The sequence below is a fragment of the Puntigrus tetrazona genome, chromosome 9, assembly GCF_018831695.1.
Source record: "Puntigrus tetrazona isolate hp1 chromosome 9, ASM1883169v1, whole genome shotgun sequence".
Classification (NCBI taxonomy): domain Eukaryota; kingdom Metazoa; phylum Chordata; class Actinopteri; order Cypriniformes; family Cyprinidae; genus Puntigrus; species Puntigrus tetrazona.
The window spans coordinates 15,919,411-15,979,531 of record NC_056707.1 but is presented as its reverse complement, the minus strand read 5'-3'; the positions used below and the strand labels follow the sequence as shown (position 1 = coordinate 15,979,531).

Sequence of the window (60,121 nt, the reverse complement as noted above, 5' to 3'; positions counted from 1 at the left end):
ATTATGTTTTTATTTATTAAGTGTGTTATTCAAGTACTATTTTGCACTTAACATTCGAAGTCTTAATGTTTTAAATGCCATACTTAATATGGTCTACTGAAAAATAGCCGACTAAACCAGCAGTCAATGCATTTGCAGAACATATTAATCAAAGTCGTCATTTTATTACAAATTATATGTTTTTATAGTAAATATTAAACAGCAGAGAGCATCTGTAAAACAAACTATATCTAGCTAATTGGTAATTGATATCTAGCTAATAATGTTGAGCTAACCCCAATATATTTATATGTGTTTTATATATTTATCATATTGTTGTTGAAAACATAGCCTTTATATTAGGCTGTAGGAAGGGAGCCCTTCCCACCACACAAAGGGGTCAGAATAAGGGGGACTGTGGCATTATAACATTTGAAATCCCTCTAACAAAATAATAATATAAAACAATCTCTCCATTTATTTGAATGTTTCAAGACACTCTTGCTAAATAAGTACAATTATTGTAGGCTACCTGCTTATTTCAACAGAGCAGAACTGTCTCTGTTAATGATCACCATATCAAACTAAACTGCAGAGGTCAGCACTTTGTATTGATTGCCTATGTTTTTTGGGAAAAAGGTAACGGCTCATTTTATTGGGATTTCTAGAACAATTCAGTCCTGCAAATGCACAAGACAACAGACATGTCCCAACAAATTGAAACAGCAGACCAAAAAACTATACAGCTTTTCAAAAGTTCAACTTCAGTGATTTTTTTATAGCGACTGACCAATTTGATGGCTTTGTCATTTTTTACATGATATGCTTTATACGTGAACTTTGACTTTGTTTACAATGTGTGTGTGTGTGTGTATAATACGCATACAACTAGTATATACAGCATAAAATACTGTTCTGTATATTTTCAAGTAAGAAATTTTGAAAATGCGTACTAGTGCATCAAGCCAGTGACTGCCGATCTGCAAGGAGCTCTCTGATAGTGCTTAATAATACATGCCAAGCCTCTTTACCCCATGATGCATGGAGTATTGCATTGCTCAACTCATAATACCTGTACCGACCCCGATACCCCACCAGAAATTCTTTGAAAGAAACATGTACCTTGACCAGCTTGTGGATGTAAACGTGCATTTGTACGTGTGTTGTTGAGTGTGTAACGGAATGTCCCTTCCCACGCTCTGTGCAAACGGGGGGCGTACGTGTCGTGTCCGGCGTGCTTGCAAGAGAAGTCTCTGGTGGAGGGTATAAATTGGGGACATCAGGTTGTGCTGTACCTTCTCCAGCTGAGCTCTGTCTCACCAGAGGACACTGCTGACCATGAAGCTCGTTCAAACGCTCACTCTGTGCCTGGCTCTCTCTTTGAGCCTCGCTGCTGCTTCGTGAGTATACACACACACACAGCTGTACACTTATAGTTTGTGAAGCGTTGAAATGAATCATAATACTGAATAATGTGTACAAAATACCTATTGCGTTACTCTAACATATTTGCTATAATACGTTTTTGCTGTTTGCTTTTTTTATATATGTTATATATTTAATATTTTAATATGCTTTTTTCAAAATGACTTACAAATAAGAAACATATCAAGCAGTTAAACATATCAAGAGCCAACCATTTTGTCAGTAGCCCATGCCACAAAGACAATATTTAATTATATGGTAGATTAATACAGTAGTATTACAGTAAAAAAAAAAAAAGTATTTCAGATATTTTCTAAGATTTGCTTTTGTTATAAATTTCCAGAATTGCTTGATATCTGTTTTCCCCCCCAGACAAACTACAAAATACATAATTCTATAAACACCTTGTTCTATAAAAATCTAATAGCTGAATTAAAGATAGCATTACAGACATACTACTACAGGCATACTATTTTGTTATAATTAGATTAGGATTATTGGAGTGTGTTGCAATCTCTAATTATAACAAACACTTCATCACTTGTTTTGTGTTCAGGCATCATCAGGAGGGTCATGCTCAAAATGGTGGGTCTTGTAAATTAAAGCATTAAATTAAAGCGATATATTAGTATTTTTCACATTTTATCAAGACACATATTTAATGATATAATGTGCGTATGTGTGTTTTAGATAAACCTAAACCTGGGGAACATAAGCATGAAATGCACCATGGTGCTAAGCTTGACCGCTGTCAGGGGATGGAGTTTGACGCAGTTGCTGTGAACGAGGAGGGATTTCCTTACTTTTTCAAGGGTGAGAGATGGTTGATCAGAGATGTCAGACTTTTATCAGTGACAAATAATAGGCTAAATACATAAATAAATACAAATAACTTTAATATATGTATACCTCATACCTCATGATCTTATTGGCCTGACCTTTCTCTTTGATTTTTGACTGAAGGTGACCACCTGTTCAAGGGTTTCCATGGCAAGGCTGAACTGTCTAATGAAACTTTCCCTGAGCTGGATGACCATCATCACCTGGGACATGTGGACGCTGCATTCCGCATGCACTCTAAAGAGAGCCCAGACCACCATGACCACCAGTTCTTCTTCCTGGTAAGTTTACCATTCTCTTTAAAAAGCAGTATCTTATCCATTGTGATGCTTAATGTAAACTAGCCTCTTCTTTATCACCTTTAAAGGACACTAAGGTCTTTAGCTACTACAAGCACAAGCTGGAGAAGGGCTATCCCAAAGACATCTCAGAAGTTTTCCCTGGAATTCCTGACCATTTGGATGCTGCAGTGGAGTGTCCCAAGCCAGACTGTACTAATGACACCGTAATCTTTTTCAAAGGTATTATAGGATATTGCGGTCTTTTTCTATCTGCAGAGGTTAAAACATAATGCTAATGTAATGAGCATTTTGAGAAGTTTTGTTGTGTCTAAATTCCTTCATAATCCACCAAAGGTGATGATATCTATCACTTTGATATGACGACCAAGAAGGTTGATGAAAAGGAATTCAAGAGCATGCCCAACTGCACCGCAGCCTTCCGTTACTTGGATCATTATTACTGCTTCCATGGACATATGTTCTCAAAGTTTGACCCAGTTACAGGAGAAGTTCAGGGCAAATATCCAAAGGAGGCCCGTGACTACTTCATGAGATGCCCACATTTTGGTAAGTGTAATAATGAACATGCAAGTGTGGAAAACTTATATGGCTGGTGAAAGCGATTTAGCATAAATAAAAAAGAAAAACTTGGAGTCCGGTTTCTCTCTAGGACAAAAGAGTACTGATGACCACATTGAGAGAGAGCAGTGCAGCCGTGTGCACTTGGATGCTATTACATCTGATGACGATGGTAGTGTATATGCTTTCAGAGGTGGGTTTCCTATTGTTATTTCATACAGACAGCCTTATAGTGATGGAATTTTTTTCAGTGACTCTATAGGCGATTCAATTTATTCAAAAGGCATTTATTAGAGTGTCATTGAAAAAACTGTTCAAATGATTCCTTCAGAAAGCAGACCCTGCATCTTAATTTGCACACTAACTGCTTTAAATAGTATTAAAGATCAGTACACTTAAATAGGCTACTATTAAGGGTGGTGTCACTGAATGTGAGTCACCAAATTGTCGCTGAACCACGTTGAAACATTCCTTCAACTGATTTGTTGAAAACAGATTCATAAACAGAAACAGTGTTTGCGCCATGTGGCTATAATGTTTATGAACTGTTTTCATGGTCAGAACAAAAACAGACAATAGCTGGCAATGATAGGTCTAAAATGCAACGTCTTATTAAATTGTTCTATAAAAGCAAAACCTCTTGCTAAAGTAGTACACAATTCGACTGCCTTTACAATATCAGCGTGACACGCAGTCTATAGGAGAATGACAAACTTATATTCAGGGACAAAAGCTCTCTTGTCTGTGTGCAATTTCGTAAATAGGTATATCAATATAAAATAGCAAGCCACTAATTTAACTGATGCAATTTTAGAAGATTCACTGTCACAATTATCTGTAAAACAAATCCGTTTCTCTTCACCAGGACACCACTTCCTCAGCATAACTGGTGATAAGTTTCATTCAGACACTATTGAGAGTGCTTTCAAAGAGTTGCACAGTGAAGTGGATGCAGTCTTCTCTTATGAAGGCCATCTCTACATGATCAAGGTTCATTTGTGCAACAAATACCTTTCACCATGCTTTATAATAAGTGAAAATGTCTGCATTCATCTTCTCCTATGTTCTGTTCCATGTGCAGGATGATGAGGTGTTTGTGTACAAAGTTGGAAAGCCACACACACACCTAGAAGGTTACCCCAAACCCCTAAAGGATGTCCTGGGAATTAAGGGTCCCATAGATGCTGCCTTTGTGTGCGCAGACCATCACATTGCTCACGTCATCAAAGGTATGAGTATTAGCATGCTTGTTTCGTAATATAGGTTTTCTATTGTGATTGCAAGCGCTTGTCATAACAGAAAGCCTACCGTCTTTTCTACTACAGGTCAAACCGTTTATGATGTTGACTTGAAAGCCACCCCACGTGCGCCTGTGAAAGAAGGAACCATAACACACTTAAAAAATATTGATACTGCTATGTGTGGCCCCAAGGGTGTGACGGTGGTGATCGGTAACCATTACTACCAATATGCGAGTCCCATGATCATGATGACGGCCAGAATCATGCCTGAACAGCACAGGGTGTCTCAGGAGCTGTTTGGCTGTGACCACTAGAGGGAGGCATACAAAGAATGAGAGGAAGAATTGCTGTACAAGTGACCTAGTCTGTACAGGCTGTGTATCATGAAAATAGCCACAGTAACTGAACTGACTGGGATTTTCAATCAGTAACGTATCCACTTTTCTCCAGCTTTTGTCAAACCCGATCTCAAAAGAAAATTCCTACCTCCGAAGTTCTGCTTGAATATTTTATCCCACCATAAACATCAGAACATACTTTTTTAAGCTCTATCAATATGAAATACTTACATATTTCACCTTGGTCAGTATACTCTTTGGTTAATAAATAATCTTATACCATTTTTATTTGTCTGTTTATTGTGGTCCCAAAGTGTGTACATATGAATTAAGTAAACATACACCAAATGAGTCCAAACAAAGCCAAGTTGGGGTCTGTTTGACTTATGACTGCTCTCCCTTGTTTTATGTTATTGTATACCTGTCAGACACAATAGCAGTTTTAGTATTCAAGACAGGCAAAACTCTCTCAAACACACAGCTACTGCCTGGTATGCCTTTCATTATGTAAACTTTCGATAGGCATAATGGTTTTTGTACTGAGTTCAACATTCTCAAAGAAAACACGTTCTGCATGGGGACAGCGGATGTTCTCATATTGTATATATATATATATATATATATATATATATATATATATATATATATATATATATGTGTGTGTGTGTGTGTGTGTGTGTTTCTGTTGTACTACTGTCATCAAGCAGCAGCAACTCACACAAGCACACAAGACAGTTCCTCCTGTTCAAATAATTCATGAAAAAGAATGGACTAGGCTACTTTAATTTTGTACGAATATGTTACTACCCCGTGTTGGGCTAAGGGGTACTGAGGTGTAACATTAAAAAAAATAGACATCAGGGAACATACATACAACCAGGACAAAGAACCACGCAACCAAGAAGTAAGCAAGAAAACAGATAGAAAAAAGGAAAAACAACAACAAACAAAAACCAACAACAAACACACACAGCACAACACGAACTGGTAACAAATACAACCAAAAAAGAAGCAAGCAATACTAATGCAATCATTCAATTAGTAAAGAATATTAGATTATTTCATAGTTTTTCGTGATTATGTCTCATATCTTTCGTAGAAATGAAACTTGTGCACGTAATTCGTAATAACTACAAACTACATTTCCTGCTCCACCTAAATGGCGTAAAGGATCAAGTAAATTGAAACATAATCAAGAAGAATGTGAAACCTGACACAGCTATCAATAAGCAAAATTTTATTTGAAACTTATAAACTAAATGGTTCTAAGAAAACGAAATGGCAAAATAACCAATTTTACTAACAAATGGTAGCGGCGTTTTCACATGCACTAAAATTCTCTGTACATCGTGCAGTTTTAAAGGAAACGAAACCGAAACTTAGTCTACAGCAAAGCCCTCATTTCAGGATAAACTCGCAGCGGTGCAGTAGCTGGAGTGAGTATGCTTCTTCTGTCTTTGTTGTAATATTTAAACTAAATTTGCCTACAAAAGTTTTGACTTTCACGATGAGCACGACGTTCATGTTAAAGAAGTTATGATAACAATAATTTAAAATGTATCTAACATGGTAGCTGCATTTTATCACATAAACAATTGCTATTGTGCTGGATATCATCATGGACAGTGTATGGTAATAATACTGAACGGGAATTTATTCAAAACCTGTGAGATACTGACTAATTATATTCTGTATCTTTGAGTAGAAAAAGAAAAGCGAACATGAAAGGGCCGTATATTATCAGTTCTTTCCGACAACAGATAGACTGAACGCGTTACAAGCTCATAACAGATAGCACGTGAAGTCAGCATCACAACCTGACATGACGTTGTATTTCGATTGAAAAAGAAAATCGGGTTGACGTCAGTATTTGACGTTGTCTGTCATTCATGCGTCAGTATTTGACGTCAACTCAACTCAATTTTGGTTTCACAACCTGACGTCTGGATTGGACATCAAATTAACATTGACATTGCTGGATTTTGATCACCCAACGTCGTAACCAAAATATAATCAAATACGAGCTCATATGAGGTCTTGTGTGAACTGGGTTAAATCTACACTAATCCGGCGTTTTCAAGGTCGAAAGCCAAGACTTTCGAAAGCGATGGCGTTGCTGCCCACATTCTCTCTGTGTATCCTTGACGACTGTGTTGTCTGTCATTCATGCTGCAATGCATCGAAAATCACAAAAGTGACCCCGATCACCTGTATTTGCAGCAGAGTGTGATCCTCTCAAAATGGAGCGGTGCCCCAGCTCGCAACGCGGCATTACGTAAAATTACGCCATATTGATGGTTCTGCAGGACAGAAACTGCACTAGATGTTAAGCCCTCCATTCACTGCTGAGAGAAACGCCATTTTGAGCACATGAAATGCAAAAGAGTAACACTGAATCTGAATACAGCATAAAAACTGACCTGACAGTGTGGTGTTTCAGATTTAATAAAGTCAAAATGTATGCAATCTGCTTCTATTTAAGTTACTCTATGATTAAACTCTGGTTCTTGGTCATACTTTGCAGACATTATTCAGAAATGTCTCCATCTGGTTCCTCAAAGAGGGGGAAAACAACCAGTGGTCTAAACCGACACTACGAAGAAAGGGTGCGACCATGCATTGACCTAGTGGACTCTCTCAGGTCCTTAGGTGTTGAAAAAGACCTGAACCTGCCAGCTATTGCTGTCATAGGTGACCAGAGCTCAGGGAAGAGTTCAGTGTTGGAAGCCCTGTCTGGAGTGGCCCTTCCTAGAGGAACAGGTACAAACCTAGAAATACCTGTTTTCCCCCCTTCCTTCCTTGTTAGTATTGCTCACTAAAAATAGTTGAACTGACTATCTAATAATGTTAAACAGGTATTGTAACACGATGTCCTCTAGTGTTGAAACTGATGAGGGTTTCAAAGGATGCAACTTGGCGAGGACTGTTGTCATATAAGGACCAAATAAAGAATCTAAAAGCCCCAGCAGATGTCGAGAATGCCGTCTTAAATGGTCTGTGTTATTCCACATTCTTGTGTATGAGTGTATTTATTGAGGGCTTTTATGCCCTGTATATATTATTATAGTTGAATTAAATATTTAATCATCTATGAGGTAATTGTGACATTGTGTTGTTTTGTAGCTCAGATAGTTTTGGCTGGAACAGGTGAAGGGATCAGTCATGAGATGATCACTCTGGAGGTCCAGTCCAGTGATGTTCCTGACCTCACACTCATCGACCTGCCAGGCATTGCTAGAGTTGCCACTGGAAACCAGCCAAAAGACATAGAGAAACAAGTAAGACAATTTTTTATATGAATGTGTTTATAAATGTTTAAGGCACTTGGTAAATTTGTAAATTAAATCAATACTAACAATTAGGAAATGTGGTGCAGTTGATTAATAAGAGAACCATGTCAGGTTTAATGTAATGTGGATTTAAAATAATAGTATTTGAACTGTGCTATTTATATTGAACTTGTACCCTACTTAAACCAAATAAAAATGTTACACTGATAGTCTTCTTTAGACATTCTACTATCTGTAAATAACGTTGTACTACATTTCAACTAATTCTCATTATTTTGCAACTACATGTCTACTAACTCTCAGAGCATACTGACAGGGTAGGTTTAGGGTTAGTAGAATAAGTTGACATGTACTTGCAAAGTTTCTGATAGTCAGTATGTTTTGTACCCATCAAAATAAAGTGTTTAAAAATATAAGCAGAAAGTCTACTAATACTCTAATGACTGCTAGTTGATATGTAGTTGCAAAGTTACTTGCTGTTGGTAAAATGTTTAAATGGGACTTTTGAGATAAAGTGTTACCGACAATATTTCTCAGGTATGAAATCTGTGCCTTCACTATCAGTAATTTTGGTTTTCTGTGACAGATAAAAGATCTCATTGAAAAGTTCATTAAAAGACAAGAGACCATCAGCTTGGTTGTGGTGCCTGCAAACATTGACATCGCTACCACTGAGGCTCTGCAGATGGCCTTCAGAGTTGATTCAACGGGACAAAGGACCCTGGGTACGCATCATTTTAGATGGGCTGCTCACTGAATATGTCAAGAGTATCGTCTTGTAGTTTTTCTTGTCGTGTGGCATAATAATCCAATAAAATAATTCTTTACACCTGCAGGTATTCTGACTAAGCCAGACTTAGTGGACAAAGGCATGGAGGAGCTGGTGGTCAGAACGGTCAATAATGAAGTAATACAACTGAAGAAGGGTTACATGATTGTGAAGTGCCGAGGCCAGCAAGACATCAACGAGAAGCTCGATCTGATCAAAGCTCTAGAAAAAGAGAGACATTTTTTTGACAAACATTCTCATTTTAGGCAAGAAAATGTATTTGGTTTTTGAGAATTTGCTCGGTTCTCTCAGAATGTGAAACACAAACTATGTCTTGTCTGTTAAAGAAAAAACACTGATGAAAAGTATGCTGATTCTGCAGTACTCCTAACAACTACTTTTCACTATTCACTTTCGTTCTTTCCATTTAGGTCTCTTCTTGAGGATGGAAAAGCTACAATACCCCTTCTTGCAGAAAGACTCACAAAAGAGTTGGTTCAACACATTACTGTGCGTATGCAAAGTTACATGGCATTCAGCAAAAATACTGACACAGAACAGAGTCTATGATAATAATACAAAATATATAACGTAATAAGTCCGAATAGAATACAGGTACCTACGTTATATTTTCATGTACTTTTCTTTTTAGAAAACGCTGCCGCAGTTACAGAATCAACTGGAAGTGAAACTAGAGAAGACATCTGAGGAACTTAAATTACTGGGAGATGGTGTTCCTTTAGATGAAAATGAGAAGAGCAATTTTCTGATTACGGTAAAATAATAACACTACAATAACAACATTCTTTACAGTATTTTTAGGCGGCTTTTTTATTTAATGCATACTTTCATTATTGTGAAACAGACATACACAAACATTTTAGCAATGTTTTATGTGCCTAAAATTAAGTTTTAAATAGACTTTGTGCTTTTCAGAAAATTCGTCAGTTCAATGATGCAATTGATGGAGTAAAGAAGGCAGAGGAAGATCTAAAAAACACAGATGTGAGGGTCTTCACTAAAAGCAGGCAGAAATTTGGAAAATGGAAACAAATCCTAGATGACAAAACCATTAAGAGTGAGTTTATAATATAACCATAGCATTGGTATTTATAGCCTTTATTCCTTTATATGCATTACAGGGAGGTACTGCAAAACTTTGAGGCTCCACACATGCAATGTTTTTTGCCATTTCTCTTTTTGGTATATGCACTTACAATTTTTTTGTTGGAAAGTCCAATACACCAGTGACTGTATATAACTGTGTTCTGTCTTTTCCCCTCTAGCGGAGGAAACTCTCAGAGATGAAGTAACAGAGTATGTTAAGAATCGTAGAGGAAAGGAACTTCCTGGATTTGTGAGCTATAAAACATTCGAGAATATTGTCAAGAAATACATTGAGGAGCTTGAGGAGCCTGCTGTAAAGCTCCTAAAAGACATCACTGGTGAGAGTTTGATGATAGACAAGAGCATGGTTCAGTTCTTTACAGTGCCCTGAATTTTTGTACATTACATAAACATAATTTGTTATTGTACCAGAAAAATAACGTCTTTCCTTTAAAAAATCTTAGAGGATGCAGAACATCAAAGGTAAATATGCATGTATAATGATTTGCTCTTATTAACTCTTCTGTTTTCTTGTCTCTTTTTTAAAGACATCATTCACACCTGTGTGGACCACACCGTTAATTCTCATTTCAATGCCTTCTCTAACCTGTTGAGGGCTGCAAAAGATCCAATTGAAGATTTTCTTGAAGAGCAGTTTCAGAAATCTGAAGAAAAAATCCGTTCTCAATTCAAAATGGAGAAGATTGTTTACTCTCAAGATGTTCTCTACAGTCACCAGCTGGATGATGTAAAACAAAAAATCTTTCCACCAAAGGTTTGGCCATCATATTCAAGTGTTAGTGCAGATGTACGTGAGATGGGACAGCATCTCACTGCGTATTTCAAGGTAATTGTTTATAATGTTCATACTGTAATACATATATACTGTACCTAGAAATAATAAGTAATGTTTGTTCTTCAAAGTATGAAATATAATCAGTATGCCGTTAGTAGCGTATGAGATTTCCTCGTCCCTTCAAATTTGTTGAAAGTTTAAAACAGCATACCTTTAAAGAATAATTAATCCTGGTTAATTTCATTATTATACTGGTGCAAGTGGTATTTTTGTGTTTGAATTTGAATTTAATTTATATTTGTAGATTACCTGTGACCGTCTGGCTAACCAAATTCCACTGATAATCCAGTACCACATGCTGGACCAGTACCTTTCTCAGCTTCAGAATGCAATGCTCGCCATAATTGGGAGGAACAATCCAAGAGTCCTGCTCCAAGAAGATTCTGGTGTTGCACGTAAAAGGAAAGAACTAAAAGAGCGATTGGAGCGCCTGAGGAACGCAGGCAAAGTCCTGTCCAAATTTGTGCATTCTGCATAATTGTGCTCTGTTGCTGTTCCAGCCCGAGAAGCCTCCGAGTCAATTTGCTCAAAATTGTAAGGAATGTCAGAGTGCGTGGAAACTCCTCATTTATAGTTTATCTGTTAACATGAAAAACTTTTTTTTCAATAGCCTACCGCCTACCTGTTACTGGTCTTTTTTTAGATAACAAAAATAGTAAAGCAACCTGAAATGGAATTGTCTTATCATGGTGAAAGATGATGAGCCATTGTCCTTTCAACAGCAAATACGAAAATTAAAGAAATTAACTAATTGTGTATTTCAAATACTATTCTAATTACTTGGTAAGGTTTTGTTTTATGTTGATCATTTCTAATTTGATTCTCCAATAATCTTACCAAGGCTTTCATTTTACATTTTTTTTACATTTCTATTACAGAATTACAGAATTTCAGTTAATATAATGTGATTTATTATATCTATAACCTGCATTATCAAATAAATCATTTACACTGAAAAATACAACTGCATTGTCATTTCAGGCAGGTCTTTCTTATAAGAATTGTAACCCAAACTATTGCATGTTTGTGAAAGAAAAACTATAAAACTATAGTGTTTTAGGCAAAATGTTTGTGAAATATATTGTAGAGGAGGTCACAACATTGATCTCATTTTATAATTTAGCTGCTTTTATGCCTTTTTGGAATGTTGTTGCTGTTGTATTCAAACATATTTTATATATATATATGTGTATATTTTCCATTACCCACTTGTCAAATTCATCCATTGCCTTCAGCTTCTTGCAGAAAGACTCACAGAAGAATTGGTTCAGCACATTACTGTATGTGGGCTGATCCGAGTTGCTTGGTTATGGTTTTTAGTGTTCTGGTTTTGATTTTGAATATTTTTGAATATTTATGTACACACTATATGTATGTTTAAATAAATACTGAATTTCTTTCTAAAAAGATTGAATCAGTCCAAACAAAAAACAAATGAAATGTATAATGGTGTGTTTTACCTTTTATGATTGAATGCTCTGTTTTATTTATAGACATTGTTCATTGCTGTGTAAAACGCAATGTTGGCTTTCATTTCAAGGCCTTCTCTCACCTGTTGAGGGCTGCTGTTGGTCTGCATCTGTCTATGCAGTTTTAATTGGATGCAATTTGTATGCATTTGTAGATTACCTCTGTCCGACTGGCTAACCAAATTCCATTGATAGTTCAGTACCAAATGCTGGACCAGTGCATCTCTCAGCTTCAGAATGCTATGCTGGCCATAACTGGAAGGAACGATCCAGGAATACCGCTCCAAGAAGATTGAGCTGTTGCGCTTAAAAAGAAAGAACTGAAAGAAAGACTGGGACGTCTGAGGAGCGCAGGAAAGGTCCTGTCCCAAGTTTGTGCATTCTGCATAAGCGTTGAGATTATGATGTTGGTTTGTGTATGTTGCTTAGCTCAGAATTGCAACAGGGTGTCAAATTTTGGCCGGTTTAAGAAGAAGTTAAGCCAGTTTTTGTGTAAATTTCAAATGAACTGTAATGTCCTGGAAACTGCAAAAAAAAAAAAAAATATATATATATATATATATATATATATATATATATATATATATATATATATATATATAATATATAACTTATATATGTTTTAAAATTATTACAAAAAGACATCTTAAAATACATAGTTCACAAAGTGTGAAGTTGATGCTTTATTCTTTAGTTGTTGTTTGAAATAAAAATGCATAATTTTACAAAGTTGTTGTGGCAGTCATTAAATAAAACGAATTAACGCGTACAAACTATGCATAATTTATACCGTCTAGTTGTAATTAGGTGGTACCATTAACCACATTTACAGTGTAGACCGGCACGGTGAACGTTAGGTGGCGGTATGTGTCTATGTTCTTCCCCATGTCGGTGACTCCGAAGAAGAGCGTGGTCTTTAAGCGCAGTCTCCTCCGTCGTGTCGCTCAGCACCATGTTAGCGCTGCGCTCTCTGTCCCGTACCGCGCTCCTCAGATATACCGCTGCTGCTCAGTTTCACGCGACTTCAAACTGCAGTGGCGCGAAAGTCGCTGTTGTAAGTAACGTTAGTTATGATCACGACACCCCGCACGCGACTGAATGTCAATGTCAAGTGACCTAAACACATTTATTGTCCCGTTTTAGAGCAGCCTTGTGTGAACAGGTCTCACCCTCAATTTCTGTATTTTCCCTTGAGAGATTGTTTAGGTTAAGTTTGTTTGGTAATAATTAATTTGTCGGGTGTTATTTAGTCAGTTATTTGTCAGTTCTGGTAGGGTCACGTTGCCATGATTTTAGTCTGCACATTTCCATTAAACATTTAAATTTAGTAATATTTTCATTTTACGTGCACGAGCAAAGTCATTGGCCGACTGTCAGTTATCTCAAAATAAACCGAAAATATAATCGGGAGCACCGCAACAACGTTACAGTTATATATTGTTTATCATGTAACGGTTGTAATTCACTAAACGAGACGCAAGGCGGCGCCAGTTGCGTTTGAATGAAGGAAACGCGAACAGCTTTGAATGACATTATATTGACCAATCCAGACAGCCGTTTGATTAATATTTTGAGATATTGAAACGATGTAACAGGTGCTTTATGTAACATTTGTTTCCTGCTCTCCAAAACATGCCGACAGCAAAGCTGTAACTTTAACTTTGCTTTTAATTAGGTTTTGTCAGGATGTGGTGTCTATGACGGCACTGAAATTCACGAGGCATCAGCGTGAGTACCGTTCTAGTTGTATGTGTCTGTATCTTTTTGTTAGTTTCTGCGTTTCATAAATCAATAGTAAGAGCATTAAAAGCATCAGTAACACAGTATTTCAGAAATTTCTTCTCCGTAAAAACAGTGTGCTAATGCTTATATGTATACCTTTTTCTTATATGTGAATATTTTGCATTTCTGTGTGTGTGTGTGTGTGTGTGTGTGTGTGTGTGTGTGTGAATCCTTGTGCATCTCAGTCGGGGAGGTGCTGAGGTTCAGATGTTTGCTCCGGATGTGTCTCAGATGCATGTGATAGACCACGGCAAAGGTCAGCCTGTGGAGCAAGAGTCAAGGTGAAGCGATCGTTAGGAAATACTGATTACAGAAAAATTACGGTTTCATGGGAGTCCATTATATACCTCTGCAAAAGTGCCCATATGGTACTGTATTTGATGAGTTCAGGTGTTCTGAAAAACCACAAACATATGAATAATCCATCTTTCTCAACTTTTCTTTGTATAGAAACGTCTTATCAGAATCAGCACGCATTGCTAGGGGCAGCATCACAGACCTGGCAAAACTGAATGTCAGCAATCACGACGCGGTCATTTTTCCTGGTGGATTTGGTGCAGCCAAAAACCTGTGAGTGATAGGATTTATTGTGATAAGTCAGGCTTGTCTTTTGAAGAAAATATTACAAATAAAAGCAACGCTAAAACCTTCTTCGCTTTTAGATATCTTTAAATGTGTATCTTTATCGTCATCAGGTCAACATTTGCCACTGATGGAAAGGACTGTAAGGTGAACAAGGAAGTTGAGCGGGTTTTAAAGGACTTCCATAATGCAAGAAAGCCAATAGGGTTCGTTTTTATTTATTACTACATATCTGTATAGACCCATGATTTACGGTCTTTAGTTTTTTTTCAATCAAATCATACTTTACAGACATGTGTTGATTATTAACTAACAGCTTGTCTTCTGGTCACCAGGTTGTGCTGTATATCTCCAGTGCTGGCGGCAAAAGTTCTTCCTGGTGTGGATGTGACGGTGGGTCATGAGGAGGAAGAAGGTGGGAAGTGGCCATATGCTGGTACTACTCAAGCCATCACTGCACTGGGAGCCAAACATACGGTCAAAGAAGTCACCATATCCTACCTGAACCTCTCTTCTCTTCTCTTCTCTTCTCTTCTCTTCTCTTCTCTTCTCTTCTCTTCTCTTCTCTTCTCTTCTCTTCTCTTCTCTTTTTTTTGTAATATTTCATACGTTTGTGTTCGTCTGAATTACCCTTAACCTTCGACCCTCACGAGGCCCATGTGGACAAAAAGAATAAGGTGGTGACCACACCTGCTTTCATGTGTGAAACGAAGTTGCACTTGATTTTTGATGGTATCGGTGCCATGGTCAGAGACGTCCTGAAGCTCAGCGGGAAGTGAAAATTCAACCAGTATATCAACCGGTATATGATCTGTATCTGACTGCTTAAATGATAAACGGTAGGCTTTTTCTTGCTGTGATTTTTAGTAATTTGCAAAACAAGACTTGACAGACATTACTAATCAAACGTATACGTGTTAATGATATTTTGGTGAGTATCCAGCAGAGGGCACTCTCTATATTCAAAAAAGATAATGTGAATTATATTTAGGTCCATGATTTTTTTTTCAGTCTTGAAGACTTGCCATGTAAGATAAACTCACCAGAGTTGTTTTAAAAAAGAGAGTATCGACATAATATAACACTGAACCAGTTAAAAGCTTGACAACTCCTTATGGTTGTTTGAAGTAGACACGGTCATTGTCGTGTTGAAATATGAAGTTTAAAATGATGAATAAAGTAAATAATTTTCTAAAAAAATATTAAATGTTATTAGTCTTTTATCAGTCTCCATTTAAAATCAGTAATGTAGCATTTATGAAAATCTAGATGCTTCAAAGTGCAAGGTACTGAAAACATGCCAAAGTGCTCTGTAACTGTTTGCCAGGGCTGTGTGTGTAGAACTGAAACGCCAATGCTTTTTAAATGCCACTTGACTTGAACAACAAATATACATACCTCTGACTTGACACAGTTTACCCTTAATATGAGCTAAGTTGTCACTAGGCTGCCTTATTTTTTATATTTAAATCACATTATATTTCCTAAGTTAAAGTTGACATATTTCTGATGTTACTGGCACTACAGACTAATTTCAGTATAAAAGAGCCTGTAATTGTTATTTCTCTTATTTATGATTATAGCTTTGCCTGCTCTCTGCTACCATAAAGAGGAAAAACATAAAAAATATAACACATCTGGCATACATAAAAAATTCAGGTTATTTTCTGTGGTTATTTAATAAGGTGGTGTGTCCTGGAAACTGATGAGAGACAGAAAGTCAGTGAGAAAAAGGAAACCGGTGTGTTTAGACTAACAGGGATTAGTCACTTGATTAGCTACCAGCAGCCATCGTCATATGGCATCACGCAAGGCTACACACACAACTCAAAGAGACATGCAGTCGCTCACACTCATTTCCTGAGCACCCATACATAGCTTATTGAGATATGACGCTGTAGGACACACTTTAATTGTAACTAATTATATTAAATAATAAAATATCACTTCAGACAAATAAATGTACAACTTTTTAAGCAACTAAAAAATATGCATCTACTTTACTATATATATATATATATATATATATATATATATATATATATATATATATATATATATATATATATATATATATATTTTAATATTATGAAATACTGTTAAAGTAAAAAAAAAAAAACTATATCACTTCATGTGCACCAATAATTTTCTCTATTTAAACTTTTTTTTTTTTTGCCTCCACTCATGTGTGGTGTGAATACCATAGTTATCCTCTTTGAATCAGGTCAGGTCAGACCAGGCAGATGTCTCCCTGCCTGTTACTTTAGACCTAGTTCTTTCTGACGGAGGCCAGTTCTCAGACCAGGGCATCTAGTTGTTCTGTTCCCATGCCCGGCACTCTTTGATGGGGATTTCTTCCATCCACCTCTCATTAGCCTACCCGCTTCCCACAGCCTTCCAGAGAGGCTGGGCAAACAAGACCCCGCGTTCTGCCAATTTGTCCGTACAAAACGCAGGGATTTGGGGGCCTACAGACACTCTTAAACAGACAAATGGTAAGTATTTGCCTGGCAGTCTGAGATTCCTCACCCCCTCCCCTATCTACGCATAAACACACACACTCACTTGGTGCTTTCTCTACACTCTCTGGCCACTGGTTTCTTTACTCTGACTTTTTCTAACCAGCTCTTTTGACAAAAAATTTACTTAGATTTGGTAAAAAGGCTAAGAAGGTTTCTTAGGCTAGTTTATTTTTTTTATTTTATTGTTTGTTTTTACTGGTTACTCATCATGACTTGTTTTTTCAAGCTGGGTAAGCAGCACTAAGCAGTAACAGATTGTAATAGACCAGTATTGGCCACCTAAAAATAGATCATATTGAATCTTTTACCGGGTATACTATGTCCAATTGCATTATTGACTTAAAACACACTAGTTGTACTACTTAATGGTGCAGAAAAGGTAAGTAACCCTTCTCCCGTAGGTGTCTAGGTTATACTTGTTTTTAGGTAAAATGTCTGACTCGTGTTAGACAGGCATGCAGTCCCGTAGGATGTAAATGGGCTGAGGTCTCGGTGTTTTATTGTGAGTGGGGCTGTCTATCAGAGACCGGACTGAGGTCTGAGGCCCCGCGGTCCTCCTGGCATCCTGATCAGAGGATTAGCAGCATACAGCCGCAGGTCAAGAGCATGCCAGTCACACACACACTCACTTTAACACACACCCACACTTGTCATTTCACTTTCTCCCACAAACACCTTCGCTTTCACACACGCACGGCTGGAGAGAGCATTTCTCAACCTCTCACACTTGTGCAGAAGAGGCCTGTTTGATAGCAGGCTGTGGATTAGGTTCTGTGTTCTCTTTCATTCTTATTCTGATTGGCTTATGCTCTTGAGAGTCTTTTTTTTTACTACAGTGAGGTCGTACCAGTCTATACAATGAAAGGGGAATTTTTTCTCATGACATCATATTGCCCCGTTCTCCCACATTTAAATGTTTTTTTTTTGTCGTCGTTGTTTTAAGACACAAGAAAGATTGTTGTTCGTGCTACGATCGGTGGCATAAAAGCATGTTTATATTTGATCCATAAAGCATGCTGGTTGTACAAATGTGACATGTTTTTAGGTTATTTTATTAATCCGTTCTCAAATGATAAATATTATTGCTTATTACAAATATTAACCCACAGTCCTATTCCACACTTTAAGCACAGCTGCTTTGTAACTATGGCAGGTGGTCATTGTCAGGCCGAGCTGTTCCAGCCCCAGAATATAGCGGTGTGCTGGTGTTTGACCGGAGAAGCGTGTCCTGTCTGTTAGTGTACCCCTGCACTGACCCCTGTCCATCCCTCAATAGTGCAACGCCTTGTTGCCCCCAGCATGAGGTCCCAGCATCCCCTAGTTGTGATGGTGGGGGGCACACAGCAAGGGGCCTTAGAGGGGATGCAGAATTAGCAGCTAAAATGGAGACTCACATTTCCATATGCATGCCACTGACAAGTGTTATACTGAAAAACCCAGTACCAATACGTGTACAAGGTGGCCCAATGCAATAAGATGGGGAAAGGGGCGCTGGGGTTGGGCTTTAAATGGGGCAGCAATATTGTACTAATTCGTGCAAGAGACTCTCTATCAAAGCGATAGACATACGGTAATTAACGAGGGGCGAGGGGGGAAAAAAAGAGGAAAGAAAGAGCAGGAAGAATGAGTTCAGGAGTAAGAGGGACAGAGATGCTGATTTTGACGTGGAAATGCTGCGGTAATTAGCATATGGTGGTTTGTCCAGACCCAGTATTTACCAGCAGGATTGAATGCGTGTGCGGCATGGACGTGACTTTGTCCCCCCCAAATTTCCACAGCTACCTTTTCAGATACAACCCTCCCCACTCCCAAACACCCCTCACCTTTCAATTCCTTTTCTTACCTCTTTTCTATGGCCATTGCCTTTTTTCTGCCTTCTTTCTGCCTTCTTTCTCAATAGCGTGAATGTAGAACATAAAGGTTGTTACCAACGGCACATTTATTTATTTATTTTTTTAAAGATCAGTTTTGGGCCATCAAGTACAATGTGATCAGCTGACACTTATTTATATTTTTGACAAAAGTACTGGTGCTAAAAATGGAACAGATTTTAAACGTTTTAATTGCTCCAAAAAAAAATACAAATACAAAATTGCATTCACTAATTATTAAATTGTTATCTTTGGTTTTGTTTACAGTTCAATCAATTTTTTAATTCAGTATTTTTTTTTTATTAACTTAATTTGTTGTGACAAAAAATATTCATTCTAATTTTCACTACTTGACTTTTTTTCATTTCTTTTTTTTGGACCAATTTACTGTTTAATAGTTGGCAAGTTAGCTATTAACTTTGGTTTTAGGTAGGATCAGGAATGTTGAACATGTTAAAGCAGAATGTGCCCTTTTATAATAAAATGTAAAAAATTGGCATGCTAATAAGTATAGTTAATAGTGGTCAATTGGTCATTATATTAAAGTGTTACAGGTAGGAATGTAAAATATGCAGAATAAGACATTAATAAGTGCTTTATAAATCTAATAAACAAAATTTATGCATGCAAATAAGCAACTGGTCAATAGTAATGCATATTTTTATTAATTAAGTGTTATTTTACATGATTCTGCATCTGTGCATTGGTCTTCTTGCAGTAAGGTGAAGTATTTCACACTTTTCTCTGGGACTGGAAAAGAGCAGAGCAAGTCGCCCAGTGTGGTGCCTCTCATCTTTTGTGTGCTGGTTTCCCCATGCCAGCTTTCTGCTGTCACATTAGTGCACGTCACATGCACAAGCTCACATGCAAATGTGCAACTCTTAGACTTTTAGCTGGTTCAGAGGCTTCCTTTGCAAACAGGAAGTACTTTTTAGTCTTTCAGACTGATTTACTAAGTGTCATCGTATTTGTCTTTCCTTCCCAAGTGTCTCTCAGGGGTGTTTTGGAGCAATTATTCACACCTGCTGCAGTGGGTAAGTGGGAGCAAGAATCCTTCATCATATAATTAACTCCTGGCAGACCCTCACCACTGAATATTTCCCCCTGGCCAGAGGAATAGCAAGCCAGTTATGCAGTAATATCACCCATGTGTGATAGTGAAGCTTGTGTCAGACGATCGGTGTGAGTGTTTAGCCTGTTACAGGTCAAGGTTCACGGTCATCAATGCTTGAGGTGGACGGCTTTCCATCTGGTGGGGACTTGGCCTCTGAGGGTCAGGGCAAAAAAGTGTCTGTAAGTGCAGAGCTTGTCTTCAAAAGTTTTTTTGTGTGCGTGTGTGACAAGTATGTAAATCCCATTTTCGTGTGTGTCCTGTGCCAGGTCTAAAGGCCTCTTCAGTTTACAGTGTGTTTAGACGCAAATTTAGCCCATGGCTGAACTGAATGCTCTAATCACACACAACAATACCTGTCAAACCATTTGACCATTCACAAAACGCAGCACTTCTCTCTCTCTTTCTCTTCTTGGCAGGTAGATCTTTGGTGCTGCAGCTGCATGTCATGAATTGAATGAAAGCAGGCACTTGAGCAACTATGTGTGCACCCAGTAAAAAGGTGAAAAGCCTATTAATTCTTTCCTCGATTATTGCACTAGCATTGCCCAATTACATCCAGCTCAGTGATAAGATGAATCGCAGATCAGATACATTTTAGCTGTTTCACATAGCATGTGCTTGCTTAATGTTAGCATTATTACTTACAAATAACATTTTTTTTCTGGGAACACCTTTAGCTTAAACAGATAAATCTAAAATGTTATGTAGGAATGCCATATAGTCTAATATGCTTAATTTTGTCAAATTAATGCAACTAAATATATTATTTCCTGTTTAGTTTCTTTTAATAATTGTGAAAAATTGGTTAATCATAACATTTCCACCCACTTTATCCATCTCTCTCTCTCTCTCTCTCTCTCTCTCTCTCTCTCTCTCTCTCTCTCTCTCTCTCTCTCTCTCTCTCTCTCTCTCTCTCTCTCTCTCTCTCTCTGGCTGTCACTGCAGCACAATGTAGAAGCATTAGTATGCTAATGAGGTGCGGGGCGACAGGTGGCCCGCTAGACAGCTCAATTAAGCAGCTCGTTAAAGGCCAAGCTAACGAAGCGGCCTGCACTGCAAGCCTCAGCAAACAATGTGACTGTGCAGGCTACAAATTGGTGAGTGCTAGTTCTGTATGTGTGTGTGTGCACGCGTGTAGCAGGCAAGAGGTAGAGAGCTGGAGATAGAGACTGTTTTAGTGTGTTTGAGTAAATGTGTTAGCAGGGAGTTTGAAGGAGAGACCGATTCAGTGTGTGTGTGTGTGTGTTTAGCTGTTAGCAAGGCTTTGTGATGGACACAACTAATAATGGCTAATAAAAGGGGCTGTTGCCTTTGCTCCTTGGGAAATTAAAAACAAAATCTAAAATAAAATTATACTAAATAGATCATTTAAATACGGTGCTTCCTAATGTTTTAGTAATTTCCTTCTAAAACACTTTGCAGTAAACGGTTACGTTTTCTTTGGATATACATTGACACTCTAACAGATATACACTGTCATTTTTACATTCTGACATTGAGACGTTTAGAATGAAAGTTTTGATGTGGAATTCAAATGAAATTATAGAAAATGTTTTAAGAAAATGTTTAGCAGACTGTTTTGATCGGAAGAAAATACATTTAAAAGCCCCGACTTCCAAAACATGAAAAAAAAATGTATTGGGTAATAAGGATATGGTCACAATATCTTGTGCTTCCTTAATATTTAAATTCATTTATAAGTTATGTAAGTGTATACATTTATTTGATTGTTGACTTGTCATGTAAATCAAATTATGGATTTATTTATTTAAAATTCTGACTAAAGACCATCTATTTATTTTCATGTTATGACTGATAACTAATCAATATACAGTAATAACATTTGATACTATTTTGACTTAATACTGTACATTCAAAATAAAAACACAAAAGCATTGTAATGTGTGAATTTAGGCAATACAACATAATAGGTCACTGAAAAATTGATGTTCATTATGTGTTAAAGATTACATTAAACTTTGTTAATAGATAATAATTGTCAGTACATGTAATTTCAATGTAAAAGGAAACAAGCATGTAAAATTTCCTATAATTATAAATTTATTATAAACTGATCAATCAAAAATCAAGTGCACTCATATCACTCAGTCACTTTATATACAGCACGAATGGTTTCAGGTTATGTTTACTGTGAAAAATTAAGGCATGCTTGTAAAAAATTATTTCAAACATTAATGATGTCTGGGATTAAATGCTTCTTAAAGATTATTATCCTGAATATGAAATGATGACATAAACATCTCTTTGTCTGATTGAGCAGCAAAATAAGCAGGGCTGGGAACATTTGAGCAGCTCTGAGACACATCACAACCCGCCGCAGTTTTTGGTGGAGGAGCATTGTTTATTGTGGCTAGATAAAGTTGTTACATAGACATTTTAATCAGTTTGTAACACTTAGTATTTGAGCCTTATTATCCGGGGTGTGTTCACTGGTGCATGAAACAGCAGCGTTTGGGTTCATAACCCGACCCTCCTGTCTGAGTCTCGCTGGCATAAAGGGATCATGAGCTCTAATGGTTCAGGGATCTGCCCAGCAAACGAGGTTAGGTATGGAGGAAGACAAAAACACAGGGGCTAAACAGAGCCGCCCCATTCGTGAGCAAGCTGCTGCAAAGCTGGCCGACTCATGAATATGTTAATCCACATTTGCCCAAATAAGTATGTAGAGAGGGAGAGAAGGAAAAAAAACAACAGCGCTCATTAATTAATAAGGACAATGTGCCTTTAATGACAGTGTTGACACTGTTGGTGAACAAGTGATTGGAGCCTGAGAACGAGAGGTCATCAGTATGAGAGGAAGTGACACTTTGATGGGCGTTACTGTCAGAAGGAGAGGTTTTCTGTCCTAGGAGGGCAGAAAAGGTGATAGAGGATGGACATGCAGAGTATAATGAAGACAAAAATGAGCCATGAGAGAGAGACAAACAAGACGCTTGGACATTTAGACAGCGCAGAGGTCAGGAAAGTCAGGTTTAGATATACACTGATTTGGAGAGAGAAAAGAGGACACTTCAAGGATATAATAATAAAGTAATTTGGAAATTTGCATGTCATTATTTTCTGTCACTGTGTGTAATGTATGCACCTTAAAATATTGATTGTTTTTAAACAGGTTTCCTGGTTGAAACATATATGTGACTGCCTAGATATCACATGGAAATGTTTACGTTCAAAGTCTATTGAATATTAAATAAAAATATCTTACATATATTTTGTCTTTAAGAAATGGGCAAGAATGAACCTGTTCATTCCAATTCTTTCCAACATCAAAATACCTAATAATTGTGAAAACCCATAAACCGATAACATTTTCACCGGCACATTATACTATGTTTCACGAATGAACTGAGAATTTTTTTAAGCAGTGTTTGTTCCTCAAAGCCGCCCTATACACTGACTTTCATAAGAAATGAATAAGTATTGCAAAATCCGACATATATAAGAGGACAGATATTAGACAAGATGCTAATGCCATTGACTAGAAGCACTTCAGCATTATTGTGCAAATCCACCAGGCCTTATGGTGTTTGATTCACATCAGTAAAACCCAGACTTGCATTCAGTCTCACCATCTCTTTTTGATGCAACAAATTTAAGCATTGCATCGAGGCCTGAAAGAACGACAATGGCTCGATCTTTTCAAACGCCAGAGCAGCGCCACACACATAGAGATCAGAGTAAGTTTATGAAGTAATCTCTCTTTCTCTCTCTCTCTTCTCTCTCGCTATCACTCGGACCCCTCCCTCTCTCCCTCCCTCTGTGTTATGACATAGTAATCTGTGTCTCTAGCAGCTTGAATGAATAGGCGTATGAATGGCTGTTTTCTGCCTACATGAACCTATTGGAGGTGGATCAACCATATGCCCATGGACATGCACACTCAATGACAAAGGCGGATACCAACAGGTCCTCTCTGACACAAAGCGCCGTGGGGCTGAGGGAGGCAGGCGAGACGAGGGGTGCATCTTAACCTGAGACGTATGCACACACACACACACACACACACACACAAGTAAATATTCTCACACACGCCCCACCGCATGCCACCCACACAGCAATATTGAGATACGACATTGATACAAACTCCAGCCTGGGGAGTTTGTGAAGATGATGTTTTGTTGTGTTGTTTTCGAAAGGTCTTTGTTTGTGCGGGTGATAGTATTGTGTATGTAAAATGTATGGAAGGAGAGGGAGGGACAGTAGGAAAGACAAGCACTTTTTTGGAGGGGGCCAATCTGTTGCAGCTCTGGATGAAGTCTTGTGATGGAGAGACAGTGTGTTAAGCGACATATGTGACACAGAGGGACAAAAGGATTATGGTCCTGTTCTCGTTATCCGTGCCTTTGGACAGTGGGATTATCATCCAGGGAGTGAAGATCTCGGGCCGCTAAGCTTCAGTGTGGCCCGGTTCCTCATCTCTTGTGTGGGGTGGGAAAGCAGGGGTGAAGGGGGATCCCTGGAGAGCGGGCCGCTATCAGGATTTACATATTCATCAGAGATCAGAGCTATGTTCTCTTTCTTTCTCTTTTCTCTTTTCTTTTTCCTCTGTCTTGCATACACATGCTTCAACATGCTGAGATGTCTTATTTGACTGTTTCTGGATATTACTCTTTCTCTTCACTTTTGAAAATGCTCCTAATTTTTCCACATTTATTATTATTGTTAATATTTTTGTTATGTGCAAAGAGGTTCAAAGTCCTATTTTTCACATTTATTATATTGTATTATATTATATTTACTGCTGTCAAATGATTAATCACAATTGCGTCTAAAATACGTTTTGTGTGTGTGTGTGTGTGTGTGTATATATGTATGTATATATGTATGTAAATGTATGTGTATATGTGTGTGTGTGTGTGTGTGTGTGTGTGTTTGTGTACTGTGTATTATTTATAAATGCACACATGGATTTATTATTATTACACAGATAAAAATACTTCTGATTGTTTCCAAAATATATATAATAATGGAAAATATATATAATGTGTGGAAGTATTAACATATGCATAATAAATATACACAGAACACACATTATGTAAAAAAGCTTTTATTTTGGATGCAGTTAATTACAATTAATCATTTCACAGCACTAATTATATTTTCGTAGCAATGTAAGTTTAAAGCACGACTTAAAAATTAACAACTCTAAAAATGCCTTATTTTGCTTTGCTTTGTTGATGGTGTCAAAGATCCAAAGAGCACTGTGTGCTTCAATAAACAACAGGTGAGTTGAGACAATTATGTACAGTTAACAATGGTCAGATCACAAATGTATGTATTTACCTAGAAATAGCACTGAATTTTATTTTAAAAAGAATAAAGCTAAATTCTTTTAGAAAACCATTTACTTATAGATTTTTGACACTCATTTATGACATTTATGTGTCACAAATAAATGCATCAGTCTGGCATGGAGAAATATAATAATTTTGCATTAATAAAAATTACAGAGAGCGCAATGGAGTAACTACTGTAGAGGAGGGCAAATGAAGTTCAGCTGAGGTGAAGGGGTGAGACAACGTCAAAGAAGGGACAACAGCGAGAGAGATAGAGAGACGTGTCTAATGAAGGAATGCACACAGAGAAATGGAAACTAATGGAGACAAAGGATGTACAGGCGAGAGAGAGAGATGGCGATGGGGTGGCTGACTGCTGTTGAACTCATCGTCATCTTAATTGATGAGGTCATCCCGGGGACTATCCCAAAACTAGAGTGTCCCCGGGAGGTCGTCACCAGGTCATCCAAAAGTCAAAGTGCATCAGAGAGAGATGACGTAGCATGTAAGATTTCTTTGTGTTTTGTTCTTCGTATGTATGCATGCATGTTTGTTTTTTCATTAATTAAAAGGATAGTGTAGACCAGACAGGAAGATGGAAAGAGAGAGAGAGAGAGAGAGAAATGGGATCCGGACAAGATGGCAAGCTGGGTTTGAACCCGTGTCACCTTGAACAGATATTTCTATTTGCGTTATCAACTGTACCACAGCTCTAACTTCTATGCATTTTGATCTACAAATATTGCTAAACTACTTACTAAGCTACAAAATTACTTCAGATTTGTATATATATTATTTTTTCTAAATAGATTGTGAAAGTTGATGTACAAAGTTGTTTTTCAAACTCATGTTTAGGTGCCAGATTCTCAAACCAATACTTATTGTTTTAAATATTTATTGTGATTTTTCCAAATGTCTGTATGCAGTCAATATATAATCATGTTTAGGTACCATAACGTTAACTTAAAGGTCCAGAATGTAAGACTGCGGGCTAGCAGTTGAAATGGGTACTGCAAAAACAAAGGCATTTCGCCCTGGACTGTACATTTCAGAGAACAATTACTGGCTGCTGGCTATAGTATTATTTTTCAGATAAAAGACTATGTATACATAACATGATTCCTGACTGTAAGTGGACAGGATCATACAGAATAAAGGTGCAGTGTGTAATATCGCCAGCTAGCGGTTTAATGGGTTCTCCAGTTCCTTCCCAGAATCTGCCCATAATGCAAATTTAACTGGCTATAGCATTATTTTTTAGAGAAACAGCTATGTAAACATAACATATTTCTGTCTTTTAAAAGAGTCAAAAGCTTACATACAGCACCTTTAATAGAAATCTTAGGTTTACAAATATATATTTTTTACAAATTAAAATTAACAGACTATTAAAAATGTAATATACAGGGAATAATTGCAATACAACAGATAATAAAGAGCTTTCCCCCCCTTTTTTCTCACATATATACAAAGGTTTGTTTTGAAATTGGGTCCATGTCTTTGATATGCTGTCAATCAAATGTTCTCTGCTGGAATTGCTAGAGTGTAGGTGTCAAAGTAACCTTTGCCACGCAGGCACACAAACACACACACATATATAGCGAAATACAAATAGACTCGCTCAGTGACAACACACTCGGTAATTGCTGCCTATTAAGGTCTTCGCTTCTCTCTCACACCTCATTACAGGCCTAAACACACACTGCCCCCTCATTACAGATTGCTTGCTAAACACACACAGATATACAATTCCCTCATTCCCACCTGTCAGTTAAACACTCAACCTGGCAAGCGTGACCACTGAGAGTTGGGTGTTAACTCGCTGATGACAGTGTGAGAGGTGTGGGCTCTGTAACCCCATTCCAATACATGGTAGAAAACTGTTATGCGTGCTGACCTTATGTGTCCGTGTGTGTTGTGGGAAGTCTCTAACAAGAGGCATTTGTCAGGATGGTGCGCTTCTCTTGTTGGGTTAGGGTTGACTTTGAACACCCTATGAAGAAAATGGACTATCGCGTAGAAAAACCAATTAGCGCTTGTGTCTGCACATGTGCCTCACGCTGTTAGAAACTGTTCAGTGTGTTTGTATGCGCAAAAGCAACAGGTTCGAATCTGTTGTATGTAATATATATATATATATATATATATATATATATATATATATATATATATATATATATATATATATATATATATATATATATATATATAAAAAATTGTATATGTAATAATGAAGTGATTTTGTTTCGTCATCATGATATTTGTCACAACTATCATCTTTCCATGTTATTCTCTGCAATGAAGTAATGTGTAACCTTTAGCAATGGGAGGTTTGTTTGTTGTAAATTGGTGCAATTCACTATAGACCCTGATTTTTTTTTTTCACTCTTTCTTTCTCAAGGTGAAAGGAAATTTAATGTGCCAAGAATAGCAGATGGGTTGGTGAGAGGAGGATACAAAAAGTAGCTGCAAAACAGGAGTACAATTATGGTTATAACATGGTATGTATAAGATCCAAATGATATGAGAGATTTGTAGTCCTATCAGCTATACCTTCTTACAAAGTAACTGTGCTTTTACTATATTATAGGCACAATCCCACTGGAGTAATTTGGGACTTAAAGGCCATGATGATTATTCTTGGCTCGTTGTTTTGAAAGGCTTTAATCTGAAATGAAACCACCCCAATATTAATGGTGTCATGTTTGTTTATGAAGTAAGTAAGAAAGTAAGAAGATCGGGCCGCTGATGTCCAACCAGACCAGATGGTGTCATTTTGAAAGAAACTGAAAGAAGAGCATTTTGAAACTTGGAAGGAGGTTCAGAACAAATCGTGGAAGCTTGAAAAGAAGAATGAAAGAAAGGAAGTTCTGTCCATTGTGATTAGCGATGACTAACTTGGTTATTGAATTGGCCTTTTTTATTAATGTAAAATAAGGCAATAGTTTGACAAAGACATTTGGATAAAAACAATGTAATTTTCAGGAATGCGTTGCTTGCTGACTGCATCAAGAAGCAAAAGCTGGTCATTTCTGACTGACAAACAGCTTGTGTTTTGCTCATACTGTAGCTATAAATGTATGCCCTAATGTGTTGTTTGTCTGTGTCCCAGCTTGCGATAGTTTGCAGATCCTCTTCAAAGTACTTCAGATGACAAGGGACCCCTCTCAAAAACACAAGCCTGAACTCTTCAGTTTAAGAGCCCGGCAGTTTGCCTCGCTGTGAGTGTTTCTAACCCAGGAAACTGACAGATGCCCATAAATTATTTGCCTTTATTTTAAAAGCACAGCTCATTTACATCAATTTGTAAGAGGCGGGGGAAAGTAGTAAAGGGGTTTGTAACTTATATGTATATGCGAGTGTGCAAAGGAGGGGGTCATCCTAGGTGGTCAGCGTAGCCATTCTTTCACCCTAGTATCCTGTCGTATTCCTTGAACCCTTACATACTCACCATTTCCACACACACACAGCAGAGCTCAGATGCCTCCCCGCTAATTAGCAACAAGTCAGAGACGCCCACTTCTGCAGGGCAGTAAATATTCCCACACACTCTCACACTCGCACAGACGTCCCTAACTCGGATACAAGACCCTCGTTCCTTCTCCATTCTTTCCTCTCTTTTCTGATTTTTATCACCTCCCCTTGTTTTGTTCCCACTTCTGCAGCCATCAATCATCCCATTGACCTATCTTGTTAGGGGAAACTCACAGACACGCCCCCTCGCCTCTTCCAGGCCTCAATCTCGTCCCACGCTCTCTTTCTTTCTATATATGTATGCATCAGAGCCTCAGTGTCCATCTCTGACTTATACCTTCATGCTTCATCCCGCTTTCCTGCACGATTAGTGGTCAGGACAGGGTTGTGTCCGTGGGCCGGACAGGGTCGTTGGGAGGTGTTGGGTGGGGGGGTTAGATTTAGGGAACACTCTGGGTGGTACGGTAGCCCCTGCGATGAGCACAATGCCTCCTGTGTCCCCATGTGACACACACCCTTGTTTTACAACAGGGGAGGAGACACCTTCAATGCCCCAATGATGTGAACCACCCTGAGCCTATTCAGGGTGACAAACGGCCACTGCTGGCCCCTGCAACAAACACATGCACAGACAGACCGCCACTATCACACGCATAAACATGGCTTTTGCTTCATGTTGTGTTTATCTGCTAATCCGCCTTGCCAAATAAAAACATTACTGTTAAACGTGCGGTGGGAGACTACCTAGATGACATTAATATGCACACTCAAATCCGAGACAGATGGAATAAAAAGGCTTTCGTCTACCTTTAGCGCTTTCTCCCTCTCTTTTCTCTCTGAAAGAACCTTCTTGGCTGGCTCTCAGTGGGGTTGAATTGGTATGGCTTTAATTGAATCAACTAGCTCTTTTCTTGTGCCGCACTTATGAGGCCAGAGCAGCCAAATGGCTTGATGACAACGTAATGGCAAAAGAATTGAATGAGCTTCGCTGCCAGAGGGGAGTGAAAACCCAATGGCATTCCTTCGGATCTGCAGCAATACACGGCCACGCTATTACTCTATTATAACACTATTATGAATGCTGAACTTAGCCTGAATACAAAGCTAATTTTTTTGACATTTTGACAATTGTTGACATTGCATAGGCCTACATTATTCTACTCAAAAAAGATATAAATAGAGCATACTACGTAAGCAGTTACAAAATCGTTTTAAATTTTTATTGTATTTGTATATATGTTTTAGTTTTAATTCAGACAAGGTTTTTTTTTAAACCTCAGTTATAACCTATATCTACTTTCTCTAAGCCTTGAATATAATCTTGTTGGCGTAACCTATTGCAGGGCTTCCTAAATATGGGCCCGTGAACCCCTGGAGGTTTGTGAGGAAAATGCAGATAGTTTATCAGTTGATAAAAAGCTAATTTAAAAATATAAACATTTTAATTTTAAATAAAAAGCATACATAATTTTATATAAATAATTGACATATATATATATATATATATATATATATATATATATATATATATATATATATATATATATATATATATATATAAAACTTAAAATCTCAAAATCTCATATCTCATATGATGCTTCAAGAGGATATTTTATGTCAAAGGGGGTTAGCTAACAAAATACATTTTGTTAGACCTTAAAGCAATTTTTGTTGTACCCCCAAACCTGGGATTTAAACCCATGAATGTGCAGCACTGTAACTAAGTTAAACATTTGAAAAGTGATGAAATGGTTCAGACAATCCTACACAAATTCTCTTTCAGTTTTCTTTTGTCTGATCTTCCATATGCCAGATTTAACCGGCCATTTTAAACCAAAGAGACCCATCACAGTCTGTTATAGCAGCTTTTTTTCTTTCTTTCTTTTCCTTTTCTCAGCTTCCAGCGGAACATTGAAGAGGAAGTGCCAACCGTTCTTTGAAGATGTTCAGGTTTCTGGTGAACAATCAGTGTGAGGCTGATGTAGATGGTCTCGACCCCTGGTTGCTGTGAACGTTAGGGATGCAGAGGAGGGATGGAGAGATGCATTCCTCCTAAAGAATCCGGCTGAGACAATAGAACAGCGCACAGGCACTTGGGGAACAGAAGGGTGACACAGAGGGCAGCTCTCACCCACAACAACTCTCCTCCTTTGAAAACAAAACCCCAACCTGTTACTGCTTCAGCCTGTCTGTGGGAGGGGATGCTCGTAATAAAGCTGCCAGCCCCCTCGTTAGGTATCACGAGGGTAAGTGTATGTGTTTGAGTGAAGGACCAAGGAGCAATAGTACAGGAATGCGCCCTTTCAAGTGACATTTGGGAGCAGGAGCTCTGTGCCACTTTATTTTTCATATGCACGTTTTTTGACCTTTCCCTTTTTCATTTTAGGGGATACTGATGAAATACAGCTTGCAATATTTTACAGCTTGCCAACATATATTTAATCATGTCATGCATGTAAATATACAATTAAAAGAAATTGTACTATGATTATCACTAATGATACAAGTGGTAAAATACATAGCCACGCAATCAATAAGAAATTATTAAAGGTGACGTTAATATCCATAAACATGACCAGTATTCATATATAGACAGTGCATAGTGCACCACCAGGATAACACACAACTGTAAAATAATGCAATAAACAAAAACTAATAATAGAACAAAAGAAGAATAAAAAACAAAAATAATAGAAAATGTAACACCTTTTCAGTTCAACCCATTTTTAGTATCCAACTGTACTTTAATTATAACAGTGTGTATTTATGTGTGTGTGTGTATATACATATATATATATATTATAGTGATGGATGAATGATAGTCAGTTGGGTCCAGAATAATATTAGACCCCACTGAGTTTCACTGTATGGGCAATTCTTTTGTGTTCTGAAGAAAGATCCTATTGAGAGAGTAAATGATGAATTTTTTTTTTTTTTTTTTTGGTGAACTGTGCATTTTTGGGGCAACTTTCATAAGATACAAAAACTTTTTCTTGACGTCGTCTCATCATCCCCCCTCATTCACACAAGAGCACATATGCAATCACGCACCCCTCCTTTTTATCTTTCCCTCTTGCAGGATCAGGGGAGCAGGTTGTGGTAACATTTGTAGCATTTGGCTGCAGCAAATCCCACAGCTTTTTTCCTGAAAAGAAGCAGCCACCTTAAAGAAGGGGGGCTCTCCTCCAGTGAAGCCCCTGGTCTTTCTCCTGCTCTCAGCCTGCGCTCAGCGGCCTGCATGCCCCTCACCATCGCTTGCAAATCCCCCTTTATCCGCTGGCAGCCAGATGGGGTGGCAGGAATAATAGGCACAGCCTGATGAGCACCATTCAATTTGTCCAGCCGTGTAAAGGAGCTTGTAAGCCGTTCCATTTGAGCAGGGTGTAATAGTAGCCAGGGGAGCAGAGGCTATGTTAAGACTTAATTACCTACTAATGGCTGTTGTAGGGACAAAAGACTTGTGTAGACCCCAACAACTTACACTCCTGTAATAGAGGAGAAAGGCTGGGAGAGGAAGGGGTTGGGGGGGGACGGTTTATTGAGATGTTGTGGACAGAAATTTGTGATGTTCATATGTTAAAAATGTCATCAACATAACTTTGCGTATGAGGTGTGTGGATAGAAAGAAGAAAAGGACTTTGCTGCATGTACTTTGATTTTCTTTAGAAAGCCATTTGGGCTCAGAAACCTGGGAGAAAGGTTTTCTTGGGGGGTTTTTTCTGTCTTTTTTTTCTTTTCTTATTCTCGTTTTTCAGTTAGAGGGAAGATTAGCAGGATTAAGACTGGCTCACATATGCTGCTCTTCACTATTGGCATTCAACACAACACAAGCCCAACTGCCACCCAGACGGGGAGAGAAAGAGGACGACAGAGCGAGAGTGAAAGTTTTCCTCTGATATTAAAGCATCGCTACACTGAATCAAAACTGTTTGGAATAACTGTGGAAGAGAAAAGGGCTGTTTAGTAAGAATAGGAGAAAGTAAAGAAACTGTTGGAGGGTGGGAGGAGGGAATCAGGATGGATTGGTGATGGAAAAAAAAAAGAAATATACAGACGGGTCACTTTCTGGGTTTTCATTTTAAACTAAATATCAGCAGATAATTGTTTTTAAAAAAAAGTTATAAAGAGGGACCAAATTTGTGACCATGATCATGTAAACTTCTTATTGGATAACATGATTCTCTCTCTCTTTCTCTCTCTCTCTCTCTCTCTCTGTGTCTTTCTCGCTCTCTCTCTCTCTCTGTCTCTGTCTGTCTCTCTCTGTCTTTCTCTGTCTCTTTCTCTCTGTGTCTTTCTCGCTCTCTCTCTCTCTCTGTCTCTGTCTCTCTCTGTCTCTCTCTGTCTTTCTCTGTCTCTTTCTCTCTGTCTCTTTCTCTTCTCGCTCTCTCTCTCTCTCTCTCTCTCTCTCTCTCTCTCTCTCTCTCTCTCGCTCTTTCTCTCTCTCTGTCTCTGTCTCTCTCTGTCTCTGTCTCTCTCTCTGTCTCTGTCTCTCTCTGTCTTTCTCTCTCTTTCTCTCTCTCTCTTTCTCTCTCTGTCTTTCTCTCTGTCTCTCTCTCTCTTTCTCTCTCTCTCTTTCTCTCTCTCTCTCTTTCTCTCTGTGTCTTTCTCGCTCTCTCTCTTTCTGTCTCTCTCTCTGTCTCTGTCTCTCTCTCTCTCTCTCTCTCTCTGTGTCTCTCTCTGTGTGTGTCTCTCTCTCTCTGTGTCTGTCTCTGTCTCTCTCTCTCTCTCTCTCTCTCTCTCTCTCTCTCTCTCTCTCTCTCTCTCTCTTTCTTTACCTCTCTCTTTACCTCTACACCTCTTTTCAATCCTGAAACGATCTTTTCCTTTTGCTATTGGAACAAATAGTTTCACAGAAGGATTCCCCAGTAATGACTTCTGCTTCTAAGAATCCTGGAAAAATAAAGATGGCCATTAGAAAATAACTTAAAATAGAAGCATTTCCAGAAAAGCAGAAAAATGTGTAATGCGTGAACATTCAGGAACATAAACACATATAGAAGCAGATAAGCTTCTGAATAGGCGGTATACTCAAAAGTACTGCGCTTATGTTGAGTTTTGTGTCAACAAATGTGCAAAAAATGCTGAAACAACTCCAGCTGGATTCATTAACTTAAGTATGACTGCAGTTACAGCTCTGGCTAATTTAGCTCTTAGGGTTAACAGTTTTTACACATATACACACCTCTGCCCACCTCATTATTGGTATGCGCACACAAACACATCATTATCTCATAAAGGTAATGAGAAAAGAAGAGTCTGGCTTTGCCAACAGGCGGAAATTAGCACTCAGTCTCCTTCCACACTCATCCACCAGGCTAACATTCATTCACCCTGAGGTGGCAAAAGCTCTCGTATCTCTCTCTCCCTCTTTTTTCTGAGGCATGCCCTCGTTAAACAAATAGCTTTTAATTAAATGACTGAGTGACACAAAATGCAGCCAGTTATGTATTTTTTGTCTTTTCAGTTGATTACATTTTCTGCACCTGAACTGTGAAGTTTGAATAAACTGTAAAACGCTGTTTGGAGACCGCGTTGCTTTCTCGTTTTTGTAAACAAAAAAAAATGTAGTGTTTTTAAACAAATATGGTAAAACTCTGTAATATGATTTAGAGAAACGTTACAGACCCACAAACGCATAAAGAGATTAAAAAAATTGCCACTTTGCATTTATGCGCATTACATTTATTTATGTAATTACAATTGCAAGGGGTTCGCAGAAACTTACAATTAAATACACTGCTCGTTAGGCTTTTACACGGCGCTTATGTAATCGCTAATGTGGCCAGTGTTTATGCCGCAAATCTTGTTTAGGCAGGTCTGTAAAAAAAATGGGTGTACATCTTTGTCACCGGCTAAGTGTGATCTGAATCAAGAGGCAATGACGTCAGCCATGCATCCTCTTAATTAGCCTTAATTGGCAACATTCTCGGCGGACTACAGTTACCAAAGTTGGGATGAATCGAGGGCAGACCAACCCCTGTCTTTCTCTCTCTGTAATTGCTCCCAAGACAGTTGTCAGTCAGTGTGTGTCGTGTGGGTGCGTGTGAATTTGTGTGCATTCTTCCCCGGGTGACATTTCAGATAATTATATGCGCGAGGAATAAACTGCGGCTCTGACAATAGGGCTTTTTCTGTCCCCCCCTCCACCCCCCACCCCACCGTTTCTAATCCAGACAGTCGCGGCATATATTACCATTTTGGTACACTTAACAAGTGAGATTACCGGAATCCATAATGAAGGAACTGAACTACAACTTCTCTCCGACACCGCCGGTTTAAACCAACTCATTTGCATAAGCGTATTTAACGAGAGTAAACAAGCAAACAGACAGACGGGGCTGTCCGCGCGGGGAAAACAACCAAACAAGAGCTCAAAGATGCTTCAATGAAAATATGTTAAAGACCTTGATCTGCTGATGTCTCTCCTAAACTCATTGATGCGTCTGTTAAATCTACACCTGTGGAGTCTATCTATCTATCTATCTATCTATCTATCTATCTATCTATCTATCTATCTATCTATCTATCTATCTATCTATCTATCTCAGATTAAACACACCGCCGCATATATGCGTGCACGAGCAGGCTACAATTAATTTCCGAATAGCAAGCGAAATGTAAATCGGTCATAATACGGGCGCCGTGTTACCCGTCTGTTACGCCCTCCTCCCCTGATTGGAACAATAACTTCTGTTTGTCCATATTGGCCTAATTGAAATGTTTCAGATCATAACCGTTAAAAACCATTTTACACGCCTCGTTTATTAACGATTTAAATGCGCTTAACGGCTGAAATCAGTCAGCTGTCGGGCGCCCGCATGGGGTCATCGGGTTAAAACAATATGAGCGCGGTCGAACCGCAAAACAGTGTCTGCTGCTGACCGCGCTCAATTCTGCGGGAAATAGCGCGCGCGCGAGCACCGAGAAGATGTCGCGTCGGCATCCATCCGCTCCTGCCTGAAACCGCTCTTACACGGGCCTCGCGTTTTGCAAAGCTGATTGTCTAAAGCGCATGAATCAAGTGAGAGATGTAAACTAAAACTAATATAAAATAGTTACTTTTATTCATTATTTGTTAATAATAATGATTAATAATTTCAAATTCATACATTTTATCCGTATATACATATATATATATATATATATATATATATATATATATATATATATATATATATATATATATATATATATATATATATATATCACACAAAAAAAACTAATTAATTGGCAGCTCGGTTTATTTTTTTTTCAGTGTCACACATGCACACGCTGTGCATTTAGACTTAGAAAAGTTTATTACATTATCAAACACATTCTTTTTTATTTGTGCATGCATACATGACCAGCTAACTTTAACTTAAGTACTGTCTGCACAGTTTGTTCAACCGACCCTCTGTAATCCAAACCCAACGATGTTCTGTGAGGATGCACCATATGCGAAGTGTGTCTAATGCATTTAATAAAGCCTCAGTTTTTTTTTTTTTTTTTTTTTTTTTGCAATGGCATCAGGTTTTAGGACCCCCACCCACTGGAGCTCATTGGTTCTTGACGGGCTGTCGGAAAAGCGTTGACATTGTCCCGGTGACTTGCCCCCGGGTGATGGGGAGGAGGGACCTACTATAAAACAGCCCTCGTCATCCTCGGGCGTGCCAAACACAAACGGTGCACGGGTGAACTGGAATAACGAGTGAATTCTGCAAAGCCGCACACAAGCACGCGCTTGCACCTGCTACCGGTAAGTCTGAATATATAGAAATACTGATACTTTAAAAAAAAAATAAAAGTATAAAAGTAATGTACACTAGTAAATGCCAGCGTTATTTATTAAATAATTTAATTCTAATTATTCAGTGTGATAATTTATTAAAGGCTACTGTTTTATATATTAGATAATCGTTTTTTTGTCACAAACTAATTTTTATTTTTATAGTTTGCTGAACTGGACAACTTTTTGTAAACTTATTGGGTTGGGGAGTTAATACAAATCTCTAGGACATATGGATATTAAATATGTTGTAGGCTGCCGCATTTAGTCAACCCGTATTAACTAGTTTGTAACTTTTCATTATTTACTTATTTTTTGTTTTCGTGTTAAGTTTAGATTTTTAACAGTTCCATTCTTTTAAAAGGAATATTGACATCTGCGAGAATCTGAGAGCGCACTGAACACCATGGACTCCGACACGAGCCGAGTGTCCAGTAGACCTTCTTCTCCCGAAGGCGACGATCTCTTCCTGTCTGCTGTCAAGAAATCCGTGGGTTTCTCCGGCGCCGTCTCCTCCACACAGAGCGATTCTCCTCCGGAGTTAAGAGGCGCGGACCTGCGGGGCGTCTCCAGCGCCGACGAGGACGCGATGTCTCTGAAGATGCTCTCCAAAAAGGACCGTAAACTCCTGTCCGAGTCCGAACTGCAGAACATGCGCCTCAAGATCAACAGCCGCGAAAGAAAACGCATGCACGACCTAAACATCGCCATGGACGGGCTCCGAGAGGTCATGCCCTATGCCCACGGGCCATCCGTGCGCAAGCTCTCCAAAATAGCAACCCTGCTGCTCGCGCGCAACTACATCCTTATGCTGAGCAACTCGCTGGAGGAGATGAAACGGCTCGTGAGCGAGATCTACGGAGGAGGGAGCGGGGCTCATCACACCGGCTTCCACCCGTCCGGTTGTGGCACCCTTACGCACGCGGCGGGCGCTCCGTTACCGGGTCACCCCGCCGCTGTCTCGCACTCGTCTCACCCGGTGCACCATCCTCTGCTTCCACCAGCAGTCTCCACCGCCGCTTCTCTCACCGGCCCGGGTCTCTCAGCCGTCAGGCCGCATCACGGACTGCTCAAGGCACCGTCAGCCGGCGCTGGCGCACTCGGCGCTGGCTTCCAGCATTGGGGCGCGGGGATCCCGTGTCCGTGCAGCATGTGCCAGGTTCCTCCGCCTCACGTGTCCGGTATGAGCACCGTCAGCATGCCACGACTGACTAGTGACTCAAAATGAAGCACTGAACTTTGATAAAAGAACTCTGAGGCGCAACCATAGACTTTTATATATTAAAGCTGTATTATCTCGTGTTTATCAGTTTATGGCTGAACAATTTGTTTTTGGAAAGCACAAATAGGTCTGAAGCGAAGGAAATGGATCAAAGCCACTAACATAGAGTTTTCTAACACTAGAGATATTAGGTTTACTATCCATGTGCATTTCTGTGTATGAAGTTTGTGAAAATGGCATACCTTACTCTCTTTAGCCTTCGAACGCTGGACTGCTATTTACTAAATAGGTATAATGCGAACCTTAGAAATTTATAGCATACAATTAAAAATAAATGAAAACTTACAATTCATGCTGCAGTTGAAGAGGGCTAAATAGTTTAATGAGCCATTAATATTAGACGTTATACATTAAAAGTCCTAGCTTTGGAAAAATGGGACTGCACTGTGTAAATATGTAGATTGCATTTGTACAGATATTGAGAGATTTTATATTACCTTCCCCAGTTTATGTTTGGGGTCAGAATTCATTTGCCAAGCGCTGTCTTTAACAGGAAAGATGCACCTGTTCGTTCCTGCACTGTTTTTCTCTCTGTGTCTTTATATCTTCCTCTTTCTCCCTTTAGTTTTCTGGCCTTCCATCTTTTATTTTTTTTTGTCTTTTCTTTCTGCACAAGCATACCCGTCATGGCCGATGCGAAGAATGATCAACTTTTATTTTTTATAATAAAGTGTAAAATGATATTTATTTACTTATTTTGATGGTATTTTCAAATTAATGTGCGGTGAATGTTTGAGTCCTAACTGTAAAATAAATGTTTTAAAATTGTGCATTTATTTGCTTGTTTGTGCTTAATTTTCAGTATGCAAATTCACACATAGATTATAAATGGTTTCTCCAATATGAAATGGACAGAAATGAGAAACAAAATTAACAAAGACGAAAAACAAAAAATATCTATCTATCTATCTATCTATCTATCTATCTATCTATCTATCTATCTATCTATCTATCTATCTATCTATCTATCTATTTATCTATCGAATCCTTAATCCTTAAAAACAATATTAAAATAAAATAAATTACAGCGCAGTTGATTTGACGGGAAAAAGTAGTGTATTCTGGGAAACAAACAGGCTAATCACTTCTTCGCTCTTCTGAAGAACAAACAGAGATTGCTCAGACCGACACCATTTACTTATTGTAAACTAGAACAAAGATAGTCTAAAAAGGCCGAGAATAGGCTCTTTAATAACTTACATCGAGCTCATATAAACAGTACCAAATTATTATTTATTTTGGCTAGTATCGTTTATAATACAGTTTAATATTTTTTTATTGTGATGGATTTTTTTTGTATTTTAGGTTAGCAATAGTTCATTAGTAGCCTAACAACTAAGGCTTTATCAATTCTATAAATCATTTTTTTTAAGGATAAGAATTATTATTATTTTAATTGCAAACGCATTAAATTATCCGAACAATGATATCCCAACCGAATGGTTTACGCGTTATCCTGTACTATTTGAAAGTATACAGACAAACTAAGCTGAAACCGAATACCGAGCTACTTTTTAATTTCCAAAAAAAAAAAAAAAATCGAACGATTTTTTTTCTCAACTTTTGAGCTGTGAAATAGACTTGGTGCGTTCGATTGCCTTAAAATGATACATTTCTTTATCTCAACCCGGTAAATTCCGACACATATTAAAACATACATTTCATTTTATGTTGAGATGGAGAACAAGTTATTTGCGGCAATTACATTTCGCGTAATTTGGCGCGTCTAGAAGTCGCCTTCATTTCTTCACTTCTGTGTCCCTTCACTTCACCCTCACCTGTCAGCCGGCGGTTCTTCTCCTGCGGGCAGCTTTCCAAACGAGACCTTGTAGTTTTTCCTATTAACTTTTATGAAGCATATTCTGTTCATTCTGAAAAAATGAGATAACCTTCATGTTTCCGATCCTCAAGGAGGGGATCGTTTATTTAGAATGCAGGAAACGCATTTGAAGTCTTGCACTACACAAAATATGCACCGGGAGAGAAAAAAAGAGCTGCGAGATGGAGAGAATAAATAAAGGAGTATTAGGTGGAATACATAACTAAACGCCAGCAGCTGGATGGCAGATTGCTCTTTCTGTTGCAATGTTTTCCGAGGGATTTTTGAGCTGGAACGATATGGAGTGAAGCTGGCTTTTGAATATTCATATTTGCCACTTGTTTATTTGTCTATCTGTTTCAAGATCCGTTATATTTTACGCCTATTATTATTATTCGTTATCTAAGTTGTATTTTACAACAAAGAGGGTCGCGTTTTATTTAATATGGATAGACTTTAGCTGATTATTTTAGAAGGTAGTTTACTGTTTCATTTGCATTTTGTATTTGCCGAATTATCCTTGATGCATTTTGGGCAGTTTAATAACAACACGCCTACTGAATAGTTTAAAAATCCAATAAAAACGGCTCATGTGCATCAACAAATCTAAGTAAGTTTTTTTTTTTTAAGTTTCAGCGAAAAAGTTTCAGCACCCACCCAAGCAGCAGTCAGTGTAATAGTAATTTCGACCCCAGATCGAGCTCCATGAAAGCAAACAGGCTGCTGATGTCTTGTCTTCCTTCACTAGCATCTGCTTGTTAGTAATTTTCAGCCGCCTCGCCCATTTGCTCCGCGTAAAATGCAATTACTCCGAAAGGTAATGAGAATTACACGCTATCACGTTTCCAAATTAATCAGAGCAGCACCTCCCCCGCAGAGCCAGTGGCTGAACACAATCCACCTTAACGAAGGTCTGCTCTCATCCACTCACTTACCGACACGCATTCACTAATAGTCCTTAACTAATAAATCTACATGAGTGAGTCCAGTGATACAAATAAAGAGCCCAATCTCAAGCCTACTTTAAGTTAACTGCATTTTAGGGAAAAAAAAGTATATGCTACCAATGAAACTTTTTAAACGGATAGCTAATATTTAACCGAAGCGCTGCACTCTCATGCATAGCGTTTTCACAGACTGTGTTTAGTGTTTAATATTTATGTGTGTGGTGGTTTTAAACTCAGATCTTAAAGCCGTTCTTAAATCCTCTGATTCAGCACAGATGTTGGGCCATTCAGACGCAAACACTGGGCCTTGTTGGCCCAAAGGATTAGAGCGAGAGGATTGAAGAGATGCATCAAAGGTGGTGGAAAAACACAAATAACGTGGAAAAGAGAAGAGCCAAAATAAACAAATAAATGAAGTGCGTCTGTAGCGTTGTGGGACAATAGAAAGTAACAAGAAAGGGATATGGGGAGAAGTAAAGTTCTCCACTCGGTCTCCCTCAATCCTGAAATGTGTTCTTCTGCCTCTCAGTTTCATTGATCCATCATCGTTATAGAGAGTGTCAGTCATTTATCACATAATCATTTCAAGAAGTGCATTTTAGAGGAGGAGCAGACGGGTGATTTGAGGAACACATACAGTGGCCATATGAGACCACACCTCCCCTGGGACAAGTGTTTATCTCACCCTCCATCATCTGTTCATCCTTATGTAACATCCCTTGGAGCGGAGGGCATCTCCATGTAAAAGACATTATATTATTCTTGATTTTAGTTTGTTGGGATTTATTAAGTGTCCTGTGATGATTGCATGATTAATCAATCATGTAATCATCACATGAAGGATAGACTGGCATGAAAGTGGATGATACATTCTATCGCATACACCTATTTAATAACTTTATTTTCTTTTGTGGAACAATATATGGACAAGACATGCTAATTATTTATCAAACCTCTAAACAAACTGTTAAGCTAAAATTGTTACATTAAGCAGTTATTTTTATGCTTTTTGGTGTAATGAAATGAATTAATTAATGATTAATGAAATTAAATATTTACCTAAATACATTAGGCAAGGGGGAAAACAGTTCATTTAGATGTTACCACGTGTAGCGCTTTTCAAAAAAAAAAAAAAAAAAGTGAGGTTTAAAGAGTTTTTTTTAATCTTCTCTGTTGCAACTAGTGCTGTTTGAGCTTTGGGGAGTGAATGAGAGAGAGAGAGAGAGAGAGAGAGAGAGACAGCATATATGTGCATCTGTGTGTTTGTTTGCATGTCATGAGCTGGGGTGCTGTGTATACAAATCTCTGATTTTAAAGCCAGTTCACTTTCATACAGGGTGGATCAATGTGTTTACTGAAAGAGTCAATGTGTTTACTGAAAGAGACTAAGACAGATGGAACAGAGAAACCAAAGGAAAGAAAAGAGAGTCAAAGGAGTGTAAGATAGATAGAAAGATGTGCATTAGAAATGTTTGAGCGGTTAAAGAAAGAGGGGATAATCCTGTAAGGGGCTGAACTCTTAGATATTCATGACTGGCCTAGTGTGGATGCGATGTGAAAAGAGGACAGGGCCTGGACAACTTAACATCAAAGAGCATCATGGGAGCTCCGCAGGCCAATGAGTGTTTGTGGCTGCTGGACCTTTTGTTTGTGGCTTTGTTGCTGTCCAGCTGAACCTTTTCAGAGAAATGATCTTATGAGCAGGGTTCCTTCTTTCAGAAAAACTGTGTGTGTGTGTGTGTGTGTACCAGATAAACTCTAAATGATTTTGTCCTGCAATCTGATCCTGTCCTGGCATATGTCTCTCAGCTTCACTCCACTGGGAACACACTCTCATTCTGTGTCCTTCTGCAGCACAAAATCTTATTAGTGACTTTAAGGAGTGAGGAAGAAACTTTCTCTGCCCACTTCTGTTGTCACACACACACACACACACACACACACGCTTTCATTCATTCTCTGTATTGCTGCATTTAAATGTTGTGTGTGCATGTGTCAGGGCGGTTGATGGATGGTTGGGTGATAGAGGTGTTCAGCTCTTGGTTTACATGGGTCGTCCGACTCTTCTTTTCTCTCATTTATCTTCACTCATTTTCAGCCGCCACGACAAGCGTCTGAGAATCCATCCTTCATCAGGCCTGAATGGAGGGCAGGCCGGAGCTATAGTTAACATTCAACACCGGAAAGCTAAATTAGGTCATTTACTCTGTACACATGCTATATTCAAACAATGGAACATCTCAAAGCCTTGTTGCCTGTATCGTGAGTTTAGATCCTTGGCTGGTTCTTTTTTTTTTCCGCCTGTAACATTTTCACCACTGGTGACTTTCTGTCCTTTAGTCTGTGGGTGTGTGTGTTTCTGATTGACTTTGTGTGTGTGGGTCTGGTTCGTTCCTTTCAGTGTTGTCTTGTTCAGATAGTCAATGAGTTATTCCGTGTCTTCTTCTTAAACCTAATGTGCTGTCAGCTCATCTATCATATCCCATGAGCCTTCTCTTTCCCTGGATAGGAAGTTCACTCTGAAGTCTTTTTTAAAGCTAATGAGCCCATCTCGGTATCAAAAGAATCTCAAAAAGTGTTTATAATACTTCATTTCAATAACTTCATGAGATCTCCACTGAAGTCTGATATTTTAAAATTTTAATTTCTAGTTTGTTAATTTTAATCTAGCTGTTTAGTTTGCATCACTAAATTATCATTCACTTTTTTATTTATTTTATTTAACATGTATTTATTTAAATGACTATGGGTTGTTTGACATTTGACATCTTAAAACAGCTGTCCAATATTGAATGCTTACTTAGTTACTTACTTAAAACTGAAGAGTTGCACTGAACTTCATTTCCGTGAACAGTATAGTTCATTGTGATGCGCACTGTTATATCGCTAAAGCAGACCATCCAAATAGAAAGTTGTGCAGTGAAATGTAGCAGAGCTGCAACAAGAATATTAAATACTGGGAGGACATTTTGACCATACATGATTATTGGGAGGGAGTCAAGTCTTTAATTCTGAATTTTGCACAACTCTAATACACAAAATGTGAATACTGCCTGAATATTGACAAGTACATCAGTCTAACAGTCTAACAATATTGACTTGCAATATTGTGGATAGGATACAGAAGTGTCTGTAGAAAGCCAAAAAATGTTAGGAGAAGGAGGGGCAGGAGCTATTCTTGAAATATTTCACCCTCACAATTTACATGTCAAATCAATAAAGAAATGAATGATGAAGCGAAATGACAAAAGTCAACGGTCTTTGCATTTATTCCTAAGTCAGTGCTGTAAAGAGATCAACAAAAAAGGTGAAGAAAATTTTAAAAACCATGAAATGGAATTCTGCCTAACAAAAGCTTTACATTTTTTTTTACACAAAGCCTTTTGGCACGGCATTCTACAATGCATATGTTCAATGTGACATGTCAAAGTGAGTGCTCTTATTAGTGAAATGTGACACACACGGCAGCTGGCACTGAGTAGCCCATGACAGCTATAATCAGTGTGTCCTCAGCAGGGCCGCTTCAGAGCGTGTGTTTTCAGAGCGATCCCCAGCACTCTCTGGACGTCAGAAACTGTGTATGATTTTGAATCTGTTGTGTCAACTGCTCTTCGGGCAACCTGACAAAAGGCCCATGGGGTGACTGTTCGCCTCGTCTCATCCATCTGAGAAGCCAACCGTTCTGTCCAGGCCAACCTTTCCCAGAGCATGCTGGGAGTCACAATACCCAGCCTTCAGCTCATTGGTTCCACCCTATTAACAGCTTGTAATCTTCTCATATCCATGGCCGCTGGCCCAGAGCAACATGTCAAGCAGGGTTCGCAGCGCACTGAAGCTCCAGACAGCTCACCTCCCCCACGTCAACTTTTTTACAGCATCACCAACAGATACACATTCGTGAAAGTGAACGTGAATCGTTTGAGGGAGTTTGAGGCCCTCCAATCTCGCCCTCCACACCTGCTTCCCTCCAGGGGAGAGAAAGAGAGAATAAAGTTGTGACATCTGTTAATTTCTCATTAGAACTTTTCTTTATGCAGGTTTGTTGGTGTGCGAGACAGCTCCGCAGTACGTGCAGTACGGACACAAGCTGGCGAAGGGCTGGCCAGCCGGCGGTTGAAATATCACGCTCGGCATTTAGCAGACGTTTCTCGGCGTCCATGGTCTGGTAATGAATATGGAAGCAGACCTTCTCCGTTTCAATGTTACTGATTTTTGCATCAGCTTGTGTTGTGACCTTCCAAATCATGAAAAAGAGTTAGCAGCGCAAGCTGTCGAAGTTAACACAGGTAGTCCAACTTCTTTATGCCCGATGTTTTCTTGTTGTTTATTGTTTTGTTTCTGGGTAATTAAGCTCAGGTGTCTGTCAGAGAGGCATTGTGTTTCCACTGGTCACTTGTTTTGCCTTTGTGCTGCAGGATCCTTGTTGCCCTTCGCGTAAAATCAAGAAATAAGGAAATAGAGTGAGGAATCTGTAGCAAAATGGGTGGTCGATAATATGCATTTGTAAGACATTAATTTAGAAATGTTAAAATTACAGAATTGACTAAAGATCGATCAGGTTGGTCAAGTAGGGGTCAAGCTGTTCATCTTTTGTGAAACACAAAAGCAGCTTTTTCAGTACAACATTTAAGACAACATTTATAGTCCTGGTGATTAGGACTATACATATTACATGATCATTTTTTAACAGCAGTTGTAAATCCATATGAAAAAATCCATATGAATAAATAATTTTTTTATGACATGCATGAATTAATTTATGAAAGTGAAACTTTTTACTATATTAATTATTGTTGACTTCCACACAAAGCAACATCTAGGACTTTTTTTAATTCTATGTAAGATCTTTTTTATGGCCTTACATTTTTAAGACAATTTTAAGCATTTTTATTATGGATCCATGGATCCAGTACATTTGCTGAGGCTGCATAATCTCATCAAAATGGCAAGATGCATTATCATCTGTCAATGATCTTGATTCACTCCTTAGTGAACATAAAAGCATATGATTTACAGAAATCCACACATATGATGCGAAGATATTAGGTTTAAAATATATTGTTTTTCCTTTTTAATATGGCACGAGGGCAGTTGAAATGTTTTTGTTATCATTGATGTGTGTGTTAGCATGTGTCTCTCAGAGATGGGAACCCCAGCGGTGCCAAGTGAACACCATCTCAGCCAGGCGTTTTACTGGTAACTACAGGAAACAGGCTTGGTGTGAAAGAGCTGATTGAACCCCCAGGTGCAGCTCCAGAGACCCAGCCCAAGCTCGCCGGCTTGGCCCAGACGGAGCACACACTGACCCCCACAAAGACAGCCCTCATCCCCCACCCTGCCTGGCTCCACCGGTCCCTGACCCACTCCAGCCTCACCATGAAACCCACGGAGGCAATGGGCGCTGGGGGCAGGGGGTACGGATGTGAGCCCCCCGGCACCGCGCCACCCCATTCAACCCCCCACAAGCTGGAAGGAAGGACGGAGAGAGCGGGAGGGGGGCTGTGTTGCGGGTGGACACCAGGTTCTTTCTTTCCCTCTCTTTTTCATCTCTTCTCTCTGTCTCTGTGTCAGAGCAGGTGTCCCTTTCGGCCCTCTCTTCTCGCCCTCCCTCCTTTCTGTTGCCGTTTCTTTTCACACACGTTCACAAACGTACAGCTGACGAACATCCCAGCTCTAATCCATCACAGGCTGTCTTTTATAGGTCAGCTAGAGGCACACACACTTCCACACACCCCAACACACTGGCAGGTTGTGTTCTGTTGCCCTGCAGGTGCCTGGCGTTGCGATTGCTCTTTAAATTCTCTTTCCTGTCTGAGCCTACGAGTATGTGCGCATGGATGCCATGATACCATTCACCGGGACCGGGTGCCGCCACCTTCTTACCCTCCTCTCACCCCTGCCAGACAAACAGGAGATTCTATGTCCTCACCTCCTGCTCTCAACGTGAACAACATGCTTTCTGTTTACATCTCTTCCTTCCTCTCACGTTTAGAGGGAGGCTAAATGAAAGTGTCTCAATAGTTTGGAAAAAGGAGATAATTACACCATTTGTATGTTTTACAATCAGTCTTACCGTGGGTATGTCCGGTGTGCCACCTGTGACGGGAATCATTAGGCCTTCTGTTTGCTGGCTCGCTTGTTCATTTGCTTCCTCGCTCAATAGCTGATTATCAATGTCACGATATCCCACACATGCAAGAAAATGTCACAGTATTGCATTGATATAAGCAGTAATAAAGACAATCCCATTCATTAGACATGGGGCATGTGCTCACGATCAAGGTTTTCAACCATAGGAAATGATGATCAAATCATTAGCATGGAGGGCAGATGAGGGGGCGTCAGGAGCAGAAAGAGAGAGAGAGTGAAAGAGTAAGACATTAGCTCATTACAGCAGTACTTCTCTCATATTCTTCGAATGGTTAAGGAGAGCATTTCAAAAATTTCTATGAAGGACAACTACGTGGATAAAAGGGCAAAGATTCTCATTGAGCATTTTACATTTAACCGTTACTGTTCTTAGGAAAACTGACTCACGACTAGACAAATATGGACTTGAAGAAGTGAACTGCTTTATTATTACTCAATCCCTGGAAGAAGATCTGGAGTGTGTGGACCAAAAGCTTGAAGGTAAAATTGACATGACATAATAACTGAACTTGTAAGAAATCACCCAAAAATGTAATTGTTGCCATAATTTACTTGCTTTACTTGCTTTGTTCTTTCTTCTGTGAAACCCAAAGGGGTGATGTTCTGAAGTTGTTTCTGTGAAGTGAAAACTTTATGGGGTCCAAATTTATTTTGGACCCTGCTGACTTTAATCATAAGGACAAAAACAGACATTTCTTAAAATATGTCCCAACAGAAGAAAGAAAGTCAAACTTTGGAAACATTCGGAAAGACATGGTGATAACAATGAAAGAATAAAATTATTTTTGCTTCTTGGTAGAACAATTCCTTTCAAAGTATTCTGTACGTCCCAAATATATACTGCTGATTTTTTACAGTTTTTATCATATTTTATTTGATTGAATTATTTCTTCCTTCAGAATGCAGGCTGTGCCTGGTTTTAGATGCAGAGAGCAGGGTGAGGGCTCTTTGCAGCAACTCATGCCAAGAATGGTACGGGTAACAGGAGTAGGAGGACAAGGATCCAGTGCTGGGGGTGTCCAGGGGCCTCACAGATCCTCAAAACCCCCTCGTGAGCTTAGTGTGGAAGAGCAACAGGAGCTACGGAGAAAGATCAACAGTCGTGAGAGAAAGAGAATGCAGGACCTCAACGTGGCCATGGATGCTTTACGGGAGGTCATGGTGCCCTACTCTTCGCCTACTGGTGTAGGTGGAACACTGCAGCACCCTTATCTCCCTCCTGGAGCCCCTCCGACCGGACGCCGCCTGTCTAAGATCTCCACTCTGGTGCTGGCCCGTAACTACATCCTTCTCCTAGGCTCCTCCTTGCAGGAGATGAGGCGTCTGCTGGGCGAGGTCAGCATTGGGATGGGCGTCAGTGGGACTGTACCACGTCTGCTGCTGACAGGGGGTTGGCCATTTCTTACCGGGCCAGGACAACTTCTGCTTTCCCCTCCTGAGCAGCAAATGGGTGCAGCAAAGTGCCCTCTTCTGCCACACGGTACCCAGGAGGAGCCCTTGGCATGGGGGTCAGGCAGCATGTCAGAGAGCCCGGTGTGCCAGTGTGGGGTGTGCCGGACCCCACGGGTGGTGCATGTTAATCCCTCTACACGTTTCTCAAAATGATTCCAACATGCCTTGGAGAAAGGCTTGAAAAAAGAACAATACAACAATGCGGTTTTTGATGTATGTGAAGGGTGGGGTGTCTGGTTCATTTTTTGGTAACACTTTAAATAAAGGTTCAATTTGTTAATTTTAAGGAATAGGTGAACCTGTTCACCCACAAGTTATTTCGTAATTTCTTTACCATCTTGACATTTCTAAACCTGCTCGACTTTCTTCTGTGGAAGACAAATGAAGAAAAATTTATTTGTACCACAGAAGAAAGAATGTCACATGGTCTTGAAATGCTGGTAGATGATGGTAGATGGCAACATTTTTGTTGTCCCTAAGTATCTAAAAAACACTGAGCGTGCATTTTGGTTCACGTTAGTTTCCACATATCCTAACACATTTCAACTTGAACGTGCAAATTTGTATTTGGCTAAGTAAACCCTTTTAAGTGTTACCAATATTTTCTTTTGCAAAACTCTCCAATATATGTTTCCCATACAGTTGCTCTCTACTTTGTATTTGCTAACAATTAAACTAGTAATACTGAAAGAGAGTGTGTGTGTGTGTCTGTTGTTTGAAACAAGTGAAAAAGTTCATCTCTCAGCACATTTCCTGCTTTTACATCTCGTTCTCTGTAAGCGTGTGTATGCGCATGTGTGTGTGTGCGCTCGGCTGCATCCAAACGGATTGAAATAATTAATTGTGCAGCCCTTTTGCAGCACAAGGACTGAGGCTTTCTTTCACCCCAGCCTTCCCTGAACCCACCCCATTCAACTCCCCAAACCAACCCCACATGAAACCCTGCAGCCCCATAATAATTAGCCTACACTCTTTCTCCAGCTTTACCATCTTTAATCCACTCCCTCGTTCGCTGCTATTTGAGGTAAAAGCGTTTACACGGGCCGGTGTGGTGCCATTCATTACTCTCTGTGAACCGCATATTCAAATGCCCGGAAAATGTGTTTCCACCAAAGGAGTTCACTTACCTAAATTACAAACAACACCCTCTCCAGCACCCAAACTCTGACATACACCCCTCCGAAGACTTGGCGGTTAAAAAAAGAAGCAATTCTTTCAATCTCAAGGCACGGTGAAAGCCATGAAAGGAGGGAAAAGCAATTCCATCTTGTGGATAGGGGTGCGTGAATGAGAATGCAGATTATAATCATAAGAATAATGATAAAATACGAGGAATAATCGGTCTCACTGCAAAAGGGGATTAGTCCGGCCAGGCGCGTGAAAGAGGGCGAGAGGCTGAATGGAAGGAGTCTGTTGCCCATCGCCCGGGACAAAAGGAGAGGTAGATGCCATTAAGTGAGATTAGGGTTAATAGGCCTTGATTTTCTTACAAGGAGGTAAAAAAAGAAAAAGAAGTACAGAGGGGGGAGAGGTGGAACAGAGAAGTAGGAAAGATCAAAGTAAGACGCCCCGACTTAAAACCCTTCTCTTTGCGAAGACGCACACACACAGACACACACACACACTTTAACTTGCCACCTCTTACATTTACATATAGCTGCCTTATGTCCACTGACAACTTGAAGAGATTACCTCACTAATTTTACCTCACTTCAGTGCTTTTCTTAAAGCCATCTTCTCCTGTCCTTCTCTCCTGAGGTGATAACTTTCTCTCTGATGATGGTGGGCGTATTGTGAGAAGGATGTAGGGGTCTGCTCTCTCTTTGTGTTCATTCTTCAGCTCATCAGTGGAGCTAAATCCAGCCAAAACAAAATGAGACAAAAGAAGAGAAAGTAGAACGGGGTGTCCTATTGTTCTCCACTAAATGCCAATGTGTGCTGGTATACTGCACTGATATATGGCCTGACCAACCACTGTGTGACTATGTGTGCGTGCATGTTTGAGAGAGAAAAACTGACCTCTGTACTGTGAATTCACAATTTCTTAGGCAAAACGATTACTTTAACTTTTTAATGAGAGAGAAATGTTGGTTAAAACCATTAATTTATGTATGTGAGAATATGTGTACATATTTGTGAGGTACAGGTAATAAAAATGGTCCTCGCAAACAAAGCAATATATGCTGAAAATGGTATTATAATGGAAAATGCAATTTTTTTTTTATTTACAGGCTCTAAAATCATGTGTTGCTATATTTCTACTAATTAAGAACTAATAAAGAAGCCTAACTAGGTAAGTGTGAGTGTGTGTGTGTGTGTGTGTGTGTGTGTGTGTCAGGGCAAGTTTAAGACTGATTGAGGGCCATCCATCCTTAGCTATTGGTGAAAAGATGAGTGTGAGAAGATCTCCACTCCTCCTTTCAGAGCCTCTGCAAATGTCCCAGGATTTATCTCTCTCCTCTTCGGGTTCTTTATTCCAGCAACCCTGCCAAAAAACACCAACCTCTTTGTGACTTATGAAGGGTTAGAGAGTCATCGATATATCACACACACCAACACAAAACACACCACACACATAGATAAAAACATATATATTTTCTGAAGTGAGGAGTAGAGGACTTTTTTATACTATAGGTAAGCGGCACTATTACTATTGCTCATCCTTGCTACATTCAGTTAGTAAACTTCGATGTGTAACACCATCGATAAGAAGAAATGTACAATTATTGCATAGGTATGTAGTTATTGATTACAAAAGAAACTTGCAGTGTGTTCATATACCATGGGCCAGTAAGCAACCACCAAGTACACACTACAACACCCTGGTAATCATCCTGAACACCTTAACAACTCTTTTACAATCACCACACTGAAAAACAATTGTGTAGAAATAATTTTCACTCAGAAATGGTTACTATATTTTACAATATTTTTTTAGGAAGTGAAGTAACACGCAAATTAAATGTGAAATTTTAAAGTAGAAAGACAAAAAATATATATTATTTTAAAATATTCTCCAAAAATATTTGTAATTAAGGTAATTCAATTATTTTAAATTAAATAATATGTTTAAAATAAAATACTATTTTTTTTTTCATTTACACTAACTAAAGTGATTTAAATAAGTATAATTTAAATCAATTTTTACACACTTTTCTTAGTATACGAATCTTTTCGAAATCTTCTTTACATTTATTCTCTCTTCTGCTCTCTCCCTCTCTGTCTTCTCAACGTGGGGAGTCTTGGAGATAGGAAATGCTGAGCCATAAATTGGAACATGTGAATGAAAGAGAGAGTGGGAGGGAGGGGTGGAACAGGGGACCCCTCTCCTCTTCCCACCCCTCTTATTTATCTCCTCGAGCATTAAAACTCCTGTATTCCCTCATCCATCCATTCCACCCTCCCTGCCTTTCTCTCCACCCCAAATTCTTGCCTACTGTTCTCCAGGCCAGATCAGCCCAGTACACACACTTTACTGGGCCCAGTAATGACCTGTGCCATTAACCCGTCGATCCTCTCACACCCTCTCTGTGTCACACACACACAGTTTTATTGGCTTCCATAACAGCGTCTCATTACCCTTACGCCCCTAAGGACTGTGAGCGTTTCAGGGTGATGTGGCATGGGAACAAACCAGACCCCAGCAGTCAAACACACTCACACAGACATCAGAAAAGAGAGTTCAATGTCTTGCCAAAGATATCTGAACCATCATCAACCAGACATGTTGCATTCCTTCAGTTTGTGCCTATTAAATCTGGTCTTCTGAAAAATTACATGACATTATATACAGTAATTTGTAGATTTAAACCAAAAATTGAATGCATTAACTAACAAAATATAAAATGTAGTGGCATCTGCAAATATGTGATGCTGGACATTTTCTCAGAATGTCTATAATTACTTGTAACTTACTAGTCGCAACTTCATTGTAGTGGTAAATTAGTTCTCCTCAAGTTCAAACAGTTCAAAACTACTGCTGACACTATTTACAATAAATACATACATGTTGAATGGTATTTGACACCCAGGAAGTATTTAAATACTTTATATATTAAATAATAATTTAACCTGTACAAATTCTTAAAATAAAATAAAATTTTATAATTAGTGCTGCCAAATGATTAAATTGTGATTAATCACATCCAAAATATGTTTCTATGTTTTTATATAATATATATGTGTGTACAGTGTTTTTATTATGCATATATAAATACACACATGTAAAAATATACATGCATGTATATTTTAAAATTTATTTACATGTGTGTATATATTTATATTCATATATATGATATATATATATATATATATATATATATATATATATATATATATATATATATATATATATATATAAAATGTTAATATTTTATATACAATTCTAACATATCTTTCTTTAATATATACATCCTTGTGTATGTATTTATATATACATAATAAATGTGCAGATTTCACACACATATTATGTAAACAAAATTTTATTTTGGATGTGATGTGTATATATATATATATATATATATATATATATATATATATATATATATATATATATATATATATATATATATATATATATATATAAAACCCTGCATTTAAATACCTCAGTATTAAATACTAAGACTCGCATTCAAAGCATAAACATAGTCATTGTTCTGTTTTCATAAGAGTCTGTGAAGAGCAATATAAATACACACTCACTCACACTCTTGGGCCAGAGAGAGTTCTCTCCAGTCTGAAGAGAAGAGCAAACACACACACACACACACTTATAATATCTCTCTCACACACACACACACACACACAGACACACTGTTCGGGCCGGGTGTCCCTGTCGGCGTGGCAATGACCCAGTGGCTCTTAGTTTGACCTGTGCCCCAGCGCTGCCCTGGGGTCCGGAATGCCAGTTAACACATCACAGAGCTTTCTCTTTTCACTCCCTCCCTTTTTTCTTCTCTTCTCTTCTTTATCTCTGATGTGTTCCTGCCCTTCTTGCCCCGCAGAGGCGGCCGTGCAGCTGACAGGGAACAGGCTTTTCTCTTTCTCTCCCTTTCCCTCTCTCCTCTGTTCCTTCTTTTTCTCTTTCCTACTCTTTTCTGCTTAATTGAGTTGTTTGGCAGACGGGCTTGTCAACCCGCCGCCACAGCGTGGGGAGTCTGTGTGTGTGTATAGACACACACAGTGTGTGTGAGATGCTCTTTGTGCTCCACTAGACGGGTTAGTTTTTCAATGTTAGTGCTGCTTGACTAGATATTCCACAGTGCGATAGAGACAGAGAGCGGTAGAAACATAATGTGTGAATATCCAATAAACAAACAGTTTCGGTGCCTTCCATTAAAAATTATATTTAAGACATTATATATTTTCGTTAATATCTATTATAGTTATACCTAGTATAATAACTGGTATTTTGGCTGTAACCACAGTTATTGTGGTAATTTTGGGGGAACTTGTATCAATATAACAATTATTAGAAAGATGTTTTTAAATCTCTGTATGCAACTGTGAAAACATTAAAGGCAATAAGATTAAATTAACTGTTTAATTTGAAAATAAAAACAAAATGTGCTTATTAAAGTGTAAATAATATATAGTGTTCTAGAGTTTGATGAAAAGTGCATTTTCGTTTCATCCGACTGTTTTCTTTCTTTTAAAGGCATTGTGAAAAAGAGCCCTCAGCTCTGACAGCCAAGCAAACATCATAAATATATCTTAGAACTTCATTTGAGTTCAAGTTCCTTCCAGATGATACTATGTGCACTTATACTTCACCACAAGAGGCTCGCAAGCGTATCTTTTGAGACACAAGACAGAATGGAAGTGCTCAGTAAACACTACTTGTGTGTAGCCTATTAATCACACATGCCTCCTGAAACAGGCCTGCACGTATTTCATGTACGTTCATCAATACATCTAATCACTACAAATAATATTTAAAGGTTTTTGTGCAAGCATAATAAATTGTCTTCTGCTTCTTATTAACAAATTAGAACATTTTAAAAACATACCAGTCTATAATCCATAAAAGTCCATCAACGTAATTGTATGGAAATGTTTTAGACTGTATTCACAGGTAAATTGTGCTTGATCTCTGCATATTTCTCTTGATTGAGATGACTTTTTTACTGAAGGAGGAGAGACTCATATTTCAGCCAGAAGCTAGAGCATGCAACTTTTTGCTTCTCAAGACATTCATTGATGGACTAGATTATAAATCGAACATTGTGAAATTTTACACTTCAAAAGTGTGCTTTTTGTATTAAAGTATACGTCTCAAACTATTTGTCTTACATTTGATGAAGTTGGCTTTACTGATTCTGTTACTTTACTCTGTAAATAAAGTCTATTGTAAGAAGCGTGAGTAGATTTGTAACTGATCCACAATGACATGCTTTTGAAAGCCCATTTCTTATTGTGTTTATTATGAGCCTGAAAAAACGACCACGGTAGTCGCTCATGTGTGTGTGTGCAAAGCATGTGCTTTTCGCTCAGTGTGAGTGATGCTGTCATGCCCTCTTCCTTCTCCCCTGTGCACTCTGCCACTGATCAGAGACAGGGAAGGGCAAACGCTCTGTGTGTGTGTGTGTGTGTGTGTGTGAGGCAGAGAGAGAGAAAGAGAGAGAGAGAGAGAGAGAGAGAGAGAGAGAGAGAGAGACACGAGTGTCTGTGTCATTTTTAGACAAGGTCTGGACTTGAGCCACCTTAACTCAGCTTTTCCCCACGCTACAACCCCAACCAAACATACACACCTCTCCTCATTTGGGAAACACTGACAACCATGCCAAGTCTCAGCACACACACACACACGCACACTCTCACCCTCTGGAACTGTACTGACAGCAGAACTCAGCCAGACGGTGGACAGACGTTGTGCTGACCAGCACAAACCTAAAGACACATCGGCACAAGGGCAGTGGAGGGAAAGAAATAAAGATGAGGGGAAAAAGGGAGAGAGGGGTCAGATCCCCTCCTCTCCAGCTTGCTGGAATGCCAAAACCAGCAGGCAGGATCAAAGCACACCGTCCTGCAGAATTCTTAAACGGCCCAAAATCTGCATGTGTCTTAATGACTTGCCATTTAACAAATGGTGGGTTACCAACACTTTTAGTGCACGTTTTTCTCTAATCTAATTGTTTAAAAAGGAAGCTGAAATTAAATAATAATGCCAAATTAAAAAGTAATTAATTCCTGTAATACAAAGTTGATGTTTCAGCATGCATTGCGTACTTCAGTGAAATACTAAAGGCTAGAAAAGACTAAAGAAACATTCTTTATTATTATCAGTGTTAAAAATAGTTATGTAAATAGCTGCAGAAGAGAAATAGAAGGCTTTTTATTTGAAATAGATTTTTTTTTATTGCAAAAATGTTTACTTTTAACTGAGTACTTTCCTCAAATTAGAAAGGGTATAAAAACAAACAAACAAAAAAACATTTTATTTAGATATTAATAATTTATATATATATATATATATATATATATATATATATATATATATATATAGGACTATAACAGTGCAGTGCATGCAGTAACTCAGAATCCAGCTATTGATCACAAAGTCAACTTTAGTTTTTCTCAGTTCAATGCAGTCCATTTCCAGATGATTTTGTTATTTTGTACATATCTCATGCTGATTATAAAGTCATTTCATTCAGCCTGTGTACAAATGTCCTTATGCTTACGGAGGGCAGTGGGAAAAGTGGGTGGTGTAAAAATGCACTCTGTTGGAAGGGCACGGTCATACACACACACACACACACACACGCGCACACAGGTCACTATTGGTCTCGACTGGTCAGGTCCGCAGGTGCTGCTTGGCTTGACTGCAGCCTCGTTTGCATATATTTGCATACTGTCAGGCAGCGTCAGAGAGTTGGAGTTAACCCAAAACCAGAGAGAGAGAGAGAGAGACAGAGACAGAGAGAGAGGGGCAGAGAGATGCTGTTAGTTTGAACTCTAAATACAGAGAAGAGACAGGGTGATGAAGAGAAAATGAAAATCTCCTGTTTTAATACTTTATTATCTAATATTTGATCCTGCATATGTATATCTACTTAAAGCATTATCACAGTAATAATAATTGTTTGCCACGCAATCCAACTTATTGTCTATACAGACAGCATGTCATCATCCCTCAGTTTAAAATAAGTCAATAATGCAATGCAATAAACTTTTTAAATTTGCTGGTGATTGAAAATAAATATATTTTTGAGCATTCATTTGGACTGTATGCAAGTACAAAGAAAGTAGGTTTAAGACAGGACAAGCTGCCATATGTATTTGTACATGTATTTGTTTTTCTTCTTACAAATGTAACATATCACTGTCAAAAAAGAGTCTCTGCCCTCCCTTTCTCACCTTCTCTCTGAGTTTGTCCTCTCCTGCTGAGGGACACTGATGGTTGTTTACTGCCGTTGTGTCTCTGGACAGGGAGGCTTGTAGCACAGCATGAGTCTCACACAGGTGTGAAACACACAAACACTAAATATTACAAAGTGAGCGAGGAAATGTTTCCACAAAATGAGAGGTTCATGAAGAGTTGATGAAGATTCTTAGAAATGTAATCATTATCTTTAAATAATTAATATTGTGTTTGACAAAATTAACAAAATATAGTCATTGTCTTGTTTAGCGATCACCTTTAAATAATTATATTTAATAATAATGATAATATTTTGGCAAATCTAAGGCAAAAATTTTGATCATTTTGAGTCAATTTTATAGTTAATACTTTCATTTAGCATTTATGCATTTAACTGATAAAAATTACAGTTAAGACATTTAAAAAAAAAAAAAAATTTAAGCAGCAGCTATTTTTAACATTGATTGTAGTAAAAATGTTTTATACAAAATCAGCTAATCAGCTTATTATTATGTTAATTTCAAAGGATGTGACGCTGAAAACAGAAAATTCTGCTTTATACTCTACTATATATATATATATATATATATATATATATATATATATATATATATATATATATATATATATATATATATATTTGTATATATATATATATATATATATGTATATATATGTATATATATATATATATATATATGTATATATGCCAAATAAATGCATAAATGATTTTACAGAAAAAGCATCAAATTCAAATGAAATTTGAAATTCAATGTAGGGAATTCTGGGAACATCAATTTACAGTATTTCCTGTAAATTTTTACAGGAATTTACTGTTTTACCGTTTTTTTCTGTTAAAATCACTGTCATTTTTATTTACAGTGTAGTATCTTTTGAAACATTAGAATAAACAGATGAGGTTACTGTTTTGGGTTTTTTTTTCTCAGAAGACTTAACCTGTAGGTTCAATCTCATTGCTATCAGAGACATGATCAAGATGTTAAGGAGATCTTATTCATTATTTGGGTCTGTCCACCTGATCAATCAAAAATATTTCGAATTCACACAGAAAAGTCCTGTAATCTTGGTAAAGGACTCGAGTGTTGATGGATGGAGAGATAGATGGATGGATGGATGCGAAAGTGTTACAGAATGACAATCGCTCTCTTTCTTTTGATACAAAGACGGGTCTGTTCCACAGCAGCTACGAGTAGCCTGACCATCTGTCAACAAACCCCCACAGTACAAACATTGTGTTTATAGGACGGACCAGCTCGCGCACACACACACACACACACACGCCGGCACACGCACACCTGACTAGTCCAAAGCATTACATCTCAGATTGTATTTCTGCCAAGAGTTTATCACAATGGAACTCATCTCTTCCCTGTGCAATGATATCATAGAGAACCCGCTGGGCTCTTTTCTCCTTTCTAACTCACTCTCTCTCTGTTTCTCCCTCTGACACAAACCCTCTTTCTTAATGTGTGTGTCTTACGCCGGCACAATAAGATCTGGTCCCCATACAGCAGGCGTGACAGTAGAGTATTGAAATGCGATTGGAGAAGAGAGACGCCACTGTGTGACAGAAGACAGAGAAGAGACAGCATGAGTGAGAAGAAGAGAGAGCGTGTTTGTCAGTCCTTACAGCTTATGGAGCCATCTTTCACTAAGATGCTCATTATTGCCGTGTTTGTGTGTGTGTGTCTTTTCCAGCAGGTTCTCTCACACACACAGCTGTGAACAGGGTGTAAAGGGAAAGAAAGACCCCCAGACTGCACCAGACATCACCTAGGAAACAAGATACCACCTGCATCTTTCTTTCTTTCGCACTTTATCTCCACTAAAGTTTCTGTTGAAATGTACATTTTAAAAAAATCTGATTTTTGCGCCTTTGCAGGGGAAATAGTTATATGATTAATATATGTGGCAATGTTTTTCAATCATTGTCATCTCATTAATGTAATCAATTCCACACGATAAATTTAACAAATACAGCGTTACAATTTGAATACAGTTTGATTATAATTCAAATTTAATGTAACAAAAATTTTAAGTCGAATGAGCAGGACATTTTTAGTGTACTCCATCTTCATGAACTTTCAGTGTATTATTTAAAATGAATAAAACTTCTTTACCTTAATTTAAAAATAAATGTAACAATTTTACTTTCATTTCAAATTAAGATGAACTACTTATATTTACTTTTGCAATGTACATTAATTTTCCAGGGAACTTTTGATAGATCTTTTTCCAATCAAATGCATTTTAAAATAAGACACAAGCAACTAGCAATTATCAAGATATAGGCTTTTATGTGACTAAAAATGTTTTTAAATATATCTAAAGTCTTGAGAATCTTGATAACTGTGTCAGTATAGTTATAGACAGATATAATGTTCGCATATTAATGTTTTTTTAAAACAACAATATTATTTATCTCCCAACAATTCAATTAATGAAGAATCAAGTTGCAAAAAAAATTGTGTAAGTGCTGAAACCTGAGTTCCTCAGTTTGGTTAGAGCCTCTTCTGTGAGACATAATATTTCATCAAAAAAATGTAGTGAACCACAAAAGACAGATTGAAACTGAAACTCCATTGAAATGTATGCATTTGGTGCAATTATAATCCCAATGCAGTTATGAAATGTGAGATGTACGTAGTGTGTTCATAAGTATTGCTATGTAAGTGTTATGACAAACTATACAATTACAAACTATACCGATAAATTATACAAAAAGGTTGTGATGTAATTGGAAATAACTAGCCGTAATTGATATGCCTCATTTAAGTCCATAATTCCCTCATGCCAGTTTAAACAACTTGATAAAACAGTTTTCTTGATTGGGACTGTGAATGTGTAAGTTGCTTCAGCAGTAAATTGCACCTGTTACATGAGACAGCCAGCACTGGAGTTCACCAAATGGTAGATAAGGCAATATTTGGAAAGCTTAGCTCAGAAAAACAGTCAGGTTGCCACCATGTATGCAAGCAACAGCAACAATAACAAGGTGAAATAGTGAATGCAATGGGCTTAATTTCCCAAGTGACTCTCTGTTCCTCTCTCTAGCACACACACACACACAGCAAAAGGCAGGGGGAGGATGATCTGCTCATATAAATGTTGTCAGGTGTGTTTTGTGCTTTACCTCTAATTCCGGGTGTTTATCCGCACTAATGAACAACTCTGAGTCAGCGCAAGAGAGCTAATTGTGTGTGTGTTTATGTGGGTGTGAGGGGAGCATGAGTTAATTTTGTAGAAGAACATTGGAGATTCAGTGACTCTGACATTTATAGGCAATTAAGCATGGAGGAAGGAAGCCAAAAAACATGAGATATCTAAAGAAGAGAGGAAAGTAAGTTTATATGCAATTTCGTGACATGCCAAAGTAAGTATGCAAACCGACACACTACAACTTATCTGATTGTTTTTCAAAAGTGTTATCATCTATAGAACGAAGAGCATTAGTAGATATTAGCTCATGTATTGTTTTAGACAAACTGTGATGTTTGGTATCTT

At 38.4% G+C, this 60,121-nt stretch overlaps 5 protein-coding genes and 1 long non-coding RNA gene across 6 annotated transcripts; all 6 read left to right on the top strand.

Moving 5' to 3' along the window:
• Positions 1-1,230: 1,230 nt before the first annotated feature.
• Positions 1,231-4,967, top strand: hpxa (hemopexin a). Its single transcript, XM_043249419.1, has 10 exons — positions 1,231-1,379; positions 1,961-1,989; positions 2,095-2,217; positions 2,368-2,525; positions 2,612-2,765; positions 2,880-3,092; positions 3,196-3,297; positions 3,970-4,094; positions 4,186-4,333; positions 4,430-4,967. The coding sequence occupies exons 1-10, from the start codon at positions 1,318-1,320 to the stop codon at positions 4,657-4,659; spliced, it is 1,344 nt and encodes a 447-aa protein (XP_043105354.1). The 5' UTR covers positions 1,231-1,317; the 3' UTR covers positions 4,660-4,967.
• Positions 4,968-5,970: 1,003 nt separating this feature from the next.
• On the top strand, positions 5,971-12,769 carry LOC122351640 (interferon-induced GTP-binding protein Mx-like). Its single transcript, XM_043248860.1, has 12 exons — positions 5,971-6,119; positions 7,208-7,443; positions 7,539-7,676; positions 7,807-7,961; positions 8,560-8,698; positions 8,810-9,008; positions 9,174-9,252; positions 9,395-9,517; positions 9,679-9,820; positions 10,029-10,187; positions 10,398-10,696; positions 10,950-12,769. Exons 2-12 carry the CDS (start codon positions 7,221-7,223, stop codon positions 11,181-11,183), a joined length of 1,890 nt encoding a protein of 629 aa, XP_043104795.1. The 5' UTR covers positions 5,971-6,119; positions 7,208-7,220; the 3' UTR covers positions 11,184-12,769.
• Positions 12,770-13,064: 295 nt separating this feature from the next.
• gatd3 (glutamine amidotransferase class 1 domain containing 3) lies at positions 13,065-15,738 on the top strand. The gene is made up of 7 exons (XM_043248861.1): positions 13,065-13,228; positions 13,850-13,902; positions 14,124-14,237; positions 14,407-14,526; positions 14,652-14,744; positions 14,874-15,030; positions 15,189-15,738. The coding sequence occupies exons 1-7, from the start codon at positions 13,127-13,129 to the stop codon at positions 15,315-15,317; spliced, it is 768 nt and encodes a 255-aa protein (XP_043104796.1). The 5' UTR covers positions 13,065-13,126; the 3' UTR covers positions 15,318-15,738.
• A 9,817-nt stretch (positions 15,739-25,555) lies between these two features.
• LOC122352066 lies at positions 25,556-31,419 on the top strand. The gene is made up of 4 exons (XR_006251840.1): positions 25,556-25,847; positions 27,744-27,843; positions 27,933-28,563; positions 30,714-31,419. It is a non-coding gene; the product is annotated as an uncharacterized LOC122352066 (long non-coding RNA).
• Positions 31,420-36,441: 5,022 nt separating this feature from the next.
• On the top strand, positions 36,442-38,642 carry olig2 (oligodendrocyte lineage transcription factor 2). Its single transcript, XM_043248302.1, has 2 exons — positions 36,442-36,554; positions 36,949-38,642. The coding sequence occupies exon 2, from the start codon at positions 36,991-36,993 to the stop codon at positions 37,810-37,812; it is 822 nt and encodes a 273-aa protein (XP_043104237.1). The 5' UTR covers positions 36,442-36,554; positions 36,949-36,990; the 3' UTR covers positions 37,813-38,642.
• An 8,353-nt stretch (positions 38,643-46,995) lies between these two features.
• olig1 (oligodendrocyte transcription factor 1) lies at positions 46,996-48,911 on the top strand. Its single transcript, XM_043249362.1, has 2 exons — positions 46,996-47,262; positions 47,682-48,911. The coding sequence occupies exon 2, from the start codon at positions 47,683-47,685 to the stop codon at positions 48,385-48,387; it is 705 nt and encodes a 234-aa protein (XP_043105297.1). The 5' UTR covers positions 46,996-47,262; position 47,682; the 3' UTR covers positions 48,388-48,911.
• Positions 48,912-60,121: the final 11,210 nt, after the last annotated feature.

Coding starts and splice junctions, on each gene's coding strand:
- hpxa (XM_043249419.1), top strand. CDS start 1,318: ATGAAGCTCGTTCAAACGCTCACTCTGTGCCTGGCTCTCTCTTTGAGC. Junction 3,298..3,969: donor TAGTGTATATGCTTTCAGAG/GTGGGTTTCCTA, acceptor TCTCTTCACCAG/GACACCACTTCCTCAGCATA. Junction 4,095..4,185: donor GCCATCTCTACATGATCAAG/GTTCATTTGTGC, acceptor TTCCATGTGCAG/GATGATGAGGTGTTTGTGTA.
- LOC122351640 (XM_043248860.1), top strand. CDS start 7,221: ATGTCTCCATCTGGTTCCTCAAAGAGGGGGAAAACAACCAGTGGTCTA. Junction 7,962..8,559: donor CAAAAGACATAGAGAAACAA/GTAAGACAATTT, acceptor TTTCTGTGACAG/ATAAAAGATCTCATTGAAAA. Junction 10,697..10,949: donor ATCTCACTGCGTATTTCAAG/GTAATTGTTTAT, acceptor TTATATTTGTAG/ATTACCTGTGACCGTCTGGC.
- gatd3 (XM_043248861.1), top strand. CDS start 13,127: ATGTTAGCGCTGCGCTCTCTGTCCCGTACCGCGCTCCTCAGATATACC. Junction 13,229..13,849: donor GTGGCGCGAAAGTCGCTGTT/GTAAGTAACGTT, acceptor GCTTTTAATTAG/GTTTTGTCAGGATGTGGTGT. Junction 15,031..15,188: donor ATACGGTCAAAGAAGTCACC/ATATCCTACCTG, acceptor TTCGACCCTCAC/GAGGCCCATGTGGACAAAAA.
- olig2 (XM_043248302.1), top strand. CDS start 36,991: ATGGACTCCGACACGAGCCGAGTGTCCAGTAGACCTTCTTCTCCCGAA.
- olig1 (XM_043249362.1), top strand. CDS start 47,683: ATGCAGGCTGTGCCTGGTTTTAGATGCAGAGAGCAGGGTGAGGGCTCT.